The sequence below is a fragment of the Adiantum capillus-veneris genome, chromosome 19 (assembly GCF_014529385.1).
Source record: "Adiantum capillus-veneris isolate H3 chromosome 19, ASM1452938v2, whole genome shotgun sequence".
Lineage (NCBI taxonomy): Eukaryota > Viridiplantae > Streptophyta > Polypodiopsida > Polypodiales > Pteridaceae > Adiantum > Adiantum capillus-veneris.
The window spans coordinates 139,255,171-139,327,259 of NC_140949.1; the positions used below are offsets into that span (position 1 = coordinate 139,255,171).

The following is a 72,089-nucleotide window of genomic DNA, read 5'->3' on the forward strand; positions in this document are numbered from 1 at the left end:
CGCAATCAAACATAAAAAATTGCAAAATCATGTAAGACACTGCCCTTGTAATATAATTTTTGTTTTTCTTTGTTTTTTCCGCTTGTAGCTGCTTTGTAGCTCCTGTATACCTCCCCCCCTCCTAGTCTGAGTCCTCCCGGACGACTATGAAGTGTCTGTGGGTGAAGCATTGTAGTTGTTTTGGTCATAAGTTCCCAATGCAATTGTAGAGCGACGATACAACATTCTTTCCAATAAAGCTGCTCTTTGTTTGATTGAAGGATTGGTGGTCGGGTTTTGGGTTGGTTTTGGCACTTCGGTAGTAGAATCAGTAGATGGATTCTTCATTACCTTGTTGTCTTTTTTCACAATCCAAATCTGCTCCGCTTTGCTTGTGCTTGCCACAAACTCTTTGCGACCCAAACCTGTTTGTTCTGTGTGTTGATTTCCTCGCCTTGAAATACCTAGGAGTTTCCGTTGATTGTATTGAAGGGAGTTCCTTTTTACAAATCTTTGGGATCCAAATTTGCTGGCTGTAGCTTTGTGCCGTCATGAACTTCTTTGGAATCCAGATCTGTTTCACTTCCTTGATTGTCGGGGATCACTCTGTTGTCTGGTATTGAAGACTCTGTTTGTGTTTTCTGGCACCACCTTTTTTGGTCTCCATACCAACTTTGACTCCGTTTTTTTCCAAGGTTGAGCTGTTATAATATTGCTTGTCTTCCTTATCCACTGTTGAGAATTCCTCGTCGAAGAGTAATCCGGTTGTATAGAAACTTTTGGTTGCCATTGCTTCTTCTTTTTCTCTGTTTGTTGTTTGCCCTTGTCCGTGGATTCTTCCTTTGGAGTTGGCTCTGTTCCTTTGGTGAACTTAACTGATTGACTTTCACCTTCGTATTTGATAAGCACTGATTTAGAACTCCAGTCAATCATTGCATTGTATTGCTTCTGCCATGGTTGTCCTAGCAATAATGGATGTTGTGTAGCTTGGTCTTCAACCACGTAAAACATATGAGGATACACATATTGGTTAATCTGTATATGTAAAACTGTGCATCCGACAGTTTTGATTGCATTCTCAGAGTAACTCTTTAACTCTTGCTTGGCAGTTTGTAGTTTAGTGTCATTTGTCAATTGTCTATACAAACTGAGTGAAAGTAGGTTAGCTTGAGCTCCTGAATCCAATAGTGCTCTGGCTTTGATTTGGTTGGTTCCTACTTTGCATTCAATGATGGGTTCTTCTTTGTCATTATCCATTTCTGTTATACTGACTGCGTTTATTCGTATTGCTCCTTCATTGCGTTGTTTCTGACGCAGTAGTCTTCTTTTCTCCATTCTTTCCTTCGCCTCGGCTTGCGCTTCCTCCTCAATCTTTTTCTTTTTCTGGACACGCAGCTTTTCTTGATGTATTTTGAGAAGCATGTCTTGTGTTAGCGGCAACAGATACTTTTTCACTCTGCATCCACTAATCCAATTGGGCATTTCTTCTCCGTCTAATGTAGCAAGCTTGACGGCTCCACTTGGTGATAGATCTTTAATCACCAGAGGACCCATCCCTCGCTTTTTAAGCTTCTTAGCATGCTGTTTCAGAGTGTAAACTAGGACATAGTCCCCAACTTTAAACTCTTTAGTCCGCACATGCTTATCAAAAAATTCCTTTTGTCGCCTTTTTTGAGCGTAGATGGAAGCTACTGCTTTTAGGCGAAGCTCATCTAGCTTTTCCAGGTCATCTATTCTATCAGAGAGCTCGTGCCCTGTCCACTCTAGATCCTTAGCCACCCTTAAGGTTGAAATCAAGAATTCTATTGGCAAGATAGCATTTAGCCCAAAAACCATGTTATATGGGGTCGTTCCTATGGATGTTTTATACGCCACCCTATATGCCCATAATGTTGAATGTAACTTTTGGTCCCAGTCAGTTCTCGACTCAGATACAATCTTCGTGAGGACCGTACATATGGTTTTGTTTGTTGCTTCAGCTTGTCCGTTTGCTTGTGGATGATACGGGGCTGATTTCCTATGGATTACCATGAATTCATCTAGAAGGATCTCTATCACTTCATTTATGAAATGTGTGCCTCGATCACTCACAATTTCTATTGGCAATCCATATCGTACAAAGACGTATTCATATAGAAATTGTGCCGTGGTCCTGGCATCTGCTTTTTGAGTTGCCTTTGCTTCGACCCACTTTGTTAGATAGTCTGTAGCCACAACGATGTATTGTGTATGAGTCTTATATGCAGGAGGCGAAATGGGTCCAACATAATCAATCCCCCATTTTGCAAAAGCTCTTGCCCCCATCATTGGTCTAAGCGGCATATCATCTCTTTTAAGTGGTACTTTGGTCCGCTGACAGTCATCACACCGTTTAACGTATTCCTCAGCGTCCATATGTAATGTTGGCCACCATATTCCTGCGGCTAAGACAAGTTTTGCTGTCTTATCACCTGAGAAATGGCCTCCACCTACTCCTCCATGAGCTTGCTCCAGGATTATCACATACTCAGACTCTGATGCGCAAATCCTAAGCTGGTTGTCTTTACCTCTCTTATAGAGTTGATCTCCTATTAAAGCGTAATCTCTAGCTTCTGTCTCTACAGATTTCTGACGAGCTTTTGACGTTCCTTCTGGGAAAGTTCTATTTGTGAGATATTCAACAATATACTGACTCCATTCTGGAGCGATCATTATCTGATATAATGTCGAATACTCGGCTGGCGGTTTTGATGAACATACAATACATACAGTGACATATTCATGTACGCTTTCTTTCATTCCTGGCCAATAGACTCCCAATTGTAACAAATTCCTATATGTGTTCCTTCTTGAACAATGAAATGCACATTCCTGAACATGTGCTTCGCGCAGATATATACTATATTCCTCAGGATTGATGCATAGTCGTAAAACATGATCATTTCCCAATTGATACAACCTTCCTGCAATCAATTGAAGATTCTTGGATTGCTGAATAGCAATATGTTTCAGGTTGTATTCTCTTCTATCGAACTCTCCTCCATAGGTTAATAGGTCAACGACATTTTGAGACCACCTCGGTATCATTTCTATATTGAACAAGTACGCGTCTGGCATGTCGTCATCTACTCCTATAGGGTCTTCTCCATTCGTCAATCGCGAAAGATGATCAGCTCTAAGATGTGTTTTTCCTTTCTTTACTACTACCGTGAAGTCGAATTCCAGTAAGATAATGAACCATCTCACTATTCTCCCGGTATTGCATGGTTTATTCACTAGGTAGAGCAAGGCTTGGTGATCCGTAAAAAACACAAACTTGTTGGCTAGAAGATAATGCCGAAATTTCTTCACAGCATATATCATTCCTAATCCTTCTCGCTCTGTTGTGGTGTAATTCTTCTCTGCATGGTTGAGCTGTCGACTGGCGTAACAGATAGGAAAATCCATGTTTCCTTCTTCTGGCTGAGCCAGAATGCATCCTATTGCATATGCAGAAGCATCTATATGCACATGGAATATCTTCTCCCAATCTGGTGATTTCAAGACTGGAGCGGTAATGAGTGCCTCTTTCAATTTCTTGAATGATTCCTCACACTCCTCTGTCCATTCAAAGTTCACTATTAGCCTGTAAAGTGGTTGGCCTATTATAGCGTACATGTAAATGAATCGTCTATAATATCCACAATGTCCCATAAAGCTCTGTACTTGTTTCGCATTGGTTGGTCTAGGCATATCCACTATAACTTTTATCTTCTCTAAATCCGTGGATATTCCGTTTTGTGAGACAATATGTCCCAGAATTCTGCCCTGTCGGACCATAAACACACATTTCTCAGGATTGAGACAAATGCGATATGTCCTACATTTCTCAAATACTTTTCTTAGGTGTTCTAGATGCTCATCTCTCAGTAGAGAATGTACACATAAGTCATCCATGTATATTTCGAGAAACAGCCTTAAGTATTCTTTGAAAGCATGCGTCATCAGCCTCTGGAAGGTTGCGGGAGCATTGGTTAGACCAAAAGGCATAACCCGATAAGCATAAATTCCCCACTCCGTTGCAAAAGCTGTTTTATGTTGATCTTCCAGTGCTATGGCTAGCTGGTTATATCCTGAAAAACCATCAAGAAAGGAGTATGCTGTTTTCCCTGATACACGCTCTAGAACATGATCAGTTATCGGCAGGGGATAATTGTCCCTGATTGTTGCAGCATTCACTTTCTTTAGTTGACACACACTCGGAGTTTTCCGTTCTTCTTAGGTACTACCACAATCGGAGATACCCAATCAGTGTGTTCAATCTCGTATATGAATTCAGCTTCCATTAGCTTATCTATCTCTTCTTTGATTCGCTTAGCAAACGTATCATTATATGTGTATGGTCTCTGTCTGCTAGGCTTTGCGTCTTGTTTCAGTGGGATTGTGTGTTGGCATATCGATGGGTCAACTCCCTTTAAGTCCTTATAAGACCATGCAAACACATCCCTATACTCTCTGAGAAGACTCAAAAGTCTCTCTTCCTCGCCTGGAGACAAATCTGTGGCTATGTAGACCGGTCTAGGTGGCTCACTTGGAGCTGCTAAATCAACTTTTTTTGCATCCTCCGGTCCGTCATAAGATTCGTTCTCCTTCCTCTCTCGAATAGGTGGGGTTAATATCACCTTCCTATCCTCTATTGTGAATTTCCTATAGTGGGAGGGAACATCCATGTTTTCCTTGATTTTGGCGTTTTTGTCCTCTCCACTCTCAATTTCTGTAGTCCAAACTTCTTTCAGAGTTTTCTTGAGCTCTCTGTACTTGTTTCTACGTTCTAGCTTGGACTCCGTGTGTTCTCTGTTGCGCTTGTTCTTTTTTGATTTTTCTGTTTCAGTTTTCGTTCCATTATTTTGAACTTGATTTCTTGAGCCTCTTTTGTCTTTTCGTAAGCTCTTTTGATCACTGCCTCTCATTCTTCCAGAAATCTTATCCTTAACACAATCTTCAGCCTTTACTAGCATTAGGAATTGATTTTTTCCTCTTATTCTAGGCATCGGATTGGTTCTAACCCCTTTTGTTTTTTTCTTTGCTCTATAGTGTTTCTGGCGTTGTTTTGTTTGGTTCGGAAAATCATAAAATCGGACATCCGTTATAGTTTCTTCGTTTCCGCTTGAATTGTCCTTTGACTCGTTGTCTGCTTCATTTCCCCACTCTGGATGTCGTGAAACACCTCTTCTTCATCTTCTTTTTCCAGTGTATCGTTTTTTTCAGTTTCATTTTTGAGTACAGTTCTCAACATGAAATACGGAACCACGTCGTACCCGTCCTTGTCGCAAAATTTCGTTGTGGGACCATCCGGAATTGCACAAACATCTAGGGTTGCTAGAATGTGTGTCCATTCTAATGGTTCAAACGTGTCCTCTGGAAAGGGTTCTCTTACATAAGTTTCGTCTTCGATAGCCCTTTCTAAAACACATTCTTCTCGTTTCAGACTTCCACATTTCGAAGCTCCACACATCCATAACTCCTTGGGTTTACCTAACCAAGCTGGAAATTCGGATCCCGCCAAAGTAGCTGAATCAAACTCCTCTACCGGTGTTCGGTTCACATCTTTGTAGCTATTGTCTTTCAGGTTCACACGTGTAGTGGTTTCCATACTTCTCAGGTATATGTGATCGTAGCCCCAATCCTGGACCATTTTCAACTGTCTCATGAATGGTCTTCCCAGTATGATATCATAGTTATTCTCCTTGCCAAAATCGACAATAGCAAAAGTATGTTCGTATTCAATGCCGCAAGAAGTCACTACAACTTTCTCTAATAACCCCATAGGTTTCTCCATGTGTCCATCTACTAATTGGAGTTTCAACCTAGTCTTCCTTATTGCTGGTTTCCCCCATTTTTTCCAGATTTCTTTTGTAGCTATGGCTACCCCAACTCCGCTGTCTAGTATTGCCATTGTGTTCACTCCTTGGAATTCAAATGGTAAGGTTGTATTCCCCTCTTCACCTTCGCAATACTCTCCGACCTTGTTTAAGGGTACATGCTTAGCGTTCTTTTGTGGCTTGCTCAGCTCCTCAATGCTCTCTTGCAATCTCGATGTTGGATCTTTTATCCCGAATTTCTCCAAGCATTTTCCTACAGTGGTCCACATATGTGGTCTTAGCCTCAAAAGCTCAGCTAGAGTGATAGTGCATGTCACTGGTGTTGACAAAATCTCTATCAATCCTTGCGAGTCCATGACTTTTTCTGATGAGATTTTTCTTGAGGGAAGTGCTCTAATCTCGGATTTTGCTTCATACTCTCCTAAGTATGAAGGTAAGGTATTCAGTGAATGAGGTTTGCTCTCCATTGTTCTAACAGAGCCCCCATCTCCCCAGTAAGATTGCAGATCCAAGTCTACTTGAGATCCTGCCTCAAATTCCACTATGGGAGGATTTCTGATGTCCCTTTCCCCATTTGTCTGATTAGCTTGGCAACTTAGCTCGTTTGCAAAGTTTGCCTCTCTCACTTGTTTCCAAAATTCATTGTAATCCTCATCTCTTACGTAAGACCTCTGTATGACTGGATGAAAACTCTCTACCTCCTGATCGGTTGTGTTCAACACTATGCGGTCATCCTTTTGTGTATTTTCAGGCTTTTGTGCACTGGGAGTCTTTTCAGCTACCCGTGAAACGATAGTCTCTTGCTGAATTGGGTTTTCCTTTCCACAATTCATTGTTTCTTTTGGTGGTTCTAATAAGGCTTGTGCAGTCTCGATCATTCTCTGGCACATTTCAAGTCTCTGCTTTTCCAATTCCGCGTTTGGGTATGTCATCCACCTCTGTTCTTGTGTTTGGTTGTTCCTTAACCTAGCTTCGTAAGCTCTCATCAGTGCGTCCAATGGTTCGTGTACCTTGTCGACTAGCACTGATCCCCCGGAGCTTAAGCTCGTTGTTTCTTTGATACTCTTTTGTTTCGTTCTTTCCGGGCTCATCTCTCGTTTCCCGTTTTGACTCTCAAGTTTTTCTAATCTAGCTTTAGTTTGCTTTTGTTCCTCAGCTAGAATAGCGTCTTCACGTTCTTTTCTCAACTTCATGCGTGCTTTTCTAGCTTTCCATGTGTTTTTCTGACTCCGCGGTCCTTGACTAACCACTTCAGTCGCTAACTTTCTATTCTCAGGTTCTCTAGTGGTTTTCTTAGCTTGAGCTCTAGTAACAACTTGCGTTGGTATCAGAGTTTCATTTTCAGACCCACTGCTGGTAGGAATAGTTTCTAGCATATTCAATGTCGTCTTTTGCACTTTGTTTGGATTCTTTGAACAATCCTCAATGAAGTGAGTAACCCCACACTCAGTGCAATAAGCGTTAATTCTAATGATTTCCGTATGTGGGTAAACATTCATCAGATGGTCACCTCCACACTTGTAACAGGGTCCTAGTGCTGGTCTTGGTCCCGCTTGATTCGTCCTTTGTGGATATGATGGTCTTTGTCCTGTTAACCCTCCATGAGCTATGAACATCAAGGTTCTTGCGTCCAAATTGTATCTCTCTTCATCAGAAGCACTTGTAACTGTTGGTGTTCCAACATTCCCCATCATGCCCCATGGTTCTGGTTGTTTTGGTTCTTCTGGTGGGTAATAAACTGTCGGAGACATGTGTGCACCCGATTCTTCGTAATAGTGTTGAACAGGCACTAAGGCTTGTTCTTCCCGATTCTCTAAGGTTGGTGCATATCTAATGCCCATTGGTCTTGCTCCTGGTAAAGGTGGTTGTTGTCCCAATACCGGTTGCGGTCTTTCTATCCCCATAGGTCCAGGTACATTTCCCGTTGGGTATCGAGGTACTGGATGTATCTGAGGTGGTGCTAATTGAGCAGGAGGCGCATACTGGCGCTCCCTTACATACCCTTTGTTGTAATAACACTCCTCTGTTGGATGATTTGTCCATTTTTGTTCAATAGCACACCATTTCAGTGTTTTTGGCAATGGTTTTTGGTATGGTGCCATCCTTTTTAGAGCATCTTCTATCATTTGCTCTACATTTGGCATGGTTGTTGTTTGAACATTCTTTTTAGTGGTAGTCTTGCTCGCTATGGAGGAGGAGCTACTGGATGCAAAATCTGTATCCGCTGACACCTCTCCATAAACCGTACAGTTATCCACTAAGTACAATGCCTCTCTCGTTACTTGCTCGAAACTTGTACAAGCTTTCAAGTGCAAGTCCTTCTTGAGAGTGTCGTTCCTCAGTCCCTCAATAAAGAGAACAGATAGTCTGTCATCTTGTGGTCGTTCACGTACTGGACATCTCTCAATGTATTGTTTGAAGCGAAGTGACGCTTCCTTCACTTTTTCGTGTTCTCTCTGTTTAAAAGCATATATTTGTGAGACCGTATTGTGCTTAATCCCTCGTTTTGAGAATTCCTCAGCAAACTCTCTTAGCAAATGGTCAATGTCATGGAATCCCCCTATGTTCATTGGTTGAAACCATGTCAATGCAATACCTTCTAGAGTAAGACCAAATCCCTCGTATTGTGTATGGAAATCTGTTATCTGCTCAGCTCTTAAGACTTGCTTAAAGAGTGACACATGTGCATACGGATCTCCTGAACCACCATACTTCTTGGCATACACTTGGCTACTTGAGATGGTCTCATACGTCTATGATCTGCTACCAATCTCATTGCTCCTGTGTCTCGGCTAAAGCTTTCTCTAGCACCATGGACTTCATGGGTTACCCTTGTCGGTTCCTCTGCCCTGAATCTACTACTGGGAGGTAAATGTGATGGTTCCGCTTCAAACCTTGGACCTGGAGTGGTATAGGTGGGGATTGGAACTGCACTACCTCGATTCGTCTCCATTGACTCTCTGGAATGTAATGATCCCATTGGTCCGAGCTTCGAGTCCCAAGGTTGACTGAAAGAGTCAGCAACCTGAGTTCTTTGTCCTCCTGTTGTCATTGAGTTTTGCACTCCATTTGTTGGTGCTGGTCTATGTGAGCTAGAAGTAACATAATACTGATGTAGTGGTCCCCCAAAGTATGTATATCCTTCTAATTCTTTCTTGCCCATTGTTGAGTATTGCCTGCCATACTTATCGTAAGCGGCAATTTTCACTTCCGATCCCTCTGTGTAGGTAAAGACATAAAGTCTTTTTTTGTCTGTCAACTCTCCGGTGTAGGGTTCTTCACATCTATAATAGAGATCTTGCTCCCCATTATTATATTTGTACAGCCCCACATAGATGTTATCAGTGTTGATCCTTGTATTTTCACTCTCTCTTCTTAACCTCGCATTAGGGAAGTTCATTATTGGTGCTTTCTCCTCGAGTTCTTCATCTATTTTGGCCTTGGTGCCCATCAATCCCCACTTGTCCACAATGTTAGGGTTTAGGACTACCAAGTACATGGTACCCTCGTCATCTAGATATCTATCTCCGCTATAGCTCACAGGCACTAAGTCCTTGAACTCACTAGGTCTCTCTTCTATCTTTACACAATAGCGGTCCATTCCATCTTTGTAGATCTTGGCACCTTGCTCATTGTCGTACTGGTATTTTATGAACAATAGCTTCATTGTGGTGGAAGGGTTTGATGATCCTACTGCCATATTTTCTCTGTTGTTCAGGTTCAAGTGTTCCAAGTTTTCGGTGAAAATCTCGTAAGATCTCTCCGAAGAAGTATCAGAGACACTTCCTTCAAAGATCGGCTCTAATGGTTGCACCCAACTTTGGTTTACACTTCCCTCGGTTGATATGACACTTGCTGGTTCCCCTTGTTTTGGTTGATTATTCCGGAGATTCCTGCCCGATCTCAAATTCATCAATTCCCCTAAAGGACTTTAACTTTTCCGTCTCGGCAATTTGTTTTCCCCAAGTTTTTGTGGTCAGAATTGATCCAAACTGACTGATACTTGGTCAACTGTTTAATCTTGTCAGTTGGTTAACTTCTGTTTCATCAAGTGAGAATTTTGTTACTGTTATGCTGAAAAAGACATTATACACGTATGATGTCTTTTTTCACAGATTTTGACTATTTTGGTTATGCTCACTCTCAGTGGCCTCTTTATGCTCTGTTCACTCACAAAATTCAGTTTGAACTCTGTTTGAGCAAGTTATGGCTAGTTCAGGCTTTTCTTGGCAATTTTCTGCTTTTGACTTGTTTTTTGGGTCAATTGTGATCCAAATGGGATGAAACTTGAAATATAACCTCTAGACAGCTATTACAATGGATCTGTGTTAGCAAAGTATCAAAATATGTCCAAAATTAGGTCAAAGACATCATACGCGTATGATGTCTTTTTCATCAAATTGGGTCCAAATTTGATATTTATGCTTCCAACAGTGATTGTAACAATCTTGTCAGGTCAGATTTCAAAAATAAGCAGTGGAAGTGCCAAAAGACATTATACGCGTATGATGTCTTTTGTCCCAGATTTTGACTATTTTTGGTTTTAAGCCTTCTCCAATGTTTATAATTGAGTTTCAAGTGTTTTTGTCAGGTTTGAATGTAAAAACAAGATTTGAATCCAAAATTTCCTATTCTTTGCGTTTCTTGGACTCCGACTTGTCTTTTTTGGGTTTCTTTGAGTGTTAATGCTCTTGTTTTAAGTTGATCTTAGGGTAAAACCCCCCTTCTAAACACTCTGGCAATGTCAAATTTTCAATTTTAGTCTCTGTTTATGTCCTAAGACACATCATACGCGTATGATGTCTAAAGTTGCAGATTTCCAGTTTTTCAGCACAGAACTCTTCCAATAGCTCTTTTAAGTGCTCAACAACAATCAGTTACACAGAAAATTTTTCTGAACTTTGTTTATTGCATATTTCACTATCAAAGCGACTTTTTCAGTGATCTAACATGCAATCAAACACATCAAGCAAATAGAACACCAATTGATAGCTCTAGATCAGGATCAAATCAGGCCCTACCTAAGCTACTTCTAATCATAAAATGGATTTTTTGCAATTGAAAATATAAAGAGATTTACTACCACACAAGGAGTAGCAAATGCTTTTTATGTCAACAACCACTTAAACACCATCAAAAACAATCTAACCTAAGCTAAACTAAAAATACTGTCAACACGGAAGACCCAGGAATACCCCACTTCCTAGTATCTCTCGAGACCTTCGGAGTCCACCACTCCTAGATCTTTTCTAACTAAAGTATACAAAGTAGTTTATACGACTCACCTCGTAGGATTAGTCTAAGGTCACCTACTTAGGGCTCTCGTCCCCGGCAGCGGCGCCAAATGTTAAGGCGGTTACGCCGCTAGCGGAAGCTAAATAGCGAGAACTCAACCAACAACAGAATTTGTCAGACGAGGACGGAGCTTGACCCGCAGGCGCATGGAAACAACTAGGTGGGTGTCAAATCACCTACTCGACCTTCTAATGACAATCACTACTAAGGAAATCAAATCTAAGTTCTAAAATACGCAAGTGACTGAAATCCGTACTACGAACGAATGCTATACGAAACAGGATCTAGAATCATCGAATCGATCTCAAACTCAAGGGGAAGTCTATGCACTAGGTAAGAACAACACCCTAAAGACTTGAACTGCAAAATCAACCTATAACCACTCCGTGCGGTAAACGCGTATGAAGACAGGCCGAAAAATACAGGTGACCGAAACTTGACCCCGATGGTACTAATGTGTAGCTCTACTCGTTGTGGTTCTATAGATATGCTGCACGCTCTATTCCGACACACGAGTTGGAAGAAAACTCACACCGAAGCTCGTAGGAACTTACCACACGTAGAAGCCGATAGCGCGCACTCTTGGTATCTGTGCGTAGCTCTCACCGTTGCTAACACAATGGCGGTGTCGCTTCTCCAATGGCAGCCCCGTAGCTCGCGTAGCAAGGAGATAAGACACTCTCTCTCTCTCTCTCTCTCTCTCTCTCTCTCTCTCTCTCTCTCTCTCTCTCTCTCTCTCTCTCTCAGACACAGTCACGGCGCTCAAAAACTCACTTTGATTAATGATTGAATCTTCCTTAGGTTACAAAACTTTGGCTTATATACCTCAGCCTTGGAGGTGAGAACATCTCTAATTATTTACATTAGCAGGTGAAATTACGTCGGGATTACAGACTGGAAACTCAATTGAGTCCCGTTACTTAGTGAATGGCTCAAATCAAAATTAATGTCGGAAAGACATTTATTACAATCAATGGTTACAAAATGATGGGTGTGAGCAAAAATGCGGGTGTGATCCTCTGCTGGCTCAACACCAAGTATCTTGTCAGTATTGGTTTTAGGAGAGCTCATGGTGATCATTCACTCTATGTACGTGAGAGTGATGTGGGGATTGTGGTCATTACCATAAATGTAGATGACCTTATTATTGTTGGTGACAATGCTATGGAGATTGACCATGTGAAGGGTCTTCTCAAACAGGAGTTTGAAATGAAAGATTTGGGCGAGTTGCGCTACTTTCTTGGCATTGAGGTGATCAGGACTCCAGAGGGTGTATGGCTGTCACAGAGACAATATGCTTTGGACATGTTGTCAAAGTATGGTATGGCTGATTGTAAGCCGATTTCCATTCCCTTGGATGTGAATGCAAAGCTGAGTGCAGAGAAGGGTGATGTTGTTGAAGATGTCAATATGTACAGGAAGATGGTGGGTAGTCTAATCTACTTGACTATCACAAGGCCAGACTTGAGCTACACAGTAGGCTTGGAGAGTCAGTTCATGCAGCTTCCGAGAAAGCCACATTTGGATGGAGTACGACGCACACTTAGGTATGTGCAAGGGACTCTTGACTACGCATTGTTCTATGCAGCAGATGCACCATTAGCATTGTATGGGTATACAGATGCAGATTGGGCAGGTAGCATTGTTGATAGGAGATCTACGAGTGGCTTCATGTTCTCTTTTGGGAGTGCTGCTGTTACTTGGAGCAGCAAAAAGCAGCCTACGGTTGCTTTATCGAGCACAGAGGCCGAGTACAGAGGTGCAGCAGTTGCGGCGTGCGAGGTAGCTTGGCTACGCACATTACTTGAGGACTTGGGAGTGCAGGTGGACCAGCAGATTGTCATTCATTGTGACAACCTCAGCAGCATGCAGTTGGCTAGGAACCCAGTGTTCCATGCTAGGACCAAACACATAGAGGTCCATTACCACTACGTTCGAGAGCGAGTGTTGGCGGGCGACATCGACTTGGTCTACGTCAGCACAGAGGAGCAGATAGCGGATATCTTTACCAAGGCCCTCGGAGCTGAGAAGCTTCGACGTTTCCGGACTATGCTTGGACTCTGCGACATGCAGAGCTCGAGGGGGAGTGTTGAGATGTCGAGCTCTACACCTTGAGCTGGCATCCACTACGGGTCTTGGCCGCTTACGGCATTTACTCACTGGCGCGTTAGGTGACCGACACGGAGGATCTCTGCCAGTGATTCTACAGCTGGAATACACTTAAAGTGCCAGCCTAGTACGCTTCTAGCGAGTTCACACTTAGTGACCGCATGTACATATGTGCTACTTTTCAGTTTTAGCACTTAGTCATTTTGTACTCTCTTTTCTGTGAAGAAGAAGAAGAAGCTTTCCATCTCTGTGTGCTTTGTGCTTGTCTTGTGTAGCTCTCTAGCATCCTCATTCTTTACAGACGGTCATTGATAAGGGTTGATTTGGAGTAGGTCAAGGGTTTATTTACACCAGCTTTGGATGGGTCAGAATTGAATGAGTAGCCAGAGTGTAGACTGATCAGGCATATAGTTTGAAAATCAAACTAAGACACATTGAGGGTACATCTAGTTTATCAATAGAAGTGGTTCCTCAGTACATTGCCAGTCACTATGCTACGCACTCTTTGACTAGTTTTACTTACTTAGATCATGTGAGACTTAAATTTTATATGTAAGATAGGGGTATGATAGTTTTCTTCACTAATTGTTTTATAAGCGTACAAAGGGGGTCATATTCCTTAATATGAGTCGTATATAGGGGTTTTATCAAAGTTGTCCGCTCGCAGGTGGCGTTTGTTTCTTTATATAGAGTGAATCCCTTGGGGCTAGCTTGTTCTTATATGGTGATGATGGTCTAGGAGACATCTCACCCTGTTCGTGCTGGCTTTTACTTTGTTGGGTCGCTTCAGCCTGTCTCTGTTGCTCCACCACATCTTCCCTTGCTTTTCTTTCTGCTTCTTGAGCTTCTTTTTTCTTTAATGCTTCTGCTTCCTTCTACATGCGTTCAAGAGAATCCTTGGGATCTTCTGGTTCTCTTCTGGTAGGATTCTTGGTTTGGAGTCCCTTTATATCTCTTTGAACCCACCGTGCTGGGTCCTCACTACAGCTTGGTGGCTTCTTTCATAGGTCTCTTTTTCCCTTTCAAACCTCGCTTTCTTTTGCTAAGGTTCTTCCTGATGTGCAGCCACTTCCTTCTTCTTCATCTCCTCTCTTCTGGCTCTCTTCTCTTCATTGTTTGAGCTCACTGCTATGTGCTTCATGAGAGATTTCTACAGACTCCTCGTCAAATTTGTAAACTCTTTTTGTCAACCTTGTGGTTCTTGGAGATGGCTGTGCTGACACTATCCATGTGTTTTGATCTGGGGCAGCCAGAAAATTGTCTGCCATGCCGATAGCATAGTATCCTATTCTTCTGAATACCTCAGGTGCACCTAGGTAAGTGATCTTGCCCTCTTTCTTGGTGCCTTTTAGCATGGATAGCACATACTGCGAATGATCGATGGGTTGCCCGGTTGTTGACTTCAACACGTGTGTGAACGTAGTCATAACTGCGTGATTGGGTGTTGTGTACCTCGGTGGTCTCTTTGCTAAAAAGTGGAAGGGTTGATGATATAATCGTGTTGTTTCTTCCACTTGTTTCTGGATGAGATCAGCAAATGTTACCGTAGTAGTCTCCTTGGTGAAGGTACCTGCTGTTTTTTTTTCTCCGGCCCTCATTGTCATCCCCTCTATTGGCAACTTGAGAGCCTCGGCCACAATTTCCTTCATTATCACTATTTCTACCTTTTGCCCTTGTTGGTCAGTAATCTGGGCTGATCCGTTTTCCTTGATTGTAGACAGGATCTCATAGGCTTTCTGAAAGTCTACACCACATGGTTCTTAGTCGTAGAATTCTCTGAGTCTGAGCCTTTTGTTAGCTTCTTTTGTTTCGGGCTTTGCCACGACATCATAGATCTCTTTTGACAACATTTGCAGCTCTACATAGTGTGTCCTTCTTCACTTTTAAACCTTCCTGTAAAAACTATGGTGTTGTTTTCTTCAAGCTGTTCTCTGGATAGATATTTTTCCTTGGCTGTTTTTACTGAACTAGGGTCCAGTTGATATGGTGGCAGCTCTTGTAGCTTCTCTTTTTAGGATACCCTCTTCTTGGCCTTCTCCGCAGCTTGCATTGCTCATGTTAAGTGAATAGAGTGCCAAAGTTAGAAAATTCTGCCATTACCACTTTGAAATGCCATTCAGTATGAATTGCTGACAAATTGAGTCCAATTTGCTTTGCATAAAAACATGTAAAGATCAAAATCATAAAGTCCAAGAAAAATTTTGTAACAAAAGTAAATGATCGCGATTATTTACAGCTGATGAATTTTTCTAACTTTTTGTAATTTTGACATCATAGGCTTGAAATACATATCAATTAGATACTCTGAGTGAAAGATAGGCTCATTTCAGTGCGCAGGGTGAGAATCGTGCTAGATTTATGCTTTCAGTCTCTGAAATAGTAGATATAAGGAATTTTGAGATTTTGAGCTTTAGATTTGTTCAAACTTGGTTAGTGGGGTTAGGACATCATGTGCTTTGGTCCCATGAAGGCAAAGTTGCAATTTCCCCCCATCTTGGCAAAAAAGTAAATAATCACGATTATTAACTTTTTCATCAAAATGAGCATTTTTTGGTGCAACTTGATTCTACGCATGATGTAGACCCTGTGTATGTGATATGAGGTGATTTGGATCAAAAAACGTGACTGATAATTCAGAGATTGGTTAGAAAGGACTTCTTTGCGTTTTTTGATAATTTTCCAAGTTATCATTGATCATTTTGGCTCATATTTGAATGTGGCATGTAATAGGTGTGCACAAGTGATGGGTGATGTGAAGGCCCACCATTTTCAAACCAAAAACGTGCAAAAGTAAAAAGTCGAGATTATTTACAGCAGTCAATATTTTTTTGCAAAACTTGACAAATTTTGACCTAAACATATTCAATACACCTAAAGCAAGTCCTAAATTGAATTTGGTAAAGTTTTGTCTTGCCGACATCACTTCATGCTTTGTCAACTCTGAAATCACCGATTTTTGTGACTACATGGTCTGTGGACTTGGTTAGCCACTTTTGAGGTTATGGACTTGTCTGCTACATAGTCCTAAAGCAATTCATCCAGTTTTGGCCCATTTAGAGTCAGTTTGACTGCATATGTCAAATTTGACGCTTTGTAGCCTTCGAGCTATTTTTTGCTTTCCAAGGGCTTGCCTTGTTTGATTTTATGAAACCAACCATATACATTGTATATAGACCCAGTACATAAGTTGTTTGTGGAGTCAGAGTCCAATTATATCATCTGTCGAAAACCTAGATTTTCTACTTGGGACCCCCCTCGACCCTTGCTGAATGGTCAACTGTTGATAGAGAAGTTCTCTATTATATAGGGACATGCTATAATTCAAGTTTTGTGAGATTTGGTTGAGCTAACAGGCCGCTACGATCGATTTCGTAGGACTTTCTGCAGTGCTCGGATTCTAGGGTTTTTTCCTGGGTTTAGACTAGCTACCGGCCATACAGAATGGATAATTGATAAGTATATAACTTACTCATGTCTCATTTAGACATGGTTATAAATAGGCGACTGTGGACTCCAAAAAATGCGCGCGAAGAAGGTTGAAAGCTCTCTCTCCAAAGGCAACAAGTGGAAATGAGGTGATTTTAGACTACCCTGGATATCTATACTCGGACTTCCCAAAACATTTTTCCCCAAATTCCCCTGTTAGTCCTACTAGACCGTGAAATCTATGTTAGACTCAAAAATTTCCCCAATCGAATTCCTGTAGCTCATTCTGCAAGAATTCTGTAAACGTAGGTCTTGGCCGCCTAATTTAAACTTTCTGCTTTCGTCTGCCGATTTGATTGAAATTTTTTGCGCATGTTCGCCTTGTCCTTCTGATCATCAGCGTGTCTTCCGTTTTTCCATCTGAGCTCATTTGCTATTTATTGCTAAAATTTATCAAATAAAATAACAAAATACGCTAAAGAAGCAAAGTAAAAATCCATTGAAAAACGCAGCTTTATTGTTTTTTGTTGGATTTCTCCATTTTTAAGTCCCAATATCAAGAAAAATGATGAAAAATAATCAAAAAATACTATTTTTTGATGATTTTCTAATAGTATATAAACTATTTACACTCATTGGGGAGATATTATCAGTGAAATTTCCCCTGTGATGATTTGTTAAGGTAATTATCAGGTAATCTTGCATAAAATCATACGTTAACATCAAAATTTTTTCCTCCCTCTTCAAACATTACCCTTAAGTGCTTAGTTCCCTTCCACCCCTCCTAGATTGTGTACTCGGGACGACTATGTGCATGGGTTGAAACAATTGTGTCTATGCACAGCCGTGGTTGGCTATACCATGCTTTGAAGATCAATGTAGTCCAAACCATTATGTTGTGCAAGAGTTGGGTCTTGAGTAACTAACTCAAGGGTTTCTGATGACGAGGTTTTCTTTGGCTGTCTTCCACAGAGAAATTCTTGTAGCTTGTGTTCTCTTTGTTTGATTGTACCATCACGATGCTTTGGCATATTGATTTCTTGAGGTGTTGGTGTCAATAGTGACTGTTGTCAAGATTTTACCTACCATTGATATCTTGCTTTGCTTTGGTCAAAATGGTGTGGTGGAGTCTTCTGAGACTTAACTATCCATTGCTTGATCGGTTTTACAAATCCATTTCATGTTAGGTTCCTTTCTTCTTTTTCTTCCAAATCCATTTCGTGTTAGGTTCCTTGCTTGGAGATGTTCCTCTTTGTGTTTTGAACCTTGGAACCATCTTTGGTATAGTAGATGATGCTTTGAGCACCCAGATTTGAATCTGCTTGTCCTTAAGCTGTGCTTTTGGTACCCAAACTTACCTGACTCCTTGCATGCTACTTGTAGCATTTTCTTGTTGATAGGATGGAGAAGATTGATTGCTTCGTGGTTTAGTCTACTAGTAACCTCCTTTCCATTCCTCCTTGCTTGGTGCAATCGGAACAATGAGTTGTCCACCTTTAGGTGATAGTTTGAGCTGGTTGGTATCCCAATCTGGTACTGCCTTTTATAAGTCCGCATCCATGGGATTCCAAGAATCATTGTCTCATTCATGTCTTTATCTGGTAAGCATACAAACTAATGAGGACATGAACATCCATGTACTGTCACATTTAAGTTGACTACTCCCAATGTTGGTGTTGGGTTCTTGTTGCATCCTTTGATAGTCGTTATTCCTGCTGTCAAAGACTGACTTGTTTCTTTCGTGTACGACTGACTTGTTGCTTTCTTGTATGTGGAATAACAGACTGCATTTACTCAAGTTCTTGTATCGACCAATGCATTTGCGGTATGATTGCTTAGTTGTACTTTGATGTGAAGATTCTTGAGAGCAGCTTTCCTTTTGAGTACTCAAAGCCGAGCTTCTTCTTGGGATTCATCAATAACGTGCTATTGTTTTATCTTTCTTTGCTTAGCTGCATGCATCCTTTCTAGCAATTCACTGGTTAGTGGCAAGTTATACTTCTTTAAACAACATACACTAATCCAATTAGCCATTCGTTCACCATCTAGGGTGGACAACTTAACTGCTCCACTTGGAGATACATCTTCAATGACAAATGGTCCGTTTCCCTTTTTCTTAAACTTGGAAATGTGTTGCTTAAGGGAATAGACTAAAACTAAGTCCCCTTTTTCTAAGATTTTTGTAATTAGATGGGAATCAAAAAACTATTTTTGTTTCCGCTTTTGTGCATAGATGTGAGCTACAGTAGTTAGCCGTTGCTCGGCTAGCTTTCCTAAATCTTCAAGTCTCTCTGACAATTCATGTCCAGTCCACTCAAGATCCTTAGCTACCCTTAGTGTTGGCAATAGAAATTCCATTGGCAATATGGTATCAAGACCATAAACAAGGTTAAAGGGTGTAGCATTTAAAGCTATTTTGAATGAAACTCGACCAGCCCATAGAGCAGCATGGAGATTCATTTCCCAGTCTATCCTTTTGAACTAACCACTTTAGTCAACACCGACCTAATAATTTTATTTGTATGCTCCACTTGTCCATTTGCTTGTGGGTGATAGGGAGCCGATCTGTTATGGACGACCATAAACTCATTCACACTAGTCCTATAATTGGACTAAAGTGTCCTGAGACACTAAAATGTCTTGCAAACACTTTAACACTAGGTTGGTAATGGGACACTTTTATGTCCTGTTAAGTGACCATTTTCCTTGAATTATGTAAAGAGTTTAAAAATAGATTTTGAGGTGCTATCTGTCTAGAAAGTTGTCTCATGAGCTGAAAAAAACTTGACATTTTTTTGGAATATCAATTCCATCTTTAACCTTGTCCTTGCACAACATTTCACAACCTAAACTGTGTGAAAAAACGGGTCCTGTTTTTGGCTTTTTTCAACTTTTTGCAACTATACCACTCTAGAATTCATGTTTGTGAGGTCTATAATGCTACAGAACTATCTTTAGTAGTCCTCAACATGTCCTGATGCTTCTAGGGAGAAATAAATGTTAAAGTTGTAAGTTATGACCAAATTACAAAAATTGTCAAATCCTGTTTTTAAGCCAATTTTAGCTCTTCTATGATTTTTTTGGTGGCTTTCATGATATCCAAATGTAGTTTTGATTTTCTATGTCACATATTGTAACATAAAGCTAATATTCCTTGAGTTTTGGGGCACCTAATACCCTATTTTGCATACTAGACAACGATGGTTGATTTTTTCAATTACAGAAGAAAACAAAACATTCTAGTATATCAAGTATAGCTTTTTCAATATTGTTAGTTTCTTGTGACAACTACATGCATTTTGTAGGTAGTAACCATATCTAGTCATAAGAATCAAATTTGGCTAGATATTGAATAGTTTCTATGGGATTCTACAACTCATAATGTTGAACCCAGTTTTTTCATGTTTGTTGTATTTAGCACTTCATCTTTGTCCCCAAGATTCCCCTTGGTAAGAGATGCATTATTCTTTGGACATGCTCCATGGCTCCTTATGAACCTAAAGGACAATAGGGAACTAAGAAAACATGCATATATTATTTGTATTGAGCGTGGCTATAGAAACTTTGATGATAGGTTTGCAGAATGGTAAAAATTCAACTTTTTTGTACCTATTTCTTTTGGCAAAACAAAAAATAGTGAGTGAGAAGCAATCATATGTTCTGATCACCAACCCATTGAAGTTAACTAGGGAATTTATCTCAAATCCTTCAAAAATACCTAATCGTATTTTTATGCAACAAAATGTAAGAAATGACTGTTTTAGTGAAAATGTACTGGTCCATCAACTTTGGAGGCTTGGTGTGACCAAAATATGAGAAATTTTACAAGTTTCTTATTTTTTACATGTGTAGTAGGCCTTGAACTATAACCTCATGAAAGGATTTTACAAAATGAGTGGATCTACTATGGTTTTGGAGGTTTTTTTCAAAACCATGAAAGCACACTTTTATGTCTTGTTAGGTTACCAACCTAGTGTTAAAAGGTGTGATTTTTTTGGAAGGGAGCATTTACCAAGAGCGAGTGGAAAGCTTAGCCTAGGTTTCCTCTCGAGACTTGAAAAAATGTCCCGATTTTTTAAAAAGAAAAAAAACCTCCTAATTAGCTTGTAATTAAAGCATTTTTTGGTGACTTTTTTATGCTTTCATGGATTTGACTATGGAGCCTTGGAGGGGAGAGGGTTGGCAAAGGGGAGCCATCGGATGGCCAAGACTATCCAATGGTTCAAATTGAACCCAAAAAGGAGCGTTATACACTTACCAACCTAGCAAAAAAGCCTGGCTAGAGTTCTGGAGCCGAAACCCGTTTTCTGGTCGGATTTTCTTGCAGGGAAAGACTGTTCAAGAGCGCTGCAGTTCTCTGTGCACAGGGCGCCATGGTGAGAAAACGATAAGCATTGCTCTCGGTTGCACCTACACTAGGATGTGGTCGACCCTCCTTGCATTTTGGCCATGCTTTAGAAGGTCGTGATCTGTTGTATCTGCTCACAGAGTTTGGGATTGCATAAGCAAAGCGAACCCATCCTCTTGATTGGCAAGAAAAATGTTATGCAGGTAAGATACTGTCATTCAATGCAAGCAAACAATTGTTCAAATGTGTCTTTGAAGGCGACTCCACTGTGTACATGCTATCATGGGAGTCGTTGCGAGTGCATCTTCTTTCGATTGCTGATGCAAGGGTGGAAACTCGTCAATGCATTGTAGATGTAAATGATGAGTTTACTTTGGTAGAGTTTTTGGCATCACAAAAGAGGGATGCTCTTAATGTAAAGTCAAATGTATTATCGAATGTGGACATGCTACTTGCGTCTAATGCGGTTGAAATGCCTTTTGAGGATGATAATGTGAGCAATGTGATGGATGCTATGGATGATGCATTGAATTTCGATGTTGTGGATATAGATGAAAAATCTTTGGCTATGGATGTTTTGGGTGTATCTCACATTGCTTCTATTGCAATCTTGCCTCTTGTTGGAGTGCCTAGTGTGCCCTCTCTAGTTGCTAAGAGAGGTCGACCTCCTGTGAAGAACATTGTGGGTCGAGGCCAACCAAGGGTAGTACATGCAAAAGAGTGCTTTGGTAGTCATGTGGATGCAACTAATGTGGATGCCTCATCACTTGGTACTAGCTTTCATGCCAAGAAGCTGTTGGGATTTCTGGTGATGAGGGTCTTGTAAGACATTGTGATGTTGGAGCTGTGGAGGTAAATGCAAGGAGGAAAAATGCTCATGCTGAGAGTAGTCATGCTCACAAGAAGGGAAAGAATATTCTCAAGAAACGGGGCACTTCACGGAAACATGTCATAAAAGAGGGTAGACATGTGGATGTTATGCAAGATGGTGATGATTTTGGAGATGCACATGCATTCGTGGGCAAGGAAGAAGAGTGTAAAGATCAGCTTTTGGAGGCAAAAGGCCCTGTCTTGTGAGATTCTGATGATGAGGGTAATTGGTCAAATGTAAGCTTTCCAACTTGGAAGAGTGGTGATAAAATGCTTGTGGAGCCTGAAGGAGCTTTCAAAAGATTACCACCATTTGTAGATATTGTGGGTCCAGACTTGGGGCAGGTTCCAAGAGAGATTGTAGAGATTCAACTTTTTTTGTCTCTATTTCCTTTTGATCTGGTAGACACTATTGTGGCTGAGACGAATAGATATGCCATGGAAAAACGTGAAAAGGTCTTGGAAAAGCATGAGTCAACTCGAAAAATGAAATGCATTAGATAGACATTCATTCTTGCGGTTTTTGGGAGTGTCTATTGGAATGTCCTTTCTATGGGCCTTTACAAAAGTTGTTTGTACACATGCATAGAGACTAGGGTATCAACCTTAGTCAGTTTTGAGCCAGAAGTAAATAATCGTGATTATTTACTTTAGGCCCAAAATGAACACTTTTTTGAACCTGAGCAGTTTTTTTCATGATCTATTTTAAGCCTCTGAGTCAAGTCAAATCTTAATTTGGCCTAAAATATCAAGAAAAGTAAATAATATGAGTTTTTGCAAACTCTTGAAATTTTTATCTCAATGTGTCCTTGAGCTTCCCCGCTGGTTCATACAACTTTAAAAGCATACTCTCCAGTTGGATTGAGTGGTTGGCAGTCTTTTGGTTCTATCTCTAGCCGTAGACCTGAATTTTTGCAACTTTACATAACAACTCACAATTGGTCCTTTCGGAGAGAGCAATGTTTTGAAATCCACCTCGGATTCTACTTACCCTACTCCTAGATTCTACTGCAATGGGGTTGTGGAAAGTATCCACAAACACTCATTTTATGGTTTTTTATGGTTTTTTGAGCCTTGATCTTAAGACTTGTTTCGTCCATCAATCATTCTCAAAATCCTAATCTAATTCTACAATCAGAGGTACTTAGAAAGTACGATTACTTCCAAGCTACCTTTACAGAGCAAAAGACGGCAATATTAAGCTATGCGATTTTAAAAAGAAAGTTTTTACTTTAGGAGATCCTAGAGGAAGTTAAAGGATAACTTCACAAAACGTTCATGTTTTTCCTTAGTTTAGGTCTCTTCGATCCTCGGCAACGGTGCCAAATGTGGGATGGGTGTCTAACCTCACTCCTATCTTATTGCAGATGTAGCGAGAACCACGAATAAAATGTCAATCCATGGGACGAAACTGACTCGACTAGTGCATGGAGGCTACAAGAGGTTTCCAATCTCTTGGAAAACAACAAACAACTTGCATCTATCTCAGGCTACACTCAAATGACTGAAATCATCAAAAGCCAATCGCTCATCAACAAATGAATCACATCCGTTATAGCATCAAATGATATCCAATCATAATAAAACTTCTAGGACATGTTAATAAGACCTAAACACACATGCTTATGGTCTCATATCCCACTTTAGGTCAAGCGGAAAAATCACGATTATTAACAGCATTGGATTTTTGACCTAGTCGTTTTCGACCCAAAATGCATCTAAATGCTTGGCAATGATGCCCCAATACCCTGCATATGCTTAGTTTTTTATTATGAAGTGTAAATTCCTACTTATGATGAAATTAGACCTCGAATCGGCGATGCCAAAAGGTACGAAATACCTTAAAATGCTTACGTCAATGCGTAGAGCTCCTACTTGCGGTTGCAACACAACCGACTCGACTGCAATGTGACAACCAACGAGGGAGTAGGAAGCGCAAGAAGGAGAGAAGTGAGCTCCATTAGCTCAGGCTGTGTATTTCATTATCCAAAACTTAATAATAACTGACAAAAATTGGCTTTTGTACCTTAGCCAAGGTTTTTGGTAGTCAAACCTAATAATCTGGGAGCTCTAACTAAAGACAGGTTGATACAATCTGGAGGCTTGTAGCCCCGGCTCATCAACTACAAAGTTTATCCAGAAAATAGGAGTTACAATATTCCCAATTCATCAAAATAATAAACGTTTTTACAATGAGAGCTCCGAAAAATGGTATCCAAGTTAGCTTACTACACACACACACACACACACACACACACACACACACATACACACAAAGAGAGAGAGAGAGAGAGAGAGAGAGAGAGAGAGAGAGAGAGAGAGAGAGAGAGATGTGTGTGTGCTCGCAGGCACTTTGAGCATGCGGTTCTATCTGGATGGCTGCAGAGTGGCCATTGCCAATGAGTTTAGGTTGAAGTTGTGAAGGATCACACTGCAAAGTGTTTACTTGGTGAGCCAAAGGCTCTTTTTGCAGTATCTCAATGCAGCAACCACCACGTGGCATCATTATTTGGTGATCCAAAGGCTCTTCTTGCAGTATCTCAACGCAGAAGCCACCGCGTGGAATTACATTTAAATTTTAAATAAACTCCATCGTGAAAATCTACCAAGTGAATAAAATCAATTAGCACTGTGCATTGCAGTTCGATCTTTTGTTCATAGTCATCAAGCTTGAGGGTAGGATGCTTGCCGACATGATGAGCACTCTCTACGATCAACCCATGGCATAGGTTTATTCTAGTGCTACTGAAACAGAAGATATCAGATTTCAATCGATGATCAATTGGCCTAATTGGAGTCGAATCACCAAAACTCATTGCCTTCGCAGGCCCGTTCATCACTTTTTTTTTAAAGATGCTATCAGGATGTTGGTGATGCAGATGGCAGAGGGCAAAGAAATAGAACGAGTAAACGTCAAAGTGGACATGATGGCAGAAAAGCTTATGATGGTTATCCTCAAAAATTAAGCCAGCGGCTTTAGTGTAGATAGCTCAATGTCGAGGGGAATGCATTCGGGGATAATGCCACTAGTGCAAGTCAAGGTCTAATGAGCCGTGGGCTTCAGTTGCACTCCTCGTCTAGATCTATTGATAGCCTATTTGAAAATTTGATGGGGCAAGCATTTTGGAACAATGTCCAACGGAAACATCTCTCATGACCAGCAGAATATGGTGTCCACAGGAGTTGGTTAAGGCTCGGTTCAGATTAGCCTAAGGCACCTTTTTGAAAAGCCAGTTGATGAGAAGAGGCGCCATTCTTGAGGTAGTTCAGATGGCACACGGATGCATGCCCGCCATGCCATCGTGGCAGGCTGAGTCATGCCCAACTTTGGAGCTCAAGCTTCCGGCCCACTTTGCCCAAGCGTTGGACCATCCAGCTCCATTCAATCAGAAGCGTGGGTCAGCGGATGTAACTCAGCTCTCATGGGTCAGCGGTTGAACGGGATGTTGTGTGAATCGGGTGGGTGGGTTGCCACAAGGACGCCGATATTTCCACACAAAGAGATTTGATGCTGAAGAAACCGAAGAACACGGATTGTGGAGTAATGGCATTTTTGGAGACAGGCATATCAATATGTCAGCACCTATTAGCCTCCAGGAATAATTCACTACTGCCCAGTCAACAATAAGGTGGCATAACAGAAACTTTACAGACAATATGGTCAATGTTGCGGCCTGTAAAGAGCTTCTCTTTCTAATAACCACAATTTGATGGTGGATCCTATGAGCAAAGGTCCATGTACGCAGCAGCTATCGGATCAAGTTCAGATGGCTAAAGATGAAAAACATCATTTTGGTATTGTAGCCAACACAAACCCTCATTTTCCCTTGGAGGAAAGCTACTCTAGGGTAGGCAGTGAAAATCTATTCACATCTTCTCAAATGATTTTTTTGCAGCAAGCAGCCGAGGTAGAAATTCCATATAACAACTATAGTATTCCAAACAGACCAAGTGCAATTATCACCACAGTGACTTAACATTTCATAGCGTAGGGCATACTGCTGTTAATATATTTTTTGAGTGCAGAACCAATTTTAGTGTCAAGAGGATTGTACAGGGTTTGTCTACTGTCGAATGCATTTTGCAACCTCAAGATCCAAAAGTTATTTTATTTGGTTATACACTCGATATATCATATATGTTGGGTGCCAATCTCGCTCTTCTACAAATACATTCCTCATGATGCTGCATCTTATCTCGTTTTTTTTGTAGAGATGAGCTAGCTTTTCTTGCATCTCTTACTCTCTTAGCATATAAGATCCATTACATCGGCAAAAATTCAAGGAGGGTTCTCTGGACAGAGGGGTTGGCTGAGGTGCTATACGTTGGAGGGCCGCCATGGCTTGAGAAGGAGAGTTGTTCGCAGGGGGTGGTGGTGACGACATCGATTGGATTGAACATATGGAATCTAATTGTATGCCAAAAAGGAGCTAGCTTTCTTGCAGGCTTCATGTTGCCACCTCAATTGTATAATTAACAGAACTACTAGTACCTTTGTCGTTAGTCCTAGCTTCTACATTTTTTGGAGGGATCGCACATTTATAGCCTTCAAGTGGCATCTTTTGACTAGAGATATTACTTTCTAATGGATGGTTGCTGCATCTCCTACATAGAGAAAGTGGCTATTGGGGCCCAAAATCAATGAATCTTTCGAGTTTTTTTTTTGCTCAATACTTGTGCGCATATGTCGCACGTGTCAATGCAAGGAACTTGCCCATACACCGCGTGCGAGCCACAAATGGCTCCAAGCACACAACAAGCCTAAACTAGTAAGCTCAAAGATGACAATGGTGTGTCACTCACCACTCTACGCTTGCTTTGTGGAGGATTCCTTGCCGCGAAGAAGAGGGAGACGCCGCTACGCCGTGCTCAACCGCCTCGCCGTCGTCGTGCTGCCGCAATGCTCGATCGCACTCTCTCTCTCTCTCTCTCTCTCTCTCTCTCTCTCTCTCTCTCTCTCGCATACACACACACACAAGGAGATGAAGAAGAAGAAGATGGAGATGGAGAAAGAGCACTATTTAATTGCACAAATGAGAGAATCCGTGAATTTGAGTTTTAGTTGACTTTTATATGAGCTCACCCCATTCACACTTGGGCACCCATGCTTAGCCAACTAATCCCTTGAATGTTCCAGTTAGAGTGCGCCTCTCATCGGCGATCACTCTTACCCTTTTCCTACTGGACCGACAAGCCCGGTACCTGACTCTACCAAGTAAATAATACAATCATCCATCGTAGGTGATAGGGTGTCCGTGAGCCGTGAGGGTTAACATGCCCCCTTCCTGATGTAGATTCCGTCCTCGAAAGCTATTTAGTTGTAGCACGTTTGTCGAGGTGGAAGAGCATTTGAGATGAATGTCCTTAGCCTTCTTCAGTCTCACTGTAAAATCAAACAACATTGGCACAGTAATTGCATTCTCATATATAATTAAAAAGCATATGCAGTTGTAGGCAGACAATGTGATTGGTAACAGAATTTTAAACCATTTCTCAGCAAACAATAAACATTAAATTGCAATATAATCAAATGCATAAACAGATGTAAAGGTAAAAAAATTAAACAAGTATGGGGTCGCTAATTTAACGGTCAAAAGCTACTAGAGATCGACTATTAATACCATGGGTAAGCTTCTTAATTTTCTCTGGTCAATTAAGTTGTTTAATCGCGAGAGCCAAGTATTTCATGTTCGAGGGCTGACTAGAGGCTATACCTAGAAGAGCTTGTAGTTAAGCTACGATAAAAGGAATTTCTCATGAAATCATCGCCTGACTGATTACCTTTTCTTTGACCCCCCAAAGTCTTTTCGCAGTGATTCAATTTTGATGTGTGTGCTTATTTTGTATGCCTTGGGTTTTTTGCTTTTCAAGGAAAAGCGCCCACACTGGGAACCTCTAGGGCTCTAGTACCATAGGCGATACATGTGAGTGAAGTACCAAATCAAGCTGAGATTTCTCTTCCAGTTTTAGATTTTACATTGTGGCACTTTGATTTTTTGTTTGTTCGTTTTCAGCATTTTAATTTTGTAACTTTGGGGGGTCATATGACATTGTTACACCTCCCAAGGTTCATCACACTAGTAAAATCCCTTTATAATACTTTGGGGGGTCATATGACACTGTTACACCTCCCAAGGCTCATCACACTAGTAAACTCCCTTTATAATACTTAAGCTAAAGGTCAATAGGGACTAAGCCCACTAGAAATCCCTAGTACATTTCACACAATGCTGCCTAAATCTGATTAAGAACCTAAGTAACCATTGATTATTAGGAAGGCATTCCCCATGGTATTAAGAGAAGATCTCTAACACCTAGCTTGGTCAAACTAGCTTAGTCGGCCTGCTTGATTTTTAAACCTAGACAAGTGATTATGACAAAAGATTACATTGAATTTAATGTTTGATACTAAGCAAATGCATTGAATATTATGCTACCAATCACAATTAAAGCAGACAAACATGGATGCAAAAAGATAAGGGGCAATGTTAATGGACAAGAAACACCTGTTTGTGTTGATGATTGCACTTGATTTGAAGAGTGAGTCGAGAGAAAGATTCCATGAAGGTCCAAATCCTAACAACAGCAACATGTTCTTGTACACATTAGGAAACACAAAGAATACCTCTAGGAGGCACATCAGTGGGAAAAGGTACCAACACTTATTGAACACAATAAAAAAAAACATAAGGAATCCTAACCTAATTATTTGCACTCCCCCTAGAGAGTCAAGGGAATAGGATATTGTAGAGATTGGGGGGAAATCCTAAGGCTAAACCCCTATCCTCGTCGTCCAGATAAACAAAGTCATCATCCATGAGACCATATGTGCCATCCGTGTAGTCATGTAAATCTTCTTCTTCATCATAGGTACCCATGTTTACTAAGAAGGTCACTAGACGCCTATAGTCATCTTGGTCAAAAGGATAGGCTTGTGCAATGGGAGAAATGCTCTCTACTAAGTATGGATCAGTCGTGGTCAAGAGACGTATCAGCCACTCTAACTCCTCAAAATTCCTCTCACATGCTAGCGTACTTACCAAATCCCATTCACATGCAAGCACCGAAAAGGCCATGTGAAACATTTTGAAAAGTAACGAGGGTACCTCTCACCCAAGGCAGGAGTGGATGACTCTAGCCTACTAGCCATATCTGTACACGCAAATAAATGATGGTTAGAGTGCAAATATTACAAGGGTCGTGTTCTTGTGCATAATGTGTTTTTATGATTTTGTGTTATGGCTCTTGCTCTTTTACTTTTTTATCTTGTTTTGTGAGTATAAGGCTTTATATATACATTCCCTAAGATTGGAGATTAAGAGGTCAGGGAGAAAGTTTGAGAGGGAAGCAAGTGAATGATGGATGTCAACAAACACTCCCCCCTTCCTTGGGTAGATCATACCATTTAAAATGATGTCGTCACCCTTTGAAACCAGTTGTTCCAAGTTGTTATAGGTGAAGACTTGAACCAATTGTTTTCGACCACTCTATGCGTTTCATCTAGTTGCAAGGGTGGTAAGGTACTTTCCCATGATTTATGATTTGCAACATCGTTGTAGGTGGTGAACTTACAACGGGAGGTGTAAACTCTTTCTTGCTTGTATGGATATGTACAATGGTAGGTGGAGGTTGTGTCGAAGCTTCTATTTCCATATAGGAACTACATGAAGAGCAAGAAGCTTCATTTGCTTTCCCTATTCCTGAGCTAGGTGGAACAAATCGTTCTTTCTTTGGTACCCAAACTAGCTCTGGAGAGGGTGTGTCGCATTCCGTGATTTTTTACTTTCCACGATCTTCAATTTGTTTTGGAGACACAGGATTGAGCTCACATGGGCCCGGTGACAAGTAAGAGCACAATTTACGTTTTGGCACCCAGATTTGATCATTTCCTTCATAGTAGCCTTGGGCTTCCAATAGTTTTTTAGGAATCCAACGCAACATTTCTTGGGGTGAATGGGACGTCTCTTACCAGGCTCCTTTCTTTTAGCATTGGCTATGGTTGCTAAAGAAGCTTTAGGGACCCACTTTTATGTTTTCTTTGTTATATTGGGATGGGTCTTGTGTGTCTTAAGCTTTATTTTAGCTACATCAGTTGAAGCTCTAGAGACTTGGCTATGGGGACATATGGTGAGTCAACCTCTTGGACATGCAATGTTTTGGGTTTTATTTCCTTAACACTAGAATGGTAACCTAACAGGACATAAAAGTGTCCTTTCAGGGTTTTGGAAAAAAATTCCAAAACCATAGTAGATCCACTCATTTTGAAAAATCCTTTCATGAGCTTATAGTTCAATAACTACTACATATGGGAAAAATGAGAAACTTGTAATTTTTCTCATCCCTTGGTCACTACAAGCCTCCAAAGTTGATGGACCAGTGCATTTTGCCCAAAACATCAATTTCTTACGGTTGATTGCATATAAATAAGAGTGGAGATTTTTGTAGGACATGAGATAAAATCCCCCGTTAACTTCAATGGGTTGGTGACCAAAACATATGGTTTATTTTACCTCACTAATGTTTTTTTGGGCAAAAAAAAAAGGTACAAAAAAGTTGCATTTTTGCCATTTTGCGGACCTATCATTAAAGTTTCTATAGTCACGCTCAATACAGATACTATATACATGTTTTCTTAGTTCCCTTTGGGCCTTTGGATTCAAAAGGAGCCATGGAGCATGTCAAAAGGATAATGGATCTCTTACAATTGGAACCTTGGGGGCAATGATAAAGTGCTAAATACAGCAAACATGAAAAAACTGGGTTTAGCATTATGACCTCTAGAAACCCATAGAAACTACTCAATATCTAGCCATGTTTGTAGTCTATTATTAGATATGGTTACTACCTACAAAATACACACAATTGGCCTAAGAAACTAGCAATATTGAGAAAGTTATACTTGCTACTCTAAAATGTATCGTATTCTTCAACAATCAAAAAACTCAACCATCATCATATACTATTCTATATAGCATATTATGTCCCCCAAAACTCAAGGAAGATTAGCTTTATGTTATACATTATACTTACTGTTGGGGTATAAATCCCAATGTGGTCGCCCAGGTAAGTGGGCGGGCCGCCAGTTATGTACACATATTCTTTTGTAAAAACCTAATAAGAACTCACTATGCTCTACACATTACAGTAGAGCGAGTTCACCATATTGTCGTGCTCTTCTTCTCGAACTCTCTCTCGCGTCGCACTTCCTCTCGCGTCGCACTTCCGCTCGTACTCCTTCAACTGGTATCAGAGCTCAGATCGAGGCTCGGGGCAGCACTGCAAGAGGCTAGAGTCACCAACTCAGATTGGAGTGAAATTCGATAGGCAAAGACACGGCCCCAAATCTCGTGAGTCAGCCCGAAGGATTTGGTGTTGTCAGAATTTCATTCTGAGGTCATCTCGGCCACCGTTCGGCTTCGACAAAGGTCTGTGCAGGCCATTTTCGACTACGTGGTCTCGACGGGTGCAGATCCGACTCTGCAAATTTGGGGTTTTCGGCCTACGACTGCAGGTGCTGAGGATATCGACACTCCCAGAGTGTTGATTTGTGGCTGTCTATACATCGAAGGACGGCTCACAGTTCTTGGAGGCGTGTCACATACGACACGGGCGCATCTACACACAGACTGTAGGCGACATCCACTAGTTCACCAGGTAGCTTGTGTTTGCTGCTTGATATTCCAGATTTCATCCTGACATTGCAGGTACTTCCACATGGGATGTATTGTCATAGATGATGTATGTTTGTTGAGGGTTTGTTGGCTGTGAGTCACGCAGCAAACAACCGCCGCAGCGGTTACAGCATACAGTGGGAAATTTGTGGATGTATGACTTTGTGGGAAGTCTATGTACTATTAGATTTACTGCAGCCTTTGTTGAGGGTCGAGTGAGGATTTATTGAGCTGGGGGATTCTCGAATGTTGAGATCCTTTCGGTGATACAGGTCTTGGAGCGATCCCTCGAGCACCCTTAGATAGGTAGCTAGGATGTATTGACTGTGAGTTAGACAATTGGGATTGCATCTTTGATTTACTGCCGTTGAGGCATTGTCGCAGTCTATGCTTATAGGACAGTGATAGGACAGTGAGAGACAGTACAGGTGCAGGACAGGTTTACCCGCAGCATACAGTGTCAGAGAGACAGTGTTTTTTGAGCTGTTTTTTGGTCTGTTTTTAGTACACCAGAGCCATTTTACAAAGGAGACTCTGCCAAAATTTCTGCAGAATCTGAAGCTTTCTTGGTTCATTTGACAGGTTGATATTGGTTCAGAGGTCAGTTTACAGGGGAAACTCTACCGAATCTTTCCCAGAAAAGTAAACTACTGTGAAGCGTAGCTATGGCTGGATCACAGGACACTGCTCTTTACAATATCAAGAAGCTGGATGGAACCAATTTCCCATTGTGGAAGAAGCACATTTGGCACGTGTTGGTACAAAAGAAGCAGATAAAACCTATAAAGCTCAAGGGGATAAAACCAAAAGATATGGACGAAGATGAATGGAGCGAAATGGATGAATTGGCACTTTCTACCATTATGCTGACTTTGGCAGAAAGCGTTTACTTCAATGTAGCAGACGAGATGTCGGCTTATCAAGCATGGTTAAAGCTGAGTGATCTTTATGAGAAGCAGAGTGCAGCTTCACAGGTATACTGGGTTAAGAAGCTTGTTGACTTGAAGATGAAAGAAGGGACACCTATGTCCAATCATCTGAATGAATTCAACACAATCTATAGTCAGTTGTCAGCTCAAGGTGTCAAGTTTGATGAACCTGTTAGAGCTATGTTCCTGTTGATCACATTGCCAGAAAGTTGGGACACTTTTTGCACAGCTTTGAGTAATTCTGCACCTCCAGATGGTTTGAACATAGCAGGTGTAGAAGGAAGTCTGCTTACTAAAGAAACCAATAGAAAGACAATGGACAAAGGCAAAGGAACAGCCTTAGTTGTCAGGGGAAGGACCAAAGAAAAGTACAAAGGTGGAAAGAGGAATCAGTCTTGTAGCAAGTCCTGCAGTGCTAAAGGCAAGAGTGACATAGAATGCTACCATTGTGGCAAGAAGGGGCACATGAAAAGAGACTGCAGAGAATGGAAAGCAGAAAAAGGCAAAGAGAAAGCTGAAGACCATGGTGAGAAGAACAATTCCTCAGTGAAGATTCAAGAAATAAATGTGACAAACACTGTTGCAGAGGATGACAGTCTAGTGTCAGGAGACATCTACTTCTTGAAGAATACAATGGACTCATCTCTTCTTACAGCATCTGATGGAAATGCACTGAGTGACTGGATTATAGACTCAGGGGCATCACTTCATGTGTCTCCAAACAAGGAGTGGTTTACTTCTTATGTGACCACTAAAGATCATGTTCGGCTAGGCAATGGGCAGACATGTGAGATCTTAGGTGTTGGAGATGTTCAATTGAAGTTTCAGAATGGCTCTTCTTTCCCGCTGAAGAATGTGAGACATGTTCCCCCAATTACAAAGAGCTTGATCAGCACACGTTTACTTGATGATGCTGGCTACGTCACCACTTTTGGACAAAACATGTGGAAGATATCCAAGGGTTCTATGACAGTAGCACATGGAGTAAAGTCTGGAGGACTTTACATGATTTATGTATCAAATGTCTTTAAAAATGTAATCAATGTAACCGAGCAGCCGAACGTTTCTTTGTGGCATAGCCGGTTAGGACATATGTCCAAAAAGGGAATGGAAATCTTGTCTCGTTCTGGTTATTTGCCTAGCTTTTCATTTAATGATTTTGAATTCTGTGAACATTGTCTGTATGGTAAACAAACACAGCAGCCACATAAGCATAGAAGCAGTAGAAGAGATACACAGTTGGCACTTGTTCATAGTGATTTGTGTGGACCTATGCCTAACCTATCTCTAGGGGGAGCTTCTTACTTTATGACATTTATAGATGATTACTCGAGGAAAGTATGGGTTTACTTTCTCAAGCACAAGGATGAAGCGTTTAGTGTTTTCAAAACGTTTGTGACACTTGTGGAGAATCAGAGTGGCAAGAAGCTTAAATGCTTACGCACTGACAATCGTGGAGAGTATGTTTCAAAGGCCTTTCAAGACTTTTGTGAGTCAAAAGGTATAAAACGTGAACTTACTGCTCCTTACAATCCTCCTCAAAATGGTGTTGCTGAGAGGATGAATAGGACCATACAAGAGAAGCTCAGAAGTATGTTGTCTAATGCACAGCTGCCAAAATGGATTTCGGGCTGAAGCTGTATCAACAGCTGTTCATCTTGTAAATAGATCTCCTAACAAGGTTTTGCAGAAGGATTCAGTGCCAGAGATGGTATGGTCAGGCAAAATGCCCTCATACAAGCATCTCAGAGTCTTTGGTTGTGAGGCATATACTCACGTTCCAAAGGAATTTAGGAACAAACTTGAGCCAAAGAGTAGAAAGTGAATCTTTCTAGGCTATGGTAATTCTGGTGAGATGGGGTACAGACTTTGGGATCCCGAATCCAGAAAGGTTGTCCGATGCAATGATGTTCACTTTAACACTAGGTTGGTAATGGGACACTTTTATGTCCTGGACCACTTTTATGTCCTGTTAAGTGACCATTTTCCTTGAATTATGTCAAGAGTTTCAAAATGGATTTTGAGGTGCTATCTATCTAGAAAGTTGTCTCATGAGCTGAAAAAAACTCGACATTTTTTTTGGAATATCAATTCCATCTTTAAGCTTGTCCTTGCACAACATTTCACAACCTAAACTGTGTGAAAAAACGGGTCCTATTTTTGGCTTTTTTCAACTTTTTGCAACTATACCACTCTAGAATTCATGTTTGTGAGGTCTATAATGCTAGAGAATTATATTTAGTAGTCCTCAACATGTCCTGATGCTTCTAGGGAGAAATAAATGTTAAAGTTGTAAGTTATGACCAAATTACAAAAATTTTCAAATCCTGTTTTTTTAGCCAATTTTAGCTCTTCTATGATTTTTTTGGTGGCTTTCATGATATCCAAATGCATTTTTTATTTTCTATGTCGCATATTGTAACATAAAGCTAATATTCCTTGAGTTTTGGGGCACCTAATACCCTATTTTGCATAATAGACAACGATGGTTGATTTTTTCAATTATAGACGAAAACGAAACATTCTAGTATATCAAGTATAGCTTTTTCAATATTGTTAGTTTCTTGTGACAACTACATGAATTTTGTAGGTAGTAACCATATCTAGTCATAAGGATTCAAATTTGGCTAGATATTGAATAGTTTCTATGGGATTCTACAACTCATAATGTTGAACCCAATTTTTTCATGTTTGCTGTATTTAGCACTTCATCTTTGTCCCCAAGATTCCCCTTGGTAAGAGATATATTATTCTTTTGACATGCTCCATGGCTCCTTATGAACCTAAATAAAAATAGGAAACTAAGAAAACATGCATATATTATTTGTATTGAGCGTGGCTATAGAAACTTTGATGATAGGTTTGCAGAATGTTAAAAATTCAACTTTTTTGTACCTATTTACTTTGGCAAAACAAAAAATAGTGAGTGAGAAGCAATCATATGTTCTAATCACCAACCCATTGAAGTTAACTAGGGAATTTATCTCAAGTCCTACAAAAATCCCTAATCTTATTTTTATGCAACAAAATATAAGAAATGACTGTTTTGATGAAAATGTACTGGTCCATCAACTTTGGAGACTTAGTGTGACGAAAAGATGAGAAATTTTACAAGTTTCTTATTTTTTCCATGTGTAGTAGGCCTTGAACTATAACCTCATGAAAGGATTTTACAAAATGAGTGGATCTACTATGGTTTTGGAGGTTTTTTTCAAAACCCTGAAAGGACACTTTTATGTCCTGTTAGGTTACCAACCTAGTGTTAATGAATCCAAATATCATTCTAAACCAGAGAGGGTTGAGGAGATTAGAAGAGTTGTCTTCCAAGAAGATGGACTTGCACGTGCAAGACAAAATGTCAGAGCTCAAGAGGAGCAAGGACAGGATAGAGTGGAACCACAGGTTGTGGCTGAGCCTGAGCCACCTATTGTGCGTAGATCTGGACGTGTCACGCGACCTCCTGATAGGTTTGTTCCATCTATGAACTATGTCATGTTGACTGATTGCAATGAGCCTTCATGTTACAAGGAAGCAGTGAAAATGAAGGACTCCGAGAATTGGCAATTGGCCATGCAGTCAGAGATGACAGCTCTGCATAAAAACAAGACATGGAAGCTAGTTAAATTACCACAGGGCAAAAAGGCTCTACCTTGTAAATGGGTTTACAGGTATAAGATCACCGCTCATGATAGTCAGCCAAAGTACAAAGCAAGGCTTGTTGCCAAGGGCTTTAAGCAAGAACAAGGCATTGACTTTGATGAAGTCTTCTCTCCGGTGGTCAATATGACTACATTGAGATGCTTTCTTGCATTGGTTGCCATATTAGATTTGGTGTTGCACCAAATGGATGTCAAGACAACGTTCTTGCATGGTGATTTAGATGTGGAAATTTACATGCAGCAGCCAGAAGGGTTTTGTTGAGAAAGGAAAGGAAGATTGGGTATGCCAATTGTTAAAGAGTCTTTATGGCTTAAAACAATCACCGAGGGCATGGTACCATAAATTCCACAAGTTTATGCTTTCTCAAGGCTACAAACGTAGTGAGTTCGATCACTGTCTATATACAAAGAAGGCTAAGGATGGTAGTTGGCTGATCCTTATTTTGTATGTGGATGACATGTTGATTGCTAGCAAGCACTTGGAAGAAATTTCAGCTTTGAAGTCAAAGATGGCAAAATCGTTTGACATGAAAGACATGGGTGAGGCAAGTCATATACTTGGTATGCGCATTGAGAGAGACAGATCAAAGAAGTTGATTTGGTTATCTCAAACAGAGTATATTGACAAGGTTTTGCAACGTTTCAATATGGAGAAGGGAAAGGCACTGAGTGTTCCATTGCCACCATATGTGAAACTTAGCAAACAAGATTGTCCTGTGTCTGAGTAAGAACAGGCTGAAATGGATAAGATTCCATATGCGTCTACAGTGGGTAGTTTGATGTATGCAATGATTGCTACTCGCCCGGACATTTCATTTGCAGTGGGAGTAGTAAGTCGATACATGTCAAACCCAGGCAAGAAACATTGGGAGGCAGTGAAAGGAATATTGAGATACCTGAAAGCTACAAAGAGTATGCGTATATGCTATGGGAGTCAGGAGCTAAGTGTAAAGGGTTTTACAGACTCAGATTATGCAGGTGACTTAGACAACCGAAGGTCTACGTCAGGGTATGTCTTTACATTGGCTGGTGAAGCAGTATCATGGCGTTCTAGATTACAAGATTGTGTTACTCAGTCTACTACAGAGGCTAAATATGTTGCAGCATCAGAGGCATGCAAAGAATCAATTTGGCTTAATCGACTAGTAACAGATTTGGGAATCAAAGAAGAGATGCCTGTGTTATATTGTGATAGTCAAAGTGCTATACAATTGGCTCGCAATCCAGTTTATCACTCAAAGACAAAGCATGTGGATGTGAAGTATCATTTCATCAGGGAAATGCTCGAGGATAAGCAACTTCAGCTTGTCAAATTTCACACCACAAAAAATCCTGCTGATCTACTTACAAAAGGACTTCCCTCAGAGAGCTTTGTGCATTTTCGCAAGCAGTTAGGTGTAGGGTAGTACATCACTTCTCTACATCTCTTGTATATTAGCTTGTATAGTAGCTTCTCTCACACTTAAAGTACCACATTGGACTTTAAGTGGGAGGTTGTTGGGGTATAAAGCCCAATGTGGTCGCCCAGGTAAGTGGGCGGGCCGCGAGGTATGTACACATATTCTTTTGTAAAAACCTAATAAGAACTCACTATGCTCTACACATTACAGTAGAGCGAGTTCACTATATCGTCGTGCTCTTCTTCTCGCTCTCTCTCTCGCATCACACTTCCGCTCGTACTCCTTCACTTACAAAATCAAAATTGAATTTGGATATCAAGAAAGCCACCAAAAAAATCATAAAAGTGCTAATTTTGGCCAAAAAATAGGATTATGCAATTCCTGTAAATTGGTCATAACTTTCAATTTTAACACTCAGCTCTCCCTACAAGCATCAAAACATGTTGAGAACTTTGAAGGCCTAACCTCTAGCCATCTAAACCTCACAAACATGAAGTTTAGAGTGGTATAGCTGCCAAAAATTGAAGAAAAAGCTAAAAACAGGACCCGTTTTTTCACACAGTTTAGGTTCAAAAATGTTGCGAAGGAGTAAGGTTAATGGTGAGATCGATGCTCCAAAAAAAATGCTAAGTTTTTTTCAGCTCATAAGGCAGCTTTGTGGATATATAGCACCTAAAAATTCATTTTCATACTCTTCAAACAATTCAAGCAAAATGGTCACTTAACAGGACACAAAAGTGTCGAAGGACATAAAAGTGTCCTGTTACCATTCTAGTGTTAACAGGAAATATCTCAGGGACTATGGCTTGTGTGGCAGGGCTAAGAGTTGGTTTTTGTGTTGTGACACCCCCTGTCCCCCAATCAATAGTGCATTTGGTGGCTATCATCCACGTGCGTCTTAGGTTTATATTACCCTCCATAGTTCCAACAGGCATGACCAAAAAGTCTTGAGCTACAACCCCATTGTCATAACTGACAGAAGTGTGCCAGATTCCAAAAACTGCAGTTTTTTTCTTGTTGACACCCTTGACTTGGATAATACTCTCAGATAGAGGTGGCTTCCCTAACTGACACCACACCCCATATGATAGCATATTATATTTAGCACCCGTGTCCAATAAGGCGTTATATAGCACTTTTCCATAGGTGCTGTTTAGCTCAATAGGGTATCGTAGAGGTGTGTCAGAGTCCAACCAATCCTTGTCGATTTCAACGTGGAATGCATGTGTGACTCCAAGGTTAGCCTCTCGTTTTCGTCTTATACGTTGTTGTCGCTCCTTAGCCTCAACTTGAGCTTGTATCTTCTTCAATTCTATTTGTGCCTTGGATGCCTTTTTTGTATGGTTGGCATGCAACTCCTCTTGGCTTAAAGGATCATAGTATCTTTTAAATTTGCTCCCATTGAGGAATCCAATGGTTTCAACTCCATCAAGAGTCTCCACACGAATGGTTCCTTGTGGGGTGATCTCACATACTCTATATGGTCCTTTTCCCGCATATTTCAACTTTTTCTTTTCGTTACACACTCCATACATAAGGACTTTATCACCAACATTGATATCTTTGTTCTTTAGATGACGGTCAAACCATTTCTTCCTCCTATCTTTCTCCACAAGTGTATTTTGCACAACTAATTTCCTCTCTTCATCTAGCCTTTCAAGGATATATAATCGCTCAACTAAGGGGTTACCATCCCAAACTTCTTGAGAAGCTACTCGAAGACTAGAAACGACAAACTCCCATGGCATAACCGCTTCTTGGCCATACACCATCTTGAATGGTGTGCAGTTAATGGCAACTTTATACGCAGTACGATAAGCCCATAGAGCTGATGTAAGCTTTAAATCCCAATCTGTGCAATGAGCTTCCACTGTTTTGGTTGAGATAGAGATTAAGGTCTTATTGGTGCTCTCAGCTTTTGGCCATTTTCTTGTGGATAATAAGGTGTGGATTTATAGTGAGCTATCATAAAGTTGGTACTGAGTTCTTTTATTACTCCATTTATAAAATGAGTACCATTGTCACTCACAATCTCAAAGGGACAACCAATGTTAGGAAATAGAACGTAGCTAAATAGATAATTGAGTTGATTAATTAATGGAGAGAGACAGATTTACATACACGAGATTATAGAGTAGAGAGAGAGAGAGAGAGAGAGAGAGAGTACACACGATATACGTGGTTTACCCAATGTGGGCTACGTCCACGGGAAAGCAGCCACTCAATGGCTTTAGTACTTCAAAACAAGAAGTAGTTTACAAAGGGATTATACCCTTAATGGAGCTCCCGCCTTGCTCACTCTCACCACCTCACACTCACCTTGTTGCATCAACTTGACACTATGAGATGTGTGTAGAAATGGACTCATTTTATAGGCCAAAAGGGCTGCCCTCTCTCACGAGAGGCAGCCATGTGTAGCTGCCCTTGTGTAGATAAGTCCAAATCAGACCCTCCAATCCGCCCATGTGTGGCCGCCCTTGAAAAGACAAGTCCTCTTTTGAATTTGGCCACCGGCCACCAGCCATTGACTTTCGACCACCAGCCACCGGCCATTGACTACCGGCCACCAGCGGTTGTTTTCCGATCACTTTCCGGCCGCCATCCGGCCATAATATTCCAGCAAAAAGGAATATTCCGACGAGGGAAAAAAAAGTCTCGGGGGCTTACGTCCCCGAGGCCCCTAAAGTTGCCCTAGGTTTCTGATTGTGAAAATTTTGGTTTTCGGTGAGTGATTTACCTTCACTCACGATGGCTTCTCCTCATAATGGGGGCCTTACAAATGTGTGCTTTTACCACAAAAAATTACAAGGGTAAATCAGGCTCCATACTTAACAATCTCCCACTTGGAGACTGATCTCCAAACCAAACCTGTGACTGCTTTCCATTCTGGCTTCTTATCCTTGAATGCCAATTGAAGATGAGCAAAAGCTCAACTTCTCCTTGTTGACCACCTTTGTAAACATGTCTGTAGGATTTTCACTTGTATCTCCTTCGAGTATCTCTGTCACCTTCCATATCTGCATCAGCTAACCCTTCTAGAAAAATATCAGTTCCTCCAAAACACAAAGCATTTGTTGTTGTCCCTTTTAGATACCTAAGTATCCACTTCACAGCTTGCCAATGCTCTTTACCTGGGTTGTCCATGAACCTACTCACAACTCCCACTGCATGTGCCATGTCTGGCCTTGTCTAGACCATAGCATACATTAGAGAACCTACCGCTGCAGCATATGGAACTTTAGACATATAGGCTATCTCCTCTTGTGTCTTTGGACACATATCCTTCGTTAGTTTAAAATGACCAGCCAAAGGTGTAGAAACTGGTTTTGCATTTTGCATTGCAAACCTTTCTAGTACCTTCTTGATGTAATCTGCTTGAGATAGCTTTATTGTCTTCTTCGTCCTGTCCCTTGATATTTTCATACCAAGTATCCTCTTTGCAGCACCTAAATCTTTCATTGAAAAATATTTAGACAGCTTCTCTTTTAGGTCTTTGATGTCCTGCATGCTAGCACTTGCAATCAACATGTCATCAACATACAACATTAGGATGATGAATTTCCCATCTCCCAAATTCTTCGTGTAGACGCAGTGATCCGAGTTGCATCTTGTGAATCCATGATCCAACATCCATCAATCAAACTTCAAGTACCATTGTCTTGATTCGTGCTTTAAACCATACAAGCTCTTCTTAAATCTGCAAACCATTTTCTCCTTACCTTTTACTTCATACCCCTTTGGTTGAAGCATGTAGATTTCCTCCTCTAAGTCACCGTGAGGGAATGCCGTATTTACATCCATTTGCTCGAGATTTAGATCATGAGCAGTCACAAGGCTTAAGACAAGACTAATTGAGTTCATTTTTACAATAGGAGAAAATATTTCATTGAAGTCAATACCTTTCTTTTGAGAAAAACCTTTTACCACAAGCCTAGACTTGTACCTTTTCTTCCCACCTTCTTCTTCCTTCAGCTTGTACACCCATTTGTTTTGAAGTGCCCGCTTACCTTAGGCAACTCAACCAACTCCCATGTTTGGTTGCGATGTAGTGAGTCCATCTCCACTTGCATACTCTTCGTCCATTCTTCTTTGGATTCATGGTCCATAGCTTCTTCGTATGATTCCGGCTCTCCAGAATCTGAGATCAAGAGATGGTTGAAGGAAGGAACAAACCTTTCTGGAGGTCTACTTGCTCTTGTAGATCTTCGGGAAATAGATTGAGGCTCCTCATTTGGTTGGCGTTGTTGCACATTGTCACCGTTTGCAGTCCTTGAGTCTTCACCGTCCTCAAGCTCCATGTACTCATCACCTGTTTCTTTTGTTTGTTTTCTTTCCAAGTAATCTTTGTACATATTTTGTTCCGTTAAAAATTACATCCCTACTCCTTAAGATTTTACCATCTTCAGGATTCCATAGGCAATACCCAAAGTCTCCTTGTCCATAGCCAATGAAGAAACACTTTTTGGACTTTGCATCTAGCTTTGATCTTAGGCTTCTATCTATGTGCATGAAAGCCTCACACCCAAACACTTTGAGAAATGCATAATTCACCGGTTTACCTGTCCATGCCTATTCTGGAACTCCCCCATCCAATGCCGTTGAGGGTGACCGATTTATTAAGTACACAGACGTACTTACAGCTTCCGCCCAAAGCTCAAGCGGTAGGCCTGCATGTAGCCGCATGCTTCGTGCTCGCTCCATGATTGTCATGTTCATCCTTTTCGAAATACCATTTTGCTGAGGTGTCCTTGGGGTTGTCATTTGCCTCCGAATGCCATTGCTAGCACAAAAGCTTTCAAAAGCTTGGCTGCAATATTCACCTCCATTGTCGGATCTAAGGCATTTAACCTTAGTACCTGTTTCATTCTCCACAAAGGCTTTCCACCTTTGAAATATGGAAAATACATCGGATTTATTATTCATGACATAAACCCATGTTTTTCTAGTCGCATCGTCTATGAATGTTACATAGTACAATGAGCCACCAAGTGATGGTGTACTTGCAGGACCCCAAACATCAGAATGAACCAACTCAAGTTTTTTATTTTTTCTTTCATTTCCTAATTTTTGAAATTTTACCCTCTTTTGTTTACCATAAACACAATCTTCACAGAACTCTAATTCCACTTCTTTCAAACCTGGTAGAAGCTTCTTTGTTTGAAGGATTTGCATTCCTTTGGCACTCATATGCCCAAGCCGGTAGTGCCACACTACACTGTCAACTTCTGTAGTTGCTGCACAAGCTGAAGGTTGCGTGCTAATGGTACACAAGTAAAGTGTACCGACCTTTTCTCCCTTGGCAACCACCAAAGATCCCTTTGAGATCTTCCACCATTTGTTTCCGAATGCAATGTTGTGACCTTCATCGTCCAATTGTCCTGTAGAGATTAATTTTTTACGAAGAGAAGGAACATGCCTAACATCTTTAAGCTTCCATTCATTTCCGTGAGCAGTTTTGACAGAAACTGTACCTTTGCTGACAATCTCACAAGCTTCATCATCTTGCTCTACTTTACCTGCCACATTGGCCTCCGATGTTGGCTTGTTGTCTTGAGACTCTGTCTCCTTCTTCTTCTTGGACCAGAAATCCTTCTTGACGTTTCTTGCCGCAGTTCCAACATTCAAGAACTGACTTTGTGCATGACTTGCTCCGCCTTGAGCGATCACCACCCTTTTGGTTTTTGAACCTCTCCTAGGCCTTCCTCTTGTTTCCACTGACAGTGCAGCACTTGATGATTCTCGTGTGCTTCTCCTTCGTATTTCCTTGCTTAGGATAACACCCACAACATCATCAAACTTAAGAGTATTTGTGCCAGAAACAGAATTACTTACAGCCATCACAAAGCTGTCCCAACTATCCGGTAGAGATGATAGTATAAGGAGAGCTCGCACTTCGTCATCGAAATTGATTTTCACCGATCGAAGTTGACTTATGTTTGTGTTAAAGTCATTTAGGTGTTCTGCAACTGAACCATTCTCAGCCATCTTTAGATTGAACAAGCGCTTCATAAGAAATACCTTATTGGATGCCGATGGTTTCTCATAGAAGTCGTCAAGTGACTTCATCAAGTCCTCCAGGGTCTTCATCTCCGAAACATTGAAGGCCACCGTTGACGCCAAGCTTAACCGGATTGTTCCCAATGCCTTTCGATCAAGGACAATCCATGCTTCATCTTCCATGGTTGCAAGCTTCTTCGCAAGACCGCCTGGTGGCAAATAGACGTCCTTCTGATAGAGATAGTCTTCAATCTGCATCTTCCAATGTTGGTAGTTTTTTCCGTTGAACTTCTCAATCTTGAGCTCCCTTCCTCCGCCATAACTCCCACTCAATTCAAGGAATCCTTTCCTTGAGATAGTTTAGCTACGAGCAAACCTTGCTCTGATACCAATTGTTAGGAAATAAGACGTATCTAAATAGATAATTGAGTAGATTACTTAATGGAGAGAGACAGATTTACATACACGAGATTATAGAGGAGAGAGAGAGAGAGAGAGAGAGAGAGAGAGAGTACACACGATATACGTGGTTCACCCAATGTGGGCTACATCCACGGGAAAGCAGCCACTCAATGGCTTTAGTACTTCAAAACAAGAAGTAATTTACAAAGGGATTATACCCTTAATGGAGCTCCCGCCTTGCTTCACTCTCACCACCTCACACTCACCTTGTTGCATCAACTTCACACTATGAAATGTGTGTAGAAATGGCCTCCTTTTATAGGCCAAAAGGGCTGCCCTCTCTCATAAGAGACAGCCATGTGTAGCCACCCTTGTGTAGATAAGTCCAAATCGGACCCTCCAATCCGCCCATGTGTGGCCGCCCTTGAGAAGACAAGTCCGCTTTTGAATTCGGCCACCGGCCATTGACTTCCGACCACCGGCCATTGACTGTCGTCCGACCATAATATTCCGCCCTCGAGGCCCCTAAAGTTGCCCCTGGTTTTTGACTGTGAAAATTTTGGTTTCCGGTGAGTGATTTACCTTCATGCACGATGGCTTCTCCTCATGATGGGGGCCTTACAAATATGCGCTTTTACCACAAAAAATTACAAGGGTAAATCAGGCTCCATACTTCACAACCAAATCTTGTAATAATTTTCTCAAAGAGAAACATGGCAGTTGACCTCACATAGTCAATGGCAACGATAATATATTGAGATTGAGTGCTACGAGCTGCCGGACTAATTGGGCCTACAAAGTCCAAACCCCATTTTTCAAATGGTTGAGTCACTTTAACAGGATGTAAGGGCATCCTATCCTTTTGTTGTGTGATCTTGTAAGGTTCGCATTCATCACATCCTTTTGCAAAAATTGATGCATCCTTAAATAAGGTTTTCCACCAATAGCTTGATTGCAACACCTTTCTAGCTGTTCGTTCCCCTGAGAAATGTCCTCCGGCTATACCCATGTGGGCTTCTTGCAGTATGTATAAATACTCATCCTCACGGGCACAACGTCTAAGAATATCATCCTTCCCTAGCCTGTAGAGAGTTCCCGCAATGAGAGAGTAAGGTTCACATTCTTTTAACAGTTTTCGAGCTCTGTCTTTACGAAGCTCTTTGGGTGGAAAACCATTAACTGGAAAGTTCACAATCTTCTCACTCCATTCAGGTATGGTTTCGCCTAGGAATAGAGAAGTATCAGGAAATTCATCATCGACTCTAGTAGGGGCTTCACCATTGGGTATACGAGAAAAATGATCAGCCATGACATGTCTTTTACCAGGTCTCACCACAACGGTAAAATCAAACTCAAGGAGAATTAACAACCATCGTGTAATTCTTCCCATGGAACAAGGTTTATTTACTAGATACAACAAGGCTTGATGATCAACATAGAACACAAACTTGTTGGCCAGAAGGTAGTAGCGAAATTTTTCACTGCATAAATCATACCTAAACCTTCTCGCTCTGTAGTGGTGTAGTTTCTTTTGGCATCATTCAACTGACGACTTGAAAAGCTAATGGGGTAGTCCAGTTTATGTTCTCCTCGTTGAGCTAGAACACACCCAATAGCAAAGTTTGATGCATCAATATGCACATGAAAAATTACATTCCAATCGGGAACTTGTAGAATAGGAGCGCTAGTCAAGGTCTTTTTCAATGACTCATAAGCATGGTCACACTCCGCAGTCCATTGGAACTCAATAAGAAGCTTGTACAAAGGACGAGCTAACTCGGCAAAGTATAAAATAAACCATCGGTAATAACCAACATGGCCCATGAACCTTTGAACTCCTTTATAATTTGTAGGCGGTGGCAATTCAACAATGGCTTTAATTTTGCTCTCATCTGTGGAAATCCCATTTTTGGACACTATATGCCCTAAAATGACTCCATGTTTAACCCAAAATTGGCATTTGAAAGGGTTTAAGGAGATGCGATACAATCTACACTTCTCAAACACTTTTCGTAAGCATGATAGATGTTCTTCCCAAGAGGAATAAACACAAAGGTCATCTAAGAAAGCTTCACAAAACTCCCTCAAATATTCTCTAAAAGCCGTGTTTATTAATCTTTGAAAGGTAGTAGGGGCATTGGTTAAACCAAAAGCCATAACACGAAATGCGAACACTCCAAATTCGGTTACAAAGGTTGTTTTAGCTTGGTCCTCCAGCGCAATTGTGATTTGATTGTAGCCAGAGTACCCATCTAAAAAGCTATAAGCTTCCTTCCCTACAACTCTTTCAAGCACGTGTTCTGAATATGGCAAGGGGTAATGGTCCCTCCTAGTGGCGGCATTGACCTTCTTGAGATCCACGCACGCTCTGAGTTTCCCATTCTTTTTTGGCACAATCACTATTGGTGACACCCATTCTGAGTGCTCAATAGGGTATATGAATCTGCATTCCACAAGCTTTTCAAGCTCTTCTTGAACGATTTTTGCATATTTAGGATTCATTGGGTAGGGTCGTTGCTGAACTGGTTTAGCCATGCTATTCATAGGGATTGTGTGTTGCACCACGGAAGGTGGAACACCTTTCATATCATGATAAGTCCAGGCAAATATATCCCTGAATTCCTTGAGAAGTTCTTTAAGTACACACTCCTCAGTCTCAGTCAGATCTTGGGCAATGAAAACAGGTTTAGACTCTTCTCCTGGGTCTGCTAACTCTATTTCCTTAACTATCGCTGGACCATCATAGACTCCATTGCTCCCATCGATAGGTTTTCTTTGAGCCTTTGTATACACAACCTTACGTTCCTCTGTGGTATAGTATTTGAAATGTTCAGGTGCAGGGTGTAAGTCTGTGGGGTCCTGTTGTTCTGTGGACTGTGATTTAACTTCTGATTCCTTTTGTTGTTGAGCTAACTCTTGATTTTGTCGTCTCCTTACGGTACAGCTCACTTTGTCTTCTCTATAGCCTCTAGTTGTGCGATGTCAATGGGTTGTGGACTACACCACATAACGCTTTGAAGGTATTCACCCCAGTTATCTACCAACTTTTGATGAGCATCACATGCCCCTATATAATTAAGCCATGCTGCGGTAGATTTCTTTTTTTTTATTCTAACAGGCATATTTGCTCAATATCCTCGCCTCTTATATCTCTTACTCTTCTTGTTTAATTCTCGATTACGGTCGATTTCTAGTGAAGACTCACTAGATGAATCACTACTTGTGTCTTCTGCTCCCTTGGATAGATTATCATCTAGGTTACCATTGGGACCTGAATGGTTTGTCCCCACATTTGCACTAAGATTTAACTCAGATTTTTTGTCCTCAAAGTCAATTTCAACTGATGATTCTGACCCCAAATCGTGTGGGCTATAGTCTTGTGAGGCGCTACTGGTTTCAATGCCAGTCAAACTTTCATCTTGTAGATCATCAGAAGCTATATGCATTGCTTCTAGCATGGATAAGGGTACAAGTGGTGGTATTTCATCCCCCTCAGGTGTTACCCACGTCGTCCCCCTATTTCCCCAAGTGTCTATGGTTGATGCTAGGTGGACCCAATCCACATTGTCCGACTCAGTCATCCCAGGTAGTACATCCATATAAGGAGAATCTTCCCCAACATCAATGTCCGCTTTACACGTGTAACAATACTGCAATGGGGCCGAGTGAACTGTGGTGTCAGATCTATAATCAATTATAAACTTGTTTCCTAGAGGATGTGCTCGACCCGTCACAAGATCCACTCGAATGACAGAATCTTGGAACTGCAGGTAGACATGGTTTTTGGACCAGTCATGCACCATTTTTGCTTCCCTCATGAAAGGACGTCCTAAGATCATTCCCGATGCCATAGTGTGTTCGGAGAAATCCATAAAAATAAAGGTAATCCTTATTTTATGTCCAAAGACCTTGATCTTGAGATCTTCTAGCATCCCAATAGGTTTAACAATAGACCCATTGGCCATCTTCACTACTATGGTTGTGGTCGCAAGGTGAGGTATGCCCATAGTTTCCCAGCAATTTTTAGTCACAATGCTAACCCCAGCGCCACCATCAAGGATTCCCTTCACAGTTAATCCCTTAGTAGTGATTGGTATAGTCGCATTGGATTCATCACCCTCAAAGTATTGTCCCAACTTGTTAACAGGTATTTCTATAACAAGGTTCTCATCTAGGTTGGGTTGTGGATCTATGTATTCCTCCTCTATTGGCATCTCCCCAGCTCCATCCATCTGTGAAAATTGTGGTAGCCCAAACTTCAGTTCTCCATTAAGGAAGGCTCAAAGAGCTGAGACTAGGTCAAGGTGTTTATATAGTTTGAACATGATGGTGGTTCTAACTTCTGAAGACATGAAATCCATCAATTTGACAATGTTTAACGGTACCTTTTGGCCTTGAGTCCCTTGACGTGGGGAAGATGGGATCTCCATTTCTTTGATAGGATCAAGTAGTCCCTCTATAAACATTCTTTCCATCAAGAAGTGAGTACACCCACTTTCCCATGACTTTAAGTCACTTTCTTCTTGGATGACACTAGGTATGTCTAAGGGTCTATGGTCTTGGTGAGGTTGTTGTTGTGTAGGGAACACAGTGTCTGTAATCTAGATCTTCCTAGGTGCTGGTTCTAGATCCCTTTGGGTATCTTCTACCAACTCCTTAATTGTGTGACTCGCTCAATCTCCTCTGTAGGGTTTGGATAAGTTCCTATCTTCTTTTTGGATCCTGGCCATTGTGGCTCATGAAGATCTTCCTTGTTGGTTTCTATGTTAGTGGTCGTTTTGGTCTCCATGGTTTCACCTGAATCAGAATCTTCTTCAGCGTCGTTCATATATACGGGGTCGTCACCAATCCCTATGTTGGTCTTTGAACTGGGGTCTGACTTCGCTGCTTTTTTCGATCTCTTCCTTCGTGTTTTCTTCTTTTTCTGAGATTGGGCAATTGATGCCGTGTCTCTTTCCTCAAGAATATAATTTTGTTTTTGGAGCATCGATCATGTGAGTACGTTTATTGGTACCACGGGTGTACTTGGTGACGGCTCCTCGATAACTTCAATCAAGTTTAATGGCGTGATCTTCGGTGCATTTGGATTATTTGGACATTGGGCAATCAAATGATCTATGTCACATCGATTACACATGAGTATCGGCATTGTAGACGTGGTCGCTTGATTGGTTTGCATTAGTGTGGCGTTCTTTTGTAGCCTAATAGGACACTCGGCTACCCGATGTGGAACTCCACACTCATAGCATAGAAGAGGGGGTCTCTTAGCGGTGTAATTGATATTTTGGCCTCTTGCCTCAAGAGCAGCTACTTGATATACAGGTTTGACTTGTCCCCAATAGTCCTCCATGTAGTATTGTGGACTTTCTTCAAGCACATCCATCCCATAGGCGATATTAGGATCTATATCTTCCTCATAGCCTTCCAAACAAGAAATAGATGACTCACAACTCACTTGATTCACAGAAGTGATTCTCGGATGTGGTGGTTGCGGTCCTAGCACTAGAGGTGGTAAGGTACAACATTTTGGGCCCTAGGGATTATGTGTTGTGTTGTTTGTTCAAGAGGTGGGGCCGGCATCAATGCAGGCACTCGAGGTGTGTCTCTCCATGCTAAGGTTGGTCTATTGGCCATCTTGCGCTTAAATACTATGCAATCCTTAGCTTGATGACCATACCTCCCACATGCATTGCAATTCCCATTGAATTTTACTCTAAAAGTAGGGCATTCACTAGTACTATGCGGTCCATAGCATACTGAGCACCATTGTTGCTCCCTTCTTGGATACATATGATTGTTTTGCGGAGCACGATTGTCTCTAAGACTCTCTTGAATAGCCTTGGTGAGATCTGCTAAAGTCATCTCAGATATCTTTGGCTCTTTAGCAATAGGATTTAGGGTCATTGGCTGATGCACCAATGCTTGTGAGCTAATAGATTTAGACTCAACAGACACCCTTTCTCCTTGAATCATTAAATTATCCTCCAATTGGATCGCATTGGTGGTGACTGCTTCCCAAGTGGTGATACCTCTAATGACTAAGCCATTGTAGATATCCTCATGTCGTAATACCCTAATGAATCTATCAAGCAATTTGTTATTGTTGAAGCACTCATTTGGATACGAGAATTCAAATGCTTCAAGCGACTAATAAAGTCTCTCACCGACTCTCTTTCCTCTCGTTGGGCTTTCTGGAGCTAAGAGGCTACACCCCAAAGCACTCCCTCTTGTATGTATTCTTTTAAGAACAGTCTCCTAAGAGTAGGGTAAATCATTTTTTCTTCCACCCTTAGGGTTCTATACCAATCCCCAGGCTTTCCACTTAAGGTTAGGCTTAAAGAATTGCTCTTATGTAGGTCATTGTGTTCTCCTAGAGAATCGCATATTTGTTCAAACACTTCGATATGATTTCTCACATCCCCGTCTCCACTAAATTTTTGTGTGAGCTTGGCTATTTGTACTGCCTTACTTCTAGGCTCTCTATCAGGCGCGTAACGCATATTCTCAGCAATAGATCAATCGATAGCTTGAGCAAATGGTTCCAAGTCACCTAAATGAGCAGGCATCGTGGGTGAAAGTGCTCGAGAGACTACATGTGGAGTAGGTATTGGCATTGGGCTTGGCACATAGGAAGCCCTTGGATTCTACGTTGGGTATGATGTTGTGCCATGTGGTGGTCCATAGTTCATATGGGTGGCCCTAGGCATAGCAGACGTCAGATGTGACATGCTAACGCTAGCCGGTATAGTCCCATGGAAATAAGAACTTGTTTATTGTGGTTGTGGAGCATAGGTAGTTGAAACAATGGGAGGGGTAGGTACTACATGAGTGTGATGACCCATAGGTGCATACGATTGGTACACACTTGTAGGTACTGTTGCAGGCATTGAGCTACCATGTAGTGGTGCTTTACTAACAAATGAGGTCCATGGAGTATTTGTTGGCATGCCCATCATTGGGGTAGGCATGGTATCCATGGTGTCATCAAGGGAAAGATGAGCTAGACTTGGAAAGGTGAAGCTATCACTTGTGGGCTCAGATTGCACTGAGACCCTGGCAAAACAACATATGGAGGATCCATCGGACTTACCGAGGAAGTCTCCATTTGTGATAAGGTTGGTTGTTTAGCCTTTTCTGTATCTAAGAATCTCATGAGACCCGTTGAAGGCATGTTGATCCCCTTGTTCAGTCTCTCTAACTCAATGATCCTATGGATGACCTCACAAACTCTTTGTTGTTGACCTCCACACTAGTAGCGCCCATTGTGGATCGTAGGACATCTAACCAACCCACGTGATAGGTGTGACCTGTGTATAAGTCGCTCAGAGTTTGCATTTGTAGTTTGTACTCCCAATTCTCATTTAAGAACATTCCATCTAGGATTGAGGTGCTAGGGGTGTCCTTTGAGCTAGATGCAATGTTGCTTTCTAGGGGTTGGCGCTTAGCGGTTGCTAAGTCAGGAGCACTCGATTGCTCTCTTAGAAAGGATATTGACATAGGGGCTTTCTCTTTTAACTCTCTTCGTTGCTCCGCCTTACGTAAGCTCTCGACTTCCTCTTCCCTCACTGCAAGGATATATCGCTCAACCTCTTGCACTTCGGCAAGGCTTCTACCATCGGGTAATATGACCTCGGAGGGAAATAACTCTGAAGAGTCAGGAGGTGCAGTGAATGAAGTATTCACGTGCACATTCTCTAATGGTATAGGGTCTACGTTGGTCACGAATGGAGAATTTACTTCCCAACCACCCTCATTTACATCATTAGCTCCATGTTCGGAGCGAGTGGCTCTACTAAAGGTTTCCTTCAGGCGGCTAAGCACGCTCGGTCTGGACCGAGGACCCATGGCATGCATGTCTTGGCTTGAGCTATCGGGATTAGGCATTGGGAAACCCTCCATGATGTCGTAGTCAGAGGAAGAGTCACTAGCCGCTATATTCGGGTCTTGGTTTGTACTACCTTGGGTCCCCGCCGAGGGTCCAGAACCTAAAGTAGGTGGATATTGAGAACTCACGTAAGTCGAAATTCTCCCTAGTTGCTCCGTCTCTAGCACACGACCAGAACGCAGATGCATGTGCCTTTGTCACCCTACAAACGTTGGCAAATAACCTCGAAGGGGTTAACCGCTTACCTTTTTTAAGCGTCCGTTTTCGCTCGTGTTTTTTACGTTTTTAATGTTTTTTAATGTTTGATTTTTTTTATTAAAGTGTGTGATAGCTCGAAATGAGCGTACCACTTAGAGGGTTGCTATGTTCTTTACAACACAATTTTCTGGCATGTGACGTTCCGTTGGTCCTCAAAAAATCGATTTTTAGCTACGTGTGAAGCTAAAATTCGTTTTTTTTTAAAGGCGACTGAGGCTTAGGCTTGAGTGTGAGCTTGGGCTTGGGTCTGGGAGATATTCCCGATCCCGGTCCTACCTTTAAATTTTTTTAAAAACATTTATTTATTGTTTTTTTTTTCTAAGGATAAGGTCGCCGCGGCCTGTGTGAGAGCACACACACACACACTCTATCTACCTACTTCTAACTAATACACCTACTGTTACATACTAACACACTCTATTAACTCTCACAGATCTACTTTCTACTTACTATACACAGAAAACTAACAACCTTAGTAGACAGAGAATAAACACAATACCTTTGAAAACTCCATTAACAAAGAAAACTAACAACCTTAATACACAGAGAATAAACACAATACCTTTGAAAACTCCATTAACAAAAAAAAAACACAGTATAACACCAAATCCCTCTTCTCAACACACACACCCTACTTCCTTACCTTTCCTACAATAAAAATTGCACCACAAAAGAAGCACAGAGAGCCATTGAAGCTTAGTGTATGGCAATCCCCGGCAACGGCGCCAAAAATGTACGCGTATGTCGCACGTGGCAATGCAAGGAACTTGCCGATACAAAGCGTGCGAGCCACAAATGGCTCCAAGCACAAAACAAGCCTAAACTAGTAAACTCAAAGATGACTATGGTGTGTCAATCACCGCTCTCTACGCTTGCTTCGTGGAGGATTCCTCGCTGCAAAGAAGAGGGAGATGCCTCTACGCCGCGCTCAACCACCTCACCGCCGTTGTGCCGCCGCAATGCTCGATCACTCTCTCTCTCTCTCTCTCTCTCTCTCTCTCTCTGCATACACACACACACAAGGAGATGAAGAAGAAGAAGATGGAGATGGAGCAAGAGCACTCTTTAATTGCACAAATGAGAGAATCCGTGAATTTTAGGTTTAGTTGACTTTTATATGAGCTCACCCCATTCACACTCGGGCGCCCATGCTTAGCCAACTAATCCCTTGAATGTTCCAGTTAGAGTGCGCCTCTCATCGGCGATCACTCTTACCCTTTTCCTATTGGACCGACAAGCCCGGTACCTGACTCTACCAAGTAAATGATACAATCATCTGTCGTAGGTGATAGGGTGTCCATGAGCCGTGAGGGTTAACAATACTTCTCAAAGTAGATGACTCACAGAATTTCAAAAGCAAATGCTCAATGCAAAAAACAAATCTATTGCTCTTGAAAGTGAGATCGTTGTGTCAAAGGCATCAGTAGATATTTTAGAGATATTGGTGACAAGCTTGAGCATACTGTCTCTATGGCAAGAAGACATAATTGCTGATGAGGTGGCTGAAGCAGCTTACAACACACACACACATACACACACACACACACACACACAGATAAAGAGAGAGAGAGAGAAGGTAATACTGATCAGAGGACATAGAACATAAATTTACATCTGCATATTTTGTGTATGGCAAGGAGGACATATATTCACAACACTGCACATTCCAATTTCACAAGCGTGACTCCAGCTCAACAACACTGCAAGGTTCCTTATCTACATTCAATTTTCCATGCGCATGCATTTACTTGGCAGAACACATAAACACTACAGGACAGGGCATGGCTTCCATTTCTTATATTTTTTTAGAAAGACCACAATGTCAACTCTCCACCATACTTTTGTATGGCACCTCTGTATGATGTGCACTGTATACTTTGCACTTTTAGTCTGTGATGTTCCATTGAAAGATGATATATTTAACTATTCACATTTCTTTTTTGTAGCTTGACTCAAATATCGGCCTATAGATTGGAAAATAAAAAAACAGCACTACAACATTGCAGGTCAGTAAAGCACCTCATTTATTATTGCACCTCATTCATGCTTTATATATTTGCTTGTGTTATAAATTTTTACATTACTTCCTTTGCTTCAGTTTATTTGGATCTCTTTTTTAGAACTATACACTCGGTGTCGATCAACATTTGCACATGTAAATTACACATGCAACTCTTTGTATATGGCTGCTAGCCAATGCATGTGATGTATTAGAGTAGTGAATACACAAGTAGTAAATGCATGTGGTGTATCACAATAGTAAATTCACTTTTTGCATCTTCACTTTAGCTCTAAATAATTGATACCATACTAGGTGTCTAAATGATTGATGCCATACTATATATGTCCTTGTTTCTCTGGTCCTAGGTGTTAGTATGAAGTTCCGAAGACCTAGAAGTTTACAATCCAAGCGTCAAATTGTAACCAACTTAAATACTAGCTTACCATCCATATGCTAGGTCATGCTTTAAAATTGATGCATTGTATAAATATTGGAGCATGCAATGTGACATATTTGCTCACAATCTAGAAATATGTCCATCTTGCACAGTGGCATACCTCATGTATATAGCACGTATTCTATTGATTTTATATAGCACGTATACTAGACAAACGTGGGTAACATAAATGTCCTTCAGTAGTGGCGCCTAGATTATGTTGAATTCACATCGACCGCTGGAAGTCATGAGTAAAAGTTGCAAGTCAATCAAAAGTTCTCTCTCACTGCCTTGTTCACATAAGGGAGTGGAAGATAATGACATGGTATCCACGTAAAGAAAGAGAAAACCTTTTTCTCTTCCACACTTTACTTTACTTCGGCATGTGCTCACCTTGCCTAGTGGAGACCGGTTTGTTCTTGAGCCAAGCCCCTATTTTTCACTTAACGTCGTGCAACTCTAGAATACTTCACTCTGGTATGTGCTCACCATGTAACTTTCTCTTCATGGAGCCCTTGTCATGCTCTACTAGATAGGGCTAGATCTCTCTTGAGATGAGTTTTGAGAAAACAATAAATTTTTATCGCAAGGAAGCGGGGCGCGGATAGGGGGATGGTGGAAGAGAAAAAGGTTTTCTCTTCCTTGACGTGGCGGCCATGTCATTACCTTCCACCATCTTATGTGAACAGGGCAGGTAGAGAGAGCACTTTTGATTGGCTCACAACTTTTGTTCATGACTTCCACTAGCCGATGTGAACCCAACCTAAGGCCTATCCATTTGGACAGACAAAAAAAATGACACGAAAAATATGTATCCTGTGGCACAACTTTACTCATTTTCAAAGTAAATCCTATAAATGGCGAGTTCAAATTCAAAATCACACTCAAAGTTGTCTTCAAAACACTTAATTTCCAAGAAATCCATATGAAGTTTTGAAACCAAAAAAAACAGACCTTAGTTTGTAGAACGAGAAGACTAGCAGCGTAAAACTTAAAACTTGACAAAATAGTTGAAGTGTTTCTCTTGACAAGTTTTGACATCAACTGCTAAAATTCAGCACTAGCACCTCGCATGGGATTTTACGAGAAAACTCTTTTGTACACATACATTATGTATCGGCTCGCAACCCAGTTATCTTGTGCGGTACAATTAACCATTCTATCATGGAAAGAAGAGTTGAGCTTGTGCGAAAGAGGTAGGCTACCATTGATGCAACAGCAAACAAAAATGAAAATCCAGCATAAAATGCCAATTACAAGCATCATTAAAACAAGCTATCATTAAAATGTCTACTGATCGTCAAAGTGTGGGACAAAGAGACTATGAGTTCTCTTAAAAAGGACAAAAAAATTTAAACTATGGCTACATTTCACAACCGAGTGTAAAGTATCTTCTATGCCCAGACAAGTGGCATGTCTTACTCTTGACAAGGCCATAGACAGTACCAATACTACTCATAGAGCAGCAGCAAAAGTTTTCAGATGTTATACTTGTCCACAAAACCCATCACATCATTTGAATTTTGTAGCTCTCTCCATAATCATTAGAGCATAAACACTTGAACATAATAAAATGTCAATTAGAATGCCACATGTAGCATTAACTCATCATCAATGTGACAAATTGATTTACCAATCAGATTGCAACAACACGGTTAGTGTAGCACCAACACGTGCTTCAAAGGGGTCATTTTGGTCTTCCACCAAAGTCCACTTTTTCTCATCAACGGTCTTTTTGAGCACCACAAAGCTGAACATGAATGTTTCATCACAAGGTATCTCCTACAGACACAAACCATTTACATATCAATAGAAACATTAGCAAGCAATCTTTAATAAACGACTACATTGCTAGTTTAGCTTTTAACATATCGTAGTCTTCTCCCAAGTAAGTCCATCATTGCATGCCATGTGAAGCGCCTTATTGATATCATTGTTGCCAAGTCGTTGAAGGTTCCCGAAGAGAGCGACCACTTGTAACAAGGGTACTTTTTTCTTGACCAAAAAGATAGCCCTTGCAATTGAAGTACAAAAATTCATCTTGAACCTCGCCATTTTAAAGTACAAAATGGAGACACCAACGAATAGCTCTCCGAAAATAGGTCTTTTTCAGCACCACAAAGCTGAACATGAATGTTGCATCACAAGGTATCTCCTACAGACACAAACCATTTACATATCAATAAAAATATTAGCAAGCAATCTTTAATAAATGACTACATTGCCAGTTTAGCTTTTAACATATCATAGTCTTCTCCCAAGTAAGTCCATCATTGCATGCCATGTGAAGCGCCTTATTGATATCATTGTTGCCAAGTCGTTGAAGGTTCCCGAAGAGAGCGACCACTTGCAACAAGGGTACTTTTTTCTTGACCAAAAAGATAGCCCTTGCAATTGAAGTACAAAAATTCATCTTGAACCTCGCCATTTTGAAGTACAAAATGGAGACACCAACGAAAATAGCTCTCCGAAATCAAACTTCTCTAGTGTTACTAACCCATACTACTCAATCCTTTGCAAAATCGTCTCCTTTGTCTCCTAGTCCTTTTAACCCTTGTAATGTGTGATTCTACATCATAGAGAGCATTACCTTTGCTAAAACACTTTTGAACATCATCCTTACTGCGATTGTGCATTGAGAATGATAATCAATTTTCTCTAAAAAGTTTCACTGCTTTGAGTTCCACTATCTAGAGATACTAATTCACTTTCAGATAGGGATTCTTGTCATCGTAGTGCAATAGATCAAAATACATCCCACACAACGGCTTCTTATCTTTCCACATTTCAAAAGGACTTAAGATCAAAAAACTTTTCTCTTTGTCATCTGATTCTTTACCAAGCATTTTCAACAACTTCTAGTTTATTCCACACAGTCCACTATTTCTTTGTATATACTTAGACATTCCACTTCTTCTTGGAGATTTTGAAATTTTTGTGTGAGCTTGCTTTAATCTGCAAGTACATCCCTCCCACAATCCTTAATCTCCATTAAGGTTGAATAGCGAACCATTGGTAGTGGGCTATTCATGTTCTCCTTGTCAGCCTCCTCAGAAACCCTAAACACATACAAGTTGTCATCATCTTCACAAATGTCTTTTTGAATATTGTGACATGATGTCATCTAGAGAAATCCTTTGATTGACCCAGTATCCGTCTTCATAGAGAAGATGTAAGAAAAAACAGTAAGCTAGAAAGTTGGAAATGTCCAGACAGGGAGAGACCGAGAGGATCCTACAGCATCACAGACTTCAACTTCCAGTTGAAAGCGTGCAAAGGGAGGGACAAAGGATTCTACTGCATGAGGGAAGAGAAAGAAGAAAAATAAGCTAGAAATTTGGAAACGCAAAGAGGGAGCGGAAAAGACAACATCAAAAAAGGAAAAAGAGGAGTTCCACCTTCCAGCTGGAAACGTACAGAGAGGGAGAGAGGGGATTCTATAGCATTAGGTAAGGGAAGCATAGAAGTTCTACCTACTTAGATAGGGTATCTGACTATTGAGACTCTTCTATCGCCATAGCTAACGCCCTCGAGGTTTTTGCAGGCAAAAGCACCGGGCACAATAACTTCCCTTCCACATGATGCTCTCCGCCAAACAAAAGCAAGATTTCCTCTTGAGACCAAAAGCACGGGCAATTAGTGTCCTCCGACGTTATTTTTGGAGCTTGCGCATGAGCTCAAAAAAAATCCTTCCCGAAATTTTTTTCCCGAAAGCATACAGATGAGAAATTTTAGAGATAACTTGAAAAGATCCATTTTTTGAGTGGAATCTAGCAATTTTTCGTTGGCTATTTACTTGGTGAGCCCAATATCATCTTTTGGTTTCTTGAGCCTGCCCCACATGGCGGTCACGGTCAACATAGAAGTAAATACACCGAGTGTAATAATAAAAATAGCACCATGAAAAGAAACGGTGTATGCAATTATAAGACTAGTCTTGCTTGGTGGGCCTTGCTATATAACATCTATAGAATATAACATGACATATGAAAATTGACATTTAGTATCTAGCACTGAAGGGAACAAGAGCATGACTAATTTGGCAAGGGTGGCACTGCGTGAAAGGGATATACATTTGAAAAATGCGATAATATTTATGGGAGGAGACAAATTTAAGTGCATCAATTATTAGAGATTATAGACATGGTTACAATTGAGATTATATCCAAGTAAGGTTGTCTATTTTTCTAGTATACGTGCTACATGTAAATTCTTACAACTGAAAACTATTTTAAAAAGAAATTTTTCATTGAATAGTTAGTAGCATAGAACGTCGGTTCCAATTTTTGAAGGTGGATATCGAGTGTGTTTTGCCTTTCTTCTTTTGTAGTTATTTGTTTTCTTCCTTTCTTCTTTTGTAGTTATTCTCAATACGATGAATGGGGACAGGGTCATGTAACTTCATTTGCTATGTTCTGTGTTATGGCATGACAATGCATGTTGCACCGTTTGCCACACCAATTGTCAAGTCGATGTTTTGAGTGATCATGCACTGCAAGCCAATTGTGATTGAATCCAACTCATTGAACTTAGGGTCTAGGAGCCACTACTGAAGGACATTTATGCTACCCACGTTTTTCTAGTATACGTGCTATATAAAATCTATTGTATACGTGCTACATACATGAGGTATGCCACTGTGCAAGATCGACATATTTCTAGATTGTGAGAAAATATGTCACATTGCATGCTCCAATCTTTATACAATGCAGTATTTTAAAGCATGACCTAGCATATGAATGGTAAGCTAGTATTTAAGTTGGTTATAGTTTGATGCTTGGATTATAATCTTCTAGGTCTTGGGAACTTCATACTAACACCTAGGACCAGAGAAACAAGGACATATATAGTATGGCATCAATCATTTAGACACCTAGTATGGTATAGAGCTAAAGTTAAGATGCAAAAAGTGAATTTACTATTGTGATACACCACATGCATTCACTAAATTGTGTATTCATTACTATAATACATCACATGCATTGGCTAGCAGCCGTATACAAAGAGTTGCATGTGTAACTAACATGTGCAAATGTTGATCGACATCAACTGTATAGTTCTAAAAACGAGATCCAAATAAACTGAAGCAAAGGAAGTAATGTAAAAAATTCTAACACAAGCAAATAGATAAAGCATGAATGAGGTGCAATAATAAATGAGGTGGTTTAATGACCTGCAATGTTGTAGTGCTGGTTTTTTATTTTCCAATCTATAGGCCAATATTTGAGTCAAGCTACAAAAAAGCAATATGAATAGTTAAATATATCATCTTGCAATGGAACATCACAGACTGAAAGTGCAAAGTATACAGTGCACGTCATACAGAGGTGCCATACAAAAGTATGGTGGAGAGTTGACATTGTGGTCTTTCCAAAAAAAATTAAGAAATGGAAGCCATGCCATGTCCTGTAGCGTTTATGTGTTGTGCCAAGTAAATGCATGCGCATGGAAAATTGAATGTAGATAAGGAACCTTGCAGTGTTGTCGAGTTGGAGTCATGCTTGTGAAATTGGAATGTGCAATGTTGTGAATATATGTCCTCCTTGCCATACACAAAACATGTAGATGTAAATTTATGTTCTATGTCCTCTGATCAGTATTACCTTATCTCTCTCTTTCTCTCTCTGTGTGTGTGTGTGTGTGTGTGTGTGTGTGTGTGTGTGTGTGTGTGTGTGTGTGTGTGTGTGTGTGTGTGTGTGTGTGTGTGTGTGTTGTAAGCTGCTTCAGTCATCAGCAATTATGTCTTCTTGCCATAGAGACGGTATGCTCAAGCTTGTCACCAATATCTCTCAAATATCTATTGATGCCTTTGACACAACAATCTCACTTTGAAGAGCAATAGATTTGTTTTTTGCATTGAGCATTTGCTTTTAAACTTCTGTGAGTCATGTGCTTTGAGCAGTATTGAGCAAAAAAAAAAACTCAAAAGATTCATCGATTTTGGGCCCCAATAGCCACTTTCTCCATGTAGGGGACGCAACAGCCATCCATTAGAAAGTAATATCTCTAGTTAAAAGATGCCACTTGAAGGCTGTAAAGGTGCAATCCCTCCAAAAAATGTAGAATCTAGGACTAACGACAAAGGTACTAGTAGTTCTGTTAATTATGCAAGTGAGGTGGCGACATGAAGCCTGCAAGAAAGCTAGCTCCTTTTTGGCAGCGGAAAACTTAAAACTTGACAAAATAGTTGAAGTGTTTCACTTGACAAGTTTTGACATCAACTGCTACAATTCAGCACTAGCACCTCAGATGGGATTTTACGAGAAAACCCTTTTGTACACATACATTATGTATCGGCTCTCAACTTAGTTATCTTGGGGGTACAATTAACCATTCTATCATGGAAAGAAGAGTGGAGCTTGTGTGAAAGAGGTAGGCTACCATTGCTGCAGCAGCAAACAAATATGGAAATCCGGCATATAATGCCAATTGCAAGCATCATTAAAAAAAGCTACCATTAAAATGTCTACTGACCGTCAAAGTATGGGACAAAGAGACTGTGAGTTCTCTTAAAAAGGACAAAACAACTTAAACTATGGCTACATTTCACAACTAAGTGTAAAGTATCTTCTTTGCCCAGACAAGTGGCATGTCTTACTCTTGACAAGGCCACAAACAATACCAACACTCCTCATAGAGCAGCAACAAAAGTGTTTAGATGTTATACTTGTCCACAAAACCCATCACGTCATTTGAATTTTGTAGATCTCTCCATAATCATTAGAGCATAAGCACTTGAACATAATAAAATATCAATTAGAATTCCATATGTAGTATTAACTCATCATCAATGTGACAAATTGATTTACCAATCAAATTGCAACAACATGGTTAGTGTAGCACCAACGCATGCTTCAAAGGGGTCAATTGGGCCTTCCACCAAAGTCCATTTTTTCTAACCAACGGTCTTTTGTTCAGCACCACAGAACTGAACATCAATGTTGCATCACAAGGTATCTTCTACAGACACAATCCATTTACATATAAGTAGAAATATTAGCAAGCACACTTTAATAAACGACTACATTGTCAATTTTTACATTTTAACATACCATAGTGTTTTCCCAGGTAAGACCATTGTTGCATGCCATGTCAAGCACTTTATCAAGATCATTCTTGCCAAGTTGTTGAAGGTTCCTAAGAAGACCAACCACATGCAACAAGTGTATTTTTTTCTTGACCAAAAAGGTAACCCTTACTGAGAGGGATGGCTCAAAAATTAGCCTCTTTACAATTGAAGTTGATGGAATGGAATGGTGTCCATCATCATCGCTACCATCTTCAACCTCACCATTCCAAAGTACAAACATTCCTACAGACACCAATGGAAATAGCTCTCCTAACCCAAACTTCTCTAGTGTTACTTTCCCATACTTCTCAGTCCTTTTTAAAATCATCTCCTTTGTCTCCAGGAGTCGCCTTCACTTTGGAATACCCATACGTCGGATTCGCCCAGTGTTAGCATGACCAGACCTTAGACATTGAATTCTAGATGGCCTACTAACCAGATGTTTGATATGGCCAGTCCATACCCGTACATTGGATCCGCCTAGTGTTAACACGACCAATTGGTGGTGCTAAAGCAATGTTTGATGCATATCAAATTTTGATGTGTAGCAATGTGATGGTAGATATATATTCTAGATGTGATGTCAGGTCTTTATTAGAGCACATGCTGATGGAAAGATTTATTTTTGAAGCAAACCAAAGGTCTGACCCTGCTGATGCGACCAAATTTTGATATGATTGGTGTTTGCTTCTGACCAAACCTCTAAAGCTATTCTAGAGCATATAACTGATTTGATGCCATCCAGATTTTTTATATGTTATTGATTCCACCACTAAGCAGACTACTGATCTGACCCAACATTTCCATTACATTGCCCGGATCAGCCTCATCGTGATAATTCGTATCGTCACTAGCCTCATTGTTATGGTGGAATATACTAAGCTCTGTTGCTAACATTAGCTCATTGGCTTCGTAGCTTCCTACCTTAGCCATAGGCAAGCTCTCTCTCTCTCTCTCTCTCTCTCTCTCTCTCTCTCTCTCTCTCTCTCTCTCTCTCTCTCTCTCTCTCTCTCTCTCTCTCTCTCTCTCTCTCTCTCTCTCTCTCTCTCTCTCTCTCTCTCTCTCTCTCTCTCTCTCTCTCACATTGCCCACCGCCGCATCGCCCATAGCTTAAAATTTGCCTCTGTGAAATTTTTGAAACCTTGAATGTACAATATTCAATTTTTGTTTTGTAGCAAGAACAAGGGGGAAGGTCTGTAGATGAACAATGAAAAATTACGTGAAGGGACTTAGTTACTTACGATTTGTTACATTGTAAACATGCATGTTGAATCTCCTTATAGTCCATGGGATGCTATGTGGACTTTTACTCAGAAACCACATACATTATCACTAGCAAAAGGGACGACAAATAGAAAAACATTTAAATATATCTTAGGATTGCAAACTCACAAAAGGCTACACCTTCCATTAGAAGAAGACACACCAACAAGTTTTGTAGGAATGCTGCTTAGCTCCATAAAATCAATGAGTCCTGCATTCAATAGCTTTACCGTTCCATGCAGCCATGTTTGCCTCGAAATTGTATCTCCATCCTCTTTAGAGTTTTTATTAAAGGCTCTTTACACCCCATATCAACTTGAGAAGTGATTGAAAGGCTATTTTCAAGTCAATTTAGGTTGGATTTAATGTCTAGAGGGGTGGAATGATCTATCAAACTTTGAGTAATAAAACTTTATCGTTTACTCAGCAACATACTTTTGTGTTATTGTTACTGCAACTGTTAATTCTGATGTGCATTTCTCATGCATTACTAGCTCAAAAACTCAAATAAGTAGTCCCAAACCATTCATATGCTGCATAAAACCCATTCATTGATTGCCCCTGTGTAGATGGAAATGGTGCACAATGCTCTTTAGTCACTGGGGTGCTTTGGATGCAATATGCAAGCGGATTCATAGCTAGATCATGACCGATAGACAACACAAAAACATGAAAATAGAACTAAACAATGAATTGGTCAAAGAATAAGAATTGAAATAATAGACCAAAAAACCACAAGCCCTCCAAGGTAGCACCCTATTCATAACCGACTAGTCTGGTTGCAGCCAGCTTTGCCCAGTCCATGACTACACAACAAGGTACAATGGGGATGTAGAGGCTGAGGTGCAATGGACAGTGCAATGGTGCAAAGGTACAAAACACAACTAGAAATCACAATGTAAGTACACAACACGACTACAACGCTCATAGGACCAACTCATAGACAACCAAGGTGAAGTGCTCTAGAGCATCATGAAAAGTGGACTCTCTCACAAGGCAAGACTCACAAGACTGTCAATTCTCTCAGGGGCTCTGGCTCAACTCTCAAAAACTATCTCTCCACTCTGCTATCCATAATGATGTATATATCCAAAGTGAAGTCCATTGCATGACCACCACATATCTGCTTCTACTAGAAATATTTAGCCAAGGCAGCCCCTGGAAATTGAAAATATCTGATACTGGTGGCCTAGTGAAGCCACTGTTGATCCTGGCCACTAGTCATCTAGCTGGCCACTAGATAGCCCTATCTTGGCCGTGGTCCAACATTGCCTCGGCCACCAAAGAAGTGTTATTTGGTAGCTCCCAAATTCTCTTAAAGGGGTGGCCATAGGCTAGCCAATGATCAATGCTACCTCTTTGGCCAAGGTTGTTTGAGCCCCACCCTTGCTGGCCGATGTGTCCACACTAGGCGTTCACAGATGGGGTCGTCCAAGAGTACCAGGGCACCCAGACCAAGTATGGTCCAACTCAAAGATGATGTCTTTTGGAGCACATCCATGAAGGTGGCGATGTAAGTTGAGCCCTATGTAGCCATGTAGCCACGTTATAGATGCCCACCACTATTCGACTCACCATCCAAGTGACTGGTCCAATGAGTGGTGTGGCACTCCAAGAACTATGCCCGCCACTATTCCACTCACCATCCCAGTGACTAGTCCGATGAGGCGTGTGGCACTCCAAGAACTATGCCCGCCACTATTCCACTCACCATCCCAGTGGTGACTAGTCCGATGAGTGGTGTGGCACTCCAAGAACTATTGAGAAGTAAAATTGTACTAGAACTGCACTACTAGAACGAAAAACCTCTATAAAAGTGAAAAGACAAAGAAACTGCATGAAACTAATGAAAATTTGAAGCGCTTGCAAGGTGATATGTACAATAGGACTCGCAATGGTGGAAAAGGCCTAAGGGTCATGTGGTGGGTGATCGAAGGACTATGAAGAGAAGGTTCCTGAAGGTGGGGCGGGTGGTAGGTGCATGGAGTATGGTGGGTGATCAAAGGACTATGAAGAGGAGGTGCGTGGAGGTGGAGCAGGTGGGAGGTGCATGGAGTATGGTGGGAATGGGTATAGAGGTGGAAAGTGGTGAGGCACTATGGAAAATGGAGAGGATAATCATGTGGTGGGGGTGGGTAATAGGAGGGTGTGTACATGAGGATGGTAAGTGAGAGGAGAGACCATGCTCATGTAGGGCAACGGGTAAGGTGCATAGTGAGTCAGAATTGGGTGAAACTTCTTGAATGGAAGAGATGCAGGGGCTGCACTATGGCTTGGCGATAAGAAGGTAGACAAAGCACTACTCATAGGTGGCAAAGAAGTAGAAAGGGAAGTCAATAAAGGAGTAGTGGCTAGGGGAGATTGTTGAGATAAGATGATGCCTAGATGAACGGAAGAGCTCATGTAACTTGAATTTAAGACTATCAATTAAAGCTTGGCATTATGATGGCTACATGTCGTAGGGCTTGAGGCTCGCTTGAGGAGACAGCCCATTGAGTAGTGTAAGGGACTCCCCAAAAAAAATTGTGCAATTGGACCAATTTTTGGGGAGAATGTTGGTCACCACAAATGGCGCTTGCCAAACAAGAAACAACTTCTTGAGTTTCTTTAAGTACTTGGCTTGATATAAGAGAATGAGAGAGCCTTTGTCAAACTTCCTGGTCTTTAGACGCCAATCATGCCAAGCCTTTTGTCTTTGCTACTTAATTTCCAAGGATTTGGTTGCTAAGAGCCACTCCTCTTCTAATTTGGTGAGGCTACCTACCGTAGCCAAGTGTTGGGCTTTGGGCTAGTCTACCTTGACTATTGTGACCCTGGGCGAACCAAAGTGAAACTCAAAGGGTGCCACTCTCTCTAGGGCAAAGGCCAGTTGGAATGGAGGGTGTTGAGTTGTGGCTTTGAAAGCAGTCCTATATGCCCATGTAGCACCCAAAACTATTGTTGGCTAGGATGTTGCGTGAAGTGTTATGGAGCCTGATTTACCCCTTGTAATTTTTTTTGTTAAATGCGCACATTTGTAAGGCCCCCATTATGAGGAGAATACATTGTGCGTGAAGAAAAATAACTCGTTGGAAAATAAAATCACTCGTCGGAAACCAAAATTTTAACGCCCAGTCTCGAGCCTAAGCTGGAATATTCCTTTTCACCAAAATATTATGGCCGGCGGAACGTGGTCAGAAAACGACCGGTTGGTTGGCCGGTGGGCCGTGGCCGGTAGTAAATGGCCGGTGGCCGATGGTCGAAAGTCAATGGCCGCTGGTCGGTGACCGAATTCAAAAGCGGACTTGCCTTCTCAAGGGCAGCCACACATGGGCGGATTGGAGGGTCCGATTTGGACTTATCTACACAAGGGAGGCTACACATGGCTGCCTCTCATGAGAGAGGGCGGCCCTTTTGGCCTATAAAAGGAGGCCATTTCCACACACATTTCATAGTGTGAAGTTGATGCAACAAGGTGGGTGTGAGGTAGTGAGAGTGAAGCAAGGTGGGAGCTCCAAAAGGGTATAATCCCTTTGTAACCTACTTCTTGTTTTGAAGTACTAAAGCCATTGAGTGGCTGCTTTCCCGTGGACATATCCCACATTGGGTGAACCACGTATACCGTGTGTACTCTCTCTCTCTCTCTCTCTCTCTCTCTCTCTCTCTCTCTCTACTCTATAATCTCTTGTGTGTGTAAATTATCTCTCTCCATTAAGTAATCTACTCAATTATCTACTTAGCTAAATCATATTTCCTAACATGAAGGTGATAGGTTTTGCGAAGCAGTGATATAAGTACTTTGTTAATACTTTCAGCTTGGTCATTGGCCCGAGGGTAGTAGGAGCATGACTTCCTATGGAACATTTTGTATTTACCCAAAAGGTTGGCCAACAGCTCATTGACAAAGTGGGTGCCTTGATCACTCATGAGCTCTAAAGGGCATCCAAACCTACAAAAGGTGTTTTCATTCAAAAAGTTTCCACTTTGTTTGAGGTGCAATTAGAATTTTCCGCCACCTCTGTCATTTGGTAGCATAGTTTGTGGCGACCAAAAGATACCTTTTATTTCTTGGTTGGCTGATAGGAATAATTGTCTCATCAGAACCTGTACCCCACCTTTCAAAAGGAAATCATGCCAAAGAGATCTACAAGGGGCAGTTAGCATGGCATGTTAGCTTTGGAGCACACTATTGGTACGACTCACAAGATTGAGCATATCTACATCACAAAACATGCATGGCCACCACAACCCAATGTATAGAATGTGATGGGTGGTGATCTGCCATGGGTAGCGGAAACCTATGCTACCAAAGGGAGCATCCTTCAGAATGGATTCAAATTCATGTGGCAAGACACATCGGTAAAGAACTCTCCCCGGACCACTTTTATAGAGCATGTCGCCAATCATGGTGTAGGGATTACTTTTGATGAGCAGTTTCCTCTTTTGCAAACTTGATAGATCTGGTGGATAAGAACTTGTGGATAGAAGATGCATAACATCCAAGTACCAGTTTGTGACAGTTTCCACCTTCAAAATAAAACTGTCAAGGAGGTGTTTTTCTACTCCTGTGTGGCTGGCTCCCCTTACTCAAGAGGAGAGAGATAATAGGCCATCTGATGCTCTTTTTTGGGGTGAAGGACAACCTCAAAGTCAAAATCCTAAAACAACAATAACCACCTCCAAATGTGTCTGGCTACTTGAGACTTGTTGAGAAGGTACTTCAAAGCATGGTTGTTACCATTTATATGTGGTAGTGATGTGTGTGGACACGCTTAGGACCGTCGGGGATTTTTCCCCCCTCAGTAGGAGGTTCTCCCCCTCGTGCATTGTATATACACCCATCATTCTAAGGCTATCTTATCTTTCCATTGCACACTAAGTAGTACACTCTCTATTGTGTGCCTTAAGGTTCCTTCATCTTCTCCAAGATGTGTGTGTTTTCTTACAACCCTAATTCCAACAATTGGTATCATAGCAGGTTGTGTCCTCTCAAGCTTAGTTGCTAGTAGCTTCAACACACGCCAACTCACTTTTCTCTAATTTTTGTGAGCTATTCTTGCTTCATTTCTCCTTTTTTGGGTAGTTTTCACATCAGGTGCAACATTTGCCATGGCTGACAACAACACAGATGTGTTCAAGATGTTTGCTACTGAGGACAAATTGGATGGGGACAATTTCACTATTTGGGATTATATGATGCAACATGTCCTTGTGTCAAAGCGAATTTGTAATATTGTGTTGGGCATTGATGTATGTCCTAGTTCTAAGGGTGTAGGCAATGTTGAGGATGTTGCAGATTCTCGTGGCAGGAATGTTGTTGCTAGAGTTGTTTTGCCTATGGCCGAGCAAGCTTGTTGGGATGTAAAATATGTACAGGCTCAAGCTTTGATTGTGTTTTTTGTGAAGTGTACTATCACTCCTCATATTTGTTGAACAAAATATGAAAACAAGCTTGGGATATTCTAGTAGATGGTCTTTATGCAAGTTGCAATAAGGCTAAAATTGCATTGCTACATAAAGAGCTAGAGTTAAAAATTATGCACGAGGAAGATGAGATGGACACTTTCCTTGCTGGTGTTAAGGATATCAATGAGCAACTTATTTCTGTAGAGGCAAAGTCATTTTTTATAGTTACCTTGTGCAAAATTTTCTTGATGCTTTGCCAGATTCTTACCAAACTTTTGCTAGTACTTGGAGATTTATGACCCAAGGAGATCCAAAAGTTAACTTTGATGTATTATGCACATTGTTGCTCCAAGAATCACTTTTCACTAAAAAAAAGAACTAGACAGCGTGCAATTGAACATGAATTTATTGCTGCTCAACGAATAGGTGGTAACAGCAATTAGCCACTTCTCATGGTTCTTTTGCAAGTGGTAAATCACATGTTCCTAATGCTGCTCTGCTGGGAGAAATTTTTTTGGGAATTTTTGTGAAAAGGAAAAAAATAAAATGTGTTGCCATCATTGTAAAGCTAGTGATCACTTGATAAAGCAGTGTTCAAAATTGAAGGAAAAAGAGGTTGGATCAACTATATGGTCCAATACAAGTGCAACTATTGTGGAGTCTTGTGTGAAAGGATATTGTGAAGCTGATGTAGATGCAGAGTGGGATTTTAGTGCAGAGTGTACTTATGCTCCTGCTGTCCATGATGCACGTATGTCAATTTCTATAGATTCATATGTGTGTTATTTTGATAGTGGTTCTACAAAGAACATTACCTCACATCATGATTTGTTTATGTCTCTTGAGTCTGTCCCTCATGCGAATTTAGTCACTTGTGCCAACAACGCCTCTTATTTGGTTCAGGGAGTTGGGAAAGATTGTGCTTACTACTGCAAATGGTAGTTCATTCACACTTGTTGATGCATTGTATATACTTGGGATCAAGAAGAATCTTTTGTCTGTTTTTGCACTTGCTATACTTGGTCTTGTAGTCAAACTTGTGGATGATAGATGTATAGTACATGGCTGAGTTTTGGTGATGAAATTGTTGCATCTGGCATTTTATGTTGTGGGCTGTATAAGCTCACTTTTTATGACAAGTGTGGGTAGAATTTTGAAAATGTTGGTGTGGATTCTAAGGCTATTACAGAAGCAAAACTTTGGCATGCACGTTTTGGGCATCTAAATTTTACCAGTTTGCTACATTTGTAGAAATCTGATATGGTCGATTCTTTGATGCCTCTTGAAGAACTTGTCAAATATGTTTGTGAAGGTTGTATTTTGGGTAAGATGTAGCATTGAAAGTTTCCAAAGTATGGTTCAGTTAGGGCCACATGCAGGTTGCAACTTATGCATAGAATGTTTGTGGGCCCATGCAAACTCCGTCCTTGGGAAATTACATTCACTTTGTGACTTTCATTGATGATTACTCCAAGCATGCATGGGTATATCCGCTCAAATCAAAGTCCAAGTTATTTATGTGCTTCCAACAATTTCTGGCTATGGTTGCAAATGTCTCAAAATGTACTATGGGCACCCTCCGTTTAGATTGAGGAGGGGAGTGAGTATACGTGTCATGAATTTAATGCATTTTTGGCTAGTCGTGGGATAAAACACCAATGTACAATGCCTTATACGCCTCAACAAAATGGTGTTGTTGAGAGAAAAAATATGTCACTTAAGAAAATTACATGATGTATGGTCAAATTCAAGATTTTCCCTATTTGTTTTGGCTTGATGCCATCATGTGTGCCACTTATGTACTTAACATGTGTCCTATGAAAGCTTTGCAATCTATGACTCCTTATGAAGTATGGCATGATTGAAAGCCTTCTATTGAGCACATGCACGTTTTTGGTCGTTCGGTTTATGCTTTGGTGCCGCAAACACAACACAAAAAATTGGATGATAAGGCTGTCAAATGCATTTGTGTTGGTTATAGTGCTAAAAGCAAAGGTTACATGTGGTATCATCTGAAAACAAAGTGTACCTTGGTTTCATGGAATGTTGTGTTTGTGGCAGATTATTTTTAGTCCTTGTTGTCATGTACCAGAGACAATAATGTAAGCTCATAAGACATTTATGACACTTTGTTGCCTCTTTTCAATGGTAGGAGCTCGAATGTAAACTCCAATGAGGTAAATGTACAGCCTATGGGGGTTTTTGAAAATGTTAGAGACCAACCTATTCTTGATACATATGTACATGATGTACTTGATGATGAAAGGGCTAAGAATGAGCAGTCTAGAGGTATGCCAAATGGCTAGTGCATACTTTGCATGACAGTAAATTGGATGCACCTTTGTCTAGTCGTACTCATTAACGTTCTTTCCATGCATCTTATGCATCATATTATTATGCTTTTGCTGTGTTTAGCTTATGTGATGTTGAGGAATCTCTGTCTATTGATGAAGCACAAAATTCAAAAAATTGGATTGCTACCATGCAATCAAAATATGATGCACTTGTAGAAAATGACATGTGGACTTTATGTGATTTACTTCATGGAAAAAAGGCCATTGGTATAGAGTGGGTTTACAAGTTGAAATGCAAGCGGGATGGTGAGATTCATCGCTATAAGTCTTGACTTGTTGCAAAGGGGTATGCGAAACAAAAAGACATAGATTATGAAAAGACTTTTGCTCCCACTTGTCGTATGACTACTATGAATTTTCTATGTGTAGTGGCAAATCATTTTGGTTGGGATGTACATCAGTCAGACATTGTTACTATTTTCTTGAATGGTGACATATTTAAGAAAGTTTATTTAACTCAATTTTGCCCTATTGTCAATAGGGAAAAATATAAAGTGTGCAAATGTAAGAAAGCTTTGATGGGTTGAAGCAATATTCTTGTGCTTGGTATGAGAAGTCTAATGCTCATTTGGTCAAACAAGGATTTTGTAACAAAAAGCACATTGTATGTAAAACGTGAGGGTGATGTACTTCTCATTGTGGTTCTCTATGTGGATGATTTGTTGATCATTGGACCAAATGAGAGACATATTACTGAATTTCAGGTTGATTTGAATGCTACTTTCAATAGGAAATATTTGGGGCTGTTGCATCATTACTTGGGTATACATTTTAGGCAGTGTGATGGTGGTATTTCCTTGTGTCAAAAAAGTTACATAGAGACATTACTATGTAAGTTTGGGCTAGAGAAATGCAAATCTATTGCCACTCTCATGGAAACAAGGTTGAAAAATTGAGTCTTCATGATGTTGGTGATACTGCAAATGTCACTCTTTTCCAAAATGTTGTTGGTTGCCTTATTTATGTATGCAACACAAGGGCAGATATTCAGTTTGCAATCTCACAAGCTAGCAGATTTATGCATAGCCAAGGGTCTAAGCATTGGTAAGCTATTGAGATTTTTTTGCTACTTGAGTGGCACTTTATATCTTGACTTTTTTTATGCCAAGGGGGGATCATTGCTGCCAGATTTACATGATTTTTTGGACTCAGATTGGGCTGGTTGTTTCAACACACAAGTGTCTATGAGTGGTTTTTGTTTCATGCTCGACAATTCATGCATATCCTAGTTGAGTAAGAACCAACCTATTTTGGCCACTTCCAATTATGAGACTAAGTGTACAGGGAAGTCTTCACATCTTCGGTTGAGTGTGTGGGGCTTAGATGCCTTATGGCTGATTTGGGTGTTGGATAGGACACTACCAACACTATTTACACTAACAATCAAAGAGCATTGGCAATTGCAAGAAACCCAATTTCTCATGCTCGCACAAAGCACATTGAGGTGCATTGCCACTATGTCAGTGAGAGCCTCTCAGCAAGAGAGATCATCTTGTCTTATGTGCCAACACA

The 72,089-nt window shown here is 40.9% G+C and overlaps 1 protein-coding gene and 2 pseudogenes across 1 annotated transcript; 1 reads left to right on the forward strand and 2 right to left on the reverse strand.

Moving 5' to 3' along the window:
• Positions 1-20,860: 20,860 nt before the first annotated feature.
• On the forward strand, positions 20,861-22,813 carry LOC147434957 (uncharacterized; annotated as a pseudogene).
• A 32,802-nt stretch (positions 22,814-55,615) lies between these two features.
• LOC147434958 (uncharacterized) lies at positions 55,616-57,292 on the reverse strand (annotated as a pseudogene).
• A 4,045-nt stretch (positions 57,293-61,337) lies between these two features.
• Positions 61,338-61,903, reverse strand: LOC147434959 (uncharacterized). Its single transcript, XM_086490059.1, has 2 exons — positions 61,559-61,903; positions 61,338-61,466 (listed from the first exon to the last, which is right to left on the reverse strand). The coding sequence occupies exons 1-2, from the start codon at positions 61,901-61,903 to the stop codon at positions 61,338-61,340; spliced, it is 474 nt and encodes a 157-aa protein (XP_086346185.1).
• Between the last annotated feature and the right edge of the window lie 10,186 nt (positions 61,904-72,089).

Excerpts from the sequence above, each read along its gene's own strand:
- LOC147434959 (XM_086490059.1), bottom strand. The coding sequence starts at position 61,903 with ATGATTTTAAAAAGGACTGAGAAGTATGGGAAAGTAACACTAGAGAAG. Across the intron at positions 61,467-61,558 it reads TTACCTGGGAAAACACTATG|AAGATACCTTGTGATGCAAC; the intron begins GTATGTTAAAAT and ends TTGTGTCTGTAG.